The sequence below is a fragment of the Prunus dulcis genome, chromosome 4 (assembly GCF_902201215.1).
Source record: "Prunus dulcis chromosome 4, ALMONDv2, whole genome shotgun sequence".
In the NCBI taxonomy this organism is placed as follows: domain Eukaryota; kingdom Viridiplantae; phylum Streptophyta; class Magnoliopsida; order Rosales; family Rosaceae; genus Prunus; species Prunus dulcis.
In genome coordinates, this window is record NC_047653.1 from 14,873,453 (window position 1) to 14,936,895 (window position 63,443).

Below are 63,443 nucleotides of genomic sequence, written 5' to 3' on the forward strand. Positions count from 1 at the left end.
AGACATCCAGTTTACCCTCAGTTTTGTCAGTGCACTTGACATTTGCCTCACAAGTTTCGGGACGCCTGGACCGTGAGTGCCAGGATTTGCGGCTCGGATTGACTTGGTGTCACCGAGATCTGCCAGGATTGCGGCTCGGGTTTACTTTGTGTCACCGAGACTTGCCAGCGGATCAGGCTGACTGCGGTCCCCTGAATCCTGCCAGTTTGCGGTTCGGATAGACTGTGTGACGCCGAGACCTGCCAGGGGAATTGACGGAATTTCAGGAGTACACTTAGGTGGTAGTTTTAAAGTGTTTACAGTGTTTTCATGCAAGTTTTATTGACCTTTAACGTGATTGTATATATGTATATAAATCTGTGAGTGCTTGAATTCGAATACAGTCGTATATTCAGATTTCCATATCTAGTTGTTTTTTTTCAGTGGGGGTTATTATGTTCACATATTGTTTTCTGGAACTTTATTTTTTGTCCACTCACACTTTCAAATGTTTTGCGCCCCCAGGCAGTAGACGTGCACAGGATTCCACCACCGGGCCTTCTCCTAGCTCCCGCGCCACCTACGAAATGTAGGATTTTGTTGTAAAACGCTTAATTTCTTTGTATATGTTAGTAACTGCTCTGATATCTGGCCATAGTTGGAAACCATAACTGTTGGATGTTTTGTTTACTTATTCTGGCAGTTGGATGTAAATATTTGCCCGTTTGACAGGTGAAAATTTTTGGGTTTGAACAAATTACAAGGGAGACTCTGCCGAATTTTCGGTAGGAGTCCAGGGAAGTTTTAAATCGTAGTTTGTAACTGGAAGGGTAAAAAGGTCTTTTGTGCCCTACATTCGCCAGGTGTCGGACACGCACAGGGTCCGACTCGAATTCCAAAGTGGAATTAGGATCAGGTCCTGTCACAGGGTCCGGCTTTTGATTCCAAAGCAAAATTTGAGTCGGCTCTTGTCATTACATCTCTTCTATCATAGCAGTAGTCCATTTTAAATTAGATAATCCATCTTGCACCTTAGTAGGAATAACCACCATAGACATTTGATTTAAAAATACCTCACAAGCTTCAGATAATCTAGGAGTAGACATATAATTAGCAATAGGATACTTCACTTTCGTTGCAGGTTTTGGTGAATATCTATCTGGCAGTTTCCCACGATTGCTCCTTGATGGTAACTAATACACACTATTATCAACAGATTCACAATCATTGTTAGTATTAATCAAAGGTTCTATAATTGCCTCAGAATCAACAGCCTGACAAGAATTGAGACTGGGTACTAGAGAAGTAGTAGAGAGAGGGGCGACGTTGAATGGTTCAGTTGTTGAAGGGTGACATTGACTGGTTTAGCTACTAGAAGGGCGACGCCCACTGGTTTAACTGCCAAAAGGGCGATGCCGATTGGTTTAGCTACAAGAAGAGCGGTATTAATCGGTGTTGTATAGGCGGGTTCTGTGCTAGCTGCCACATCATGCATTGCTAGCCAATTAACCTCAATGTTATCCTGAAATATCTCCATCCACTTCAACTCTTCAACATTACTTTCCCCCAAAAAAGGAGAAGGGGATATTGGATGTGAAAAATACATCTCATGCTCATAAAATGTAACATCCATAGTAACATAAAAACGCCTAGTATGAGGATAAAAGCGCCGAGATTCTTATGAGGGTGATAACTAATAAAAACACACTTCACAACAAAAGGATCCAATTTCATGCATTGGTGTTTTTGCAAGTGCACAAAAGTAATGCACCCAAAAACATGAGGTAGGAGAGTGAGATGAGAGGGGATAGAAACATTAGCCTCCAATTTAACCAAGGGCATCTTAAACTGAAGGACACTAGTAGGAACACGATTAAGAAAGTATACTGGAAAGGTGATCACTTATTCCTAGAACCATGATGGCATGTGAGCACCAATAAGACTGGCACGAGTAATTTCAAGAAGTTGTCTATTCTTTCTTTCAGCCATACCATTCTATTGAGGTATGTAGGGGCAAGTAGTCTCATGAAGAATTCCATTTTCCTGAAAATAACTTTATGGGACTTTCTTTGCATATTCACCACCAATATCGTAACGAATCACCTTTAAAATAGCAAAAAACTAAGTTTTAATCATCTTGTGAAAAATCTGAAAGCACTCCTAAATATCACTCTTACTTTTCATCAAGTTCAACCACGACATGTGGGTGCAATCATCTCAAAAATAACTAACCAATGGAAGCTATAAATAGTAGTAACTAGAGCATGACCCTAAACAAACGCACGAATCTTTTATTAGATCGAACTAATAGAAAATGTAATTATTTTCAATAAATTTAATACTTAATACTTAATAAAATATATGAAAAGTAAGAAATATACCAACCAATCAAATACTTAATAAAATATATGTATAAATTGAAGTTGATTGGCTATATGATGGCCCCATTGTACTTTAGATGCTTTTGTAATATAGATCAAAATTGTAACTGCACTGCGACTAAAACTTTTACTCGCCAAAAAATGTGACTAAAGATGCAATAGTCACCAATAAAAAAGTAACAACCGTTGGTTTCTTTTTTGTAGTGTTGAAAGATAAATAAATAAAAATATAATTCACATGGCAATATTCATTAAATTTTTAAAAATAGGGTTATTAAAATTATTAGGATTTATACAACATATGGAAATTGGGGAAGAAAAAAAGTTCATATTCTTAATTTTTTAAATTAAAAAAATATATATGAGATCAATTGAAAATTACGTACAATTTCAAGGGGCATATCATCAATTTAGCCTCAAAACAAACAATTTTAAAGCATGAGTACAAACATTTAAAGCAATAAGAGTGCTTAAACTGTGTGCAGACCATCCCATTTTAACTTTTCCTTCATAAATTCTACCAATTCCTTGCACTCTTCAATAGCTCTTGCGTCCACGCCGTTCCTCACTAACGGCGGAAAGAACAGCCAAGTCGCGGTAACCATCACAAGCCCGATGGTCAACGGCGTTGACACAATCCAATGTAGCTGCCACCTTCCACCACTTAACGCTCTCTTCACACCAAATTCCACCACCAAACACATCCCATGAAGAACAAAATACCATGTCACTTCCCACGTGGGAGGCACACGTGTCATGTAAAAGAATATGAGCTCGTGCATCAAACCGGATACTAAAAAAGCAACAAAAACAGCTGGTAGTGAGGCCCATTTGGGCCCCAAGAAGGTCTCCATGGCCAACTGCACGGGCTTATATATTGTGTGGCGAAGTGTATTTGTTACCATGAGGTTCCACCTTCGGCCCCAAAAATCTTGTAGCGAAGTTGAAAGGTAAGGCTCATTGGACGGTGATTCGAGTTGCACGCCAAGAAGGGCTCGCAAGGTAGCATTGCTCAAGCCTACTATTATGTCCACAAAAAGATACAACATGCAGCAATACTGGCTTAGTAAAATGTTGGGGTGCACATATTTTGTGAAGTCAGTTAGAGCAACCAATATGCCAAAAAGCAAGACTTTGGTTGGCAAATTGAGAGGCAATTTAGGGTTTTGAGGTGTCTTCTGGTTTGGAGCAATTTGGTGGTGTTGTTGTCCACCTTGCTTTGCCTTGATTGGGAGACAAGTGCTGAAGATGAAGAGGGGGAGAGAGTTTAGTGGTGGGCCAGATGAAAGTGGGCCTAGACCAAAGGAGAACAGGAGGACCTTGAAGCTACCAACCCAGGTGATGAACAAGGCAATAACTCCAGCAGGGAGGGCAGTGGAGAGAGAGAGAGGGAGGATGGTGAAGAGGCAGAAGATGGGGAGGAGAGAGAAGAACCTGAGTTTGCCTTTGGGAATCTTAGAAGCTATGAAATAGGTGTAGCAAAGAGAGGCCAAGATGGAGAGGCATACCTTGATTAATCTCTTGATTTCATCCTCCATCCCCATGATCGTTTGATTCTCTTTAACTTGTGTCATTTGCTCTCAGCCTCAACATTCTGTGTCCCCAAATTGTTAATAAGCTCATCGTTTATCTTATTTTTCTTATTCCTGTCTTGCGCTTTTCGGCAAAGTAGGTGAAATACCAACCAAACCAAACCATCACTGAAGTGTTAAGTGCTGGTCTTAGTCAATATTTAGTTTGGACCCTACAAGGCATAAGTAGTGTTTAGATCATTTGAATAATTTATTCAAAGCCATCTTTGTTGAACCATTTGTCATTGCATAGTATAAAATTGTGAGTGGATGATTTTATAACTCTCGTTTCAAAACATTATTACTTTCATTTGTGCGAGGAATATTATTTTAAAAACTTGGGATGTGTATTTTGAATAAGAAATTTGTTGATGCACATGCGAATGTATGGTTATCATCAGTCCTCGAGGATGTAGGATTTATTTATAGTGAAATTCATATATGCATCACGTGTGCATGAGACTCCAAAATTGATGGAATTTTGTATTAGGAATTTTTAAATTTTTATATGATGTAATTTTTTATCTATATAATTATTATTTTTTTAATTGTTAACTAATTTTGTGTTAATGTAATAGTTATGTCACAAATAAAAGGAAAAAAATAAAATTGAGCAATGGATCCTTTTGGCATAAAAATGAGCACCTACACATGAAGTGTGTATCAATCAACTATCTTTTGCACCAATAATGTGCAAGGGCAGATGAGCCCTGACAAAATCTACCATAATCCCATACTCATGTATAGCCTTCAAATCCACACCATTTCTCAGCAGCTGAGGGAAGAACAGCCAATTGCCCGTCACAGCCAAAAACACTATCGTCAATGGCCCCGAAACCACCGGGTGCAACCGCCACCTATCAGCTGCGGCCTTCTTCACCTCCACCTCAACTGCCACGCAAACGCCATGTAGAACGAAGAACCACGTCACTTCCCACGTGGGAGACACACGTGTGAGATAATAGTATATCGCCTCGTGCATTAAACCTGAGACTGCAAAAGTAGACATCACAGCCAAGAACCGGGCCCACCGAGGCCCAAGTATACGCATGGATATACGGCGTACGGGGTCGTAGGCGACGGGGCGTAGGATGTTGGTGACCATGAGGTTCCACCTGCGGCCCCAAAAGTCTTGAAGGGAAGTGGAAAGGTAGGGCTCGGTGAACTGCGGCTCGAGCTCAAACCCAAGTATGGCTCGAGCTGGGACGGCGCTCAAGGCCAGCACAAGTTCTATGCCAAGGTACATGTGGCAGCAGTACAGAGCCAAGATTATGTATGGGTGTAAATGTGGTCTATATTCATATGTCCTAATGACCAAAGCCAAAAGCAAGGCTTTTATGGCCAGCAAAATTGACTTATTGGGCACATTTGTGAGGGTTTGATCAATTGGGTTCACAGATTTCTTGGGTTTTGGGGTGGATTGGTGAGATGGGTTTTTGTTATTTTGAGGGGTTAGAGGGTTTTGATCTGTGTTTTGGGGTGATTTTTGAGGTGGGTTTTGTTTGATTTTGATGGGAAGGCAAGCTATGGAGATGAATTGAACAAGTGTTGGTGGGGTTGGGGATAAAGGGCCAAGGTTAAAGGAGAAGAGGAGGAGCTTGAAGATGCCAAGCCAAACCAGAAAGAAAGTTGTGGGCCCACAGAGATGGAATGAGTGGAGATTCAAGGGGAGGATGATGAAGATGTAGAAGATGGGGAGGAGAGAGATGAGCCTGATGATGCCCTTTGGGATTTTGGCTGCTATGTAGTAACAATAACATAGAGAGGTGTTGGTTAGGATCCATACCTTGATGAAGTTGTTGATTTCACCATCCATTTCTTGATTCCTTCCTCTTTTTTGGTATTCTCTCTCCCTTGGCTTCTCTCAAAATAAACCTAACTGTGGGCAATGTTTTGCCTTCGTTTAAATGTTAAACCTTGTTTTTTTAAAAAAAAAAATCGGAAAATGTTGAACCTTGTTAGTTGGGCCTTAATTGCACTAGCATCGGCTCTTTGGGTGAAGAAGAGGATAGAACTGTATTATTTTGCTATTTTTTATCAATTACATTATGTCACGTGTAATAACTTTTTCATTAGATAAGTCATTTTTCTTTTGTTGATGGTAAGTTTAATAATTACATTTGACAATTGAAACTCAGAAAAGTAGAAAGGATTGCAAAGAATGTGTACCTCACAAGGGATTAACTTTCTAGCAAAATTTAGTGCTCATTTGACGTTGCTTATTTTGAATGATAAGTGATTTTAAAAAAAAATTTGGGAAGTCCAACCCGTTGGGTAAACTACGAGAAAATCATTTATTGTTAAAACTTGTTGTGATAGAAAGCTATAAGGAAAAGCAGCTAATGAGCCTCATTAGCTGCTTTCTTTTTCTGATTATGCATGAATCAGTTTCGAAGAGGCGTTGGGTTTAATGATTATACAACAATCATTTTCTGATTATGCTGGAATTAGTACCAACACCACTTTTAACAAAAAGTTTACCAAACACCAAACTACTTTCTCTCACAATTGATTTTTCTCACAGCAAATTTAACAGTTATTATTTTCACACCACCGCAATACCAAACACTGGTAAAATTTATCGCATAGTGAAATTGAAAGATTTGATTTAACCAAACGATGTAATCCGCTGTATACTTACTTTTTTATTTATGATCTCAATTGTTTAACTCATTATTTATTATGAACAAGTTCAACAATACCAAAGGATTTAAGAAAATCGTCTTGATTTCTAAGCAATAAGCAAAAAACCACCTTCCTCTCCCACTTCAAAATGCCTCATCCAAACACAACCTTAGGGATTGTGATCATCTAGGCATTTTCAAATAACAGTAACACGGCATGACCACAGAAGCCCAAATATAAAGATCTGAAATTAAAAAGGGATGGCAAACATGGAAGGATAAAGCAATAGAAAGTTAAAAAAAGTTTCACTTCAAGAAGCAACTAAAATAGTACGGTGAAATGAAGTAAAAGGTTACAATACATCTTCACAAGCATATGCTAATCTATGTACGGAAGCCAAAACCTACATATCACATGGAACATACTTTACTCGTTCAGCCAACCTGCTGAATTTTGGCTTGAATAGCTTTGGTGAGGACCAGGAGCAAACCCCATGGGGCCACCATGCTGACCGGGTCGGGGTGCCCTGGGATCAAAAGGGACGTTGCTACTGAACACGTGCGGGTCATATCCTAAACTAGGCTCAGGTCCTAAGGCACCCATCCTCATGTGGTTCAATTCATCCAACCGAGGCGCATACCGCTGCATGGCTGATGTATTACTTCTGTAAGATGACCCAGCTGCTGAACCAAAATGAGTATGGCCATAAGTAAAGGGATACGATCCATTCTGGCCACTAACAGGATTCTGACCCACTTGATAACTACTTCTTAAAGGATCCGAATCTGGCCGACCATAAAGGCGAACCTGCGAGCGTATGTCAGACTCCCTCCTAAATGGGTCTTCTACGTGATTCAAATATGGTCCATAACCAAGGCGATCTGACCTTTCCCTCATGTGCCCCACAAACAGTTGCTCCACGTTTGTAGCCCTATAACCAGAACCAGAATTAGCAGCAATGCTCCATCTACGAGGCAGACTGGAGTACGCCTCATCACTGCTCATGGCAAAGCTTCTGCCTGTATCATCAGCAACGTTGGCGTGGGTCCCACTATCAGTAGTTTCTATCTCCATATTAGAACCAGAATTGCTGGGCTCAGAATGCCGATTTCCTTTTTCAGCAGGCTCAGTGTGTGGCAGCATTTCCTTTCGTATCTCACTACCAGAAACTTTTACACCATCTACTTTTTTTTCTGAAGATTTCTCAAGCATACAACTTCGATGCTCTTCTCTGCCACCACACTGCAGTTTCCCTGATATCTCTTCAATGTGGTTCTTTCCAGGACGAGGACTCACATGGCCATCTCTGTCAACACTGATCTTACAAGACCCCTCTAATACCTGCGTCACAACTGACCCTCCTGCAACATCCTTGGGACTATCAGTCTTTATGGGATCATCATCCATCTGCACAAGTGTTTGACCATAATGCTCATCATTAACTACTGAATGATCAGGGATTAGGCAGTCGGATTGATCTTCTTCCATAAACCCTTGTGATGCAGAGTTGTGACCATGCGCTTCAGCTATAGCCTTGTTCTCAGCAGACCAATCAGGACGACTCCAAAGATACAGGGGTGGTGGCTTCACATTCCATTGCTCCAATTGTTTGTCATTCCCATCAACAGATCCAGGGAGATAGAATGACTGAAAGGAGGACAAGCAACCATTAAACTCACGTTCAAAAATTTTGATTCACAAAATTAAGATTCAGCCACAAGGACAAACACAACTCATTTTACCTTTCCTGACAGAAACCGCTCATCTTTCCAAATCAGGTCATAAGGTGAATTCTTTTCATTTAACCTAATAACAGACCCAATTGTAAGAGAAACTATATACAGATTTAAGTCCAACTCAAAGGCAAGCCCACGCTGATGCATTTCCGTGTGTGTGTGTGTGTGCGCGCGCGTGTTTTGTGTGTGTGTGTGTGTGTGAGAGAGAGAGAGAGAGAGAGAGAGAGAGAGAGAGTGGAAAGCAGCTACCTTTGAGTTTCTGGTGGAACAATAAGAATAAGAATCTTTGGATTGAACTCGAGAGCCTTGTCAATAAACTTGTTTGCCAAAGATGCTTTAACTCCGAAAGGAGGGTTCAACCCCATGATCTGCTCAAGAAGCAAAGTTAGGGAGAGTGAAACAATTATTCAAACATCTTGAACAAATAACAGGCCCCAATTCCTACCAAGTGTGACCCTGACGGTAACTCCTTTGGTTGAACAGTCATCCAATCTCTCTTCTCAAAATTGAAATCGTTCTGCCAAATGAAAATCCACATAAAACGATCAGTTTCCCAGTTTTTCTGTTTCATAAGCCTGTAAATTACCAAAATGCAAACGCACAACGCCTACTACCCAACATAGGTTGTGACATATGAAAACAATCATAAGAAACAAAATTAATCACAGTAACTTTTTTAAGCAAAAAATGAGGATGAAGAGAATCAAGAACTAGGAATAAACTCCAAGTGCTGATTGTACAATTTGCATTTCACTATAATTACAAACCTCATAAACCCAAAGTCTGAAATACGGTAGGCATTCACAGTGGAAGTACAAGATTTTTTGTACTTGCATATCTACCATAGGTCCCCTTACACATTATTTGAAAAGTATGACAAAAAGTTATCCCAATATCAGAGCCCAAAAACACTTATTTTGATAATAAATTTAAAATATATACCACATCCCAGTACGTGATTCTTCTGAACAATTTTGCAATCTGGGCCTATAAATGGCAAACTTTTAGAAATTATAATAACTTTAAGGAAAGAACAAACAAATTTAGGGTTTCATAATTGTAGAAAATTTGAGAACTGGAAGAATTAACAGGAGAAGAAATAGGAGAAAACATAGACAGAGATACTAAGACAGCAACCCATTTACAACTCTTCATATTTTACTCATCAAAATCTTAAGTAATGGAATTATTTATAAGCTTCAAATCGAACCCCAAAGACTCATAAAGAATTTCACATAGTAGAAGACTTAGAAACTTAACGAACATTGAGTCTCTCTAAGACAAAAATATATAAGGACCCTTAAAAACCATTGAAATTAGGGTCCCGACCATTTGCAATAAGTAAAGGCACATATTTTGTCACATATCCCTAGCCCTCAGAAGTTTTATCATTTAATGGATGAAAACAGATCTGATAAAGAACAGTATTTCCTATCATTTTTTATTGCATAATATATGAAGCATGTCCTGTCATCACACAGCGCCACTAAATGTAGGCTATCCTTCTCCCTCACTACCTCATTATTTTCTGACTCTGAAAGCCCACAACTGCAACTTCCGGGATAAACTATAAAGCTAACCAGCGTACATATTTCTAGCAAGTGGTTCGGACCCTTATAAACAGTTAGTAACTTCTGATACTGCAAACACCATTCTAGTTTCTACCATACATCATATTCCATGTTCAACTGTGTTGAACACTGGTGACCAATGCAATCATGTACACGTATATCATTGATGACATGATGTATGTTTTTTTTAAGGATAACATTGATGTATGTGAATTGACCAATATTAGGACTGATATTGATGACGATTACCTTCGGTTGAATGAAGTCATAGTTTTTGTAAAAGCACTTCTTCCCCGTCTCTTCAAGCTTTTTATTCATTATGATGCTGAAATCATTAGCACCGCAACAGAAATCTACTATCTGTTCATTGAGACCGTAAGCAATCAGGTGAGCAATAATTTGATGAGGTAATGAACACTGAAAAAGTACATAAAATACTAAAATAATCAAACCACTAGCAATCATATCTAACAACCTAAGGCTCATGATCCCATATTGATATCCCATTTATTATGGAATCACAACACCAGAATTTATCTTTTCTATTCTTTTAATGTGTACTGAAGAACAAAAAAAATGATTTTTAAAGAAACTATTAACTTATGACTTCTGTGGTGAATATATTTATAGCCCAATCAACTGTGTCATGTTAAACCAAAGTTCAATATCATCATAGGTTTTTTGTTGCAGAATAAAAGTATAGTATAATCAGATTCTTTTTTTAAGAATTTATTGATTCCAAAACCAGGTACAAAAAAAAAAAAAAAAAAAAAAAACCACAGACAAGTAATCCACTAAATAAAATACATCTAATGACAGCCTAAATAGAAACTTGACAAGCAGAAACAAAAATATATGAAAAGAAATATCTCCGAATCCAATGTTATTAAATAAAATCTGATCTTGTCCCAAAGCACAAAGGTCCTCCATACGAACCCTGGAATAGTCCTCAGAAACACACTAAATTACCCAAACCCTTCTTTCCCACGAATAGTGTTCCCTCACAAAGAAGTGCAGCACAGCTTGCAGGGAGTGTAAAATATTCATCTCCTTAAGTTTTTCCTTTTCAAGAATAAATACCGACACTTCTGCTATCACTAAGATGATAAGGTCCTAGTGGTAGATTCTAAACGAAAAACTGATATGCTTTATATTTGATAAATATAAAGCTGCAAGACTGCAACAGTTTGTATTGCAGTTTTAATCCATGCAGTCAGAAACCCAAAATGCCAAATATACTATAATGATCTATTGAGTTGGCGTATATGTGAACAGTGATTACAGCTTCAGGTGCTAAGAAGCTTCTGAAAAAGGAATACACACAGGCAAATAACCGACCATTCAAATAAAAAATCATGCATGACTATAATTTGGATAAGCATAATTCAATTCAGATCATTAAGCATCAGGAACATATACGAGAGTATTATCAACTGCATAACTCCAAGCAGCATCCAGAAGATATTTCTTGTTACAACACATAGTGCACTCACATACACCAATGTACTAAAACCACAACGAAAAACATATACAAACGTACCGTATCTCCATTCTTTACGTACCAATGGAGCCTATCAGCAATCTGCACATACCAAATTATTACTTTAGAATTCTTCAAGAATTCATGGAGCTCATAATCCACGCTCAACAGCTCAAATTTAATAAAGGGAAGGTGTGCAGACCAGATTTAAAAAATGGTAAAACTGTGTCAAAGAGAAAGGCAAAAAAAAAAAAAAAAAAAAATTTTGAGAAGAAACGAAATTTATTAAAGCAAAGGCAAAAACACAGCAGCAGATAAGACAAACATTTATGTGAAAACAGGAGTAAACAAGCATCCACACCACTGTGTGAATAGAGAGCTTTTTGGGTGATTTGGTGGGATGTCATAATAGAATTTTCGAAGATGGGATTATTGTACTTTTCATCTAAAAGTTGAACCTCTTGTCCTAGACTGGCAATTACTTTGCAACTTCTTGACTTTGTCCACTAGTAAAGTTTTCATTAAAAAACAATTAAAAAGAAATCCATCAGTCGATGCAGTGATCTCATTATCCTTGACTGGAGAAACAAAAAAACAACCATGCAATTTTTTAAATGTCAAGATTATCTTGAGCATAAGTGATTGATCAACATGACTGGGATGGACATGTCCATAACTGCAAGTTTCCTCTAAGAATATTACCTTACAAAATAAGCTGAGTAGTGCAAGCCAAAATAATAAGATAACAAAAAAGTGCTGGACAAAAAAGCGCTGTGTCACTTTGAAATAGCTAAAACATGAACACAACCAGATTACCTCTTCTAGTTTTTCCACCTTTGTGAAATGGCGACCGAAGGAAGTGTAGCGCATTCCGTGCAAAAAAGGTGCAAGATAGACTTTCAGCTTGTTCTGCATCAAAGTAAGTCAATAATACTAATGGGACAGCAAGAGAGCACGACCGTTTTCTAATGAACCATTAGTACAAATATTACATTTTTTTTTTTTTAATAGAATGGCATAACAAATATTACAAATATTACATATGAATAAAATGGCATAACAAATTCAAACAGAAAAGATAAAGAAAAAACAGGTTCAGCTTATCTCACATCCCACATTGACTGAACTTAAGTTGAACTCAAGTTCAGCATATCTCACATACAAGCCAACCTCATGCTGGAAATAACATTCAAAGCACAACTTAGAGCATAGTTAATCAAGCTTTCCTAACGCTCAACCAATTTCAATCAAGGCAAGTTTGAGCACTGTGATATTTGGTTTCACTTGGCTAGTTTACACCGCATTACCCGAGACACAAACCAAGCATAACCTGAATACGCATATAGCTGAGAAGCGCAAGTCTAGCATATAAGGAACACATACCAACAAGCCTTAATGCAGGAAACCTATAAATTAATATAAATAATCTTCGCCTAAACACCCAAGTTAAGATAAGTTGTAGGAAAGTGAGACATAAATAGGAAACCACCTTCCACTTAAAAATCTGGTTAAGAATCTCAGGCGCACAAACAGCCTCTGAATCTTCAATACTGCATCCTTCCTCTAGTTTCCGTAACGCCGTTCGAATAGCCTAAATATTCATGGGCGACATTACAAAATGCATGATAAAAGAAATCATAAAAACTCATAGCCCAGAATAACAGTTGAAATTCTCTCAGTTTAGACTACCTCAACTGAACCTTCCACCTTTCCCAGTGTAATGTTCCTTTCCACAGCATTTTTCGACGAAAATGCATGAGTAGATGGAACTTTGTGCTTTCTTATAACGTCTTCCAAAGTTATTGAAGATGCAGCATCTTTCATTAAAGCCAATAATCTGAATTGCAAGAAATAAATCAGACAACTACACAACATGAATGAAACCTCAAATCAAAATTGTCTGCAGCCATGGTAAGTCCTTGTAAAGTAACCAAACACGTGTGTGTGTGTGCTCGTGTATAGAGAGAGTGAGAGAGAGATGTTAAATTACAGGTGGGCAATATACACATACATTAGATGAAAGAGGTAATGTTAATTTTTTTTTTTTTTTTTTTTTTAAGTGTGAAAAGTAGATAAACAGATATATAGAATTGGTAACAATGAGTGAAATAGTTACCTCCTCTCTGAAGCTGCATCTAAAGATGGTTCTTCACTGCTCAACTTCTTTGAAGCAGGATTAACTGTTGCCGAATTACACTCACCATCAGGTTTACCCTGCTTCCCTGACTTCACTTGCTCAGACCCCTTCATGTAGTCAAATAGTTGATCACCCAATGAGGACTTCTTTCCCTCAGCTACGGAAGTCTTAATTTCCTTTTTCAATGAACTATTTACTTTTACCTTTCTTGATATATCTAACCGAGATGGTACTTTTTCACTAGTTTTGCTACCACCCACTTTTGCAGGAAAAGGTAACTTCAGCTTCTGTCTAGACAATGTAGGAGCCGTTTGCCCCCTACGGAATTCTTCAGAGGAAAGGTTTCTCTTCTTTGTCACAGATTTCTCTCTATCTAGAAAAGATTCTGTTGTCCATTTTCTCTTTTTCTCGTCAAAACCAGTCTTCCTTTTAACAATGGTAGTCTTCTTTTCTTTAACACCAGGAAATTTTACGTGATCCCTTATTGGAGTTCCAATTCTTTCAACTATCTCATGTTTCCTAATCCGAAGAAAAAGAAAAAGCATTCAGAAAAATTAAAGCGAAAAAAGGATTGAACAAAATTAGTTCAGAAAAATTAATACTTACATGCAATATATTAGTACACGATTAGGTAATAGATCTTCCCAAGCTCTTATTATTACATCCTCCTCTTCTACGTCTCCCGCTTTTTTCTCAAATACAATCTCCCTGGTACAAGCAATTCAATCATTGGCCATCTAGAAACAAGTAATCTCCAAACAGCATATTAAATAAATAAATAAACAATTAAGAGTACCGTGGCAGGCATTTCCTATGGTAGGATTTTGGACAACGCCTACAGACAGCAAAACGCATCTCAGGATCCTTCTTATTCTCTCCTTGTTTACAAACACAGCATTTATGTATTGGGCACGTAAAAGATTCCCCCTTAGAAATGTTTTTCTCAAGCTCTTCAGCAGTAACTCCATTGTCTTGATAAATGAGTTGTGCAATACAATGTGGATGGTAAAATTGACCACAGGTTGCAGAAACACAGGGGAACACCTGACAGCAATTAACAGAAATGCTTTAAGGTAAACCGAACATAAGAATAATAGTAATACCCTGTTGATGACAATATGAAAAGGCAGAAAAGAACATATTGAAAACTTCTCGCTGATATATATAATAAATAAAAGAAGTTCACAATAATCCAGATAACGGTACCAACAAAATCGCAAAACGTTTTACAAAAGAAAATGAATTTCTTTAGTAAAAACATATTTATTCAGTTACTTCTAAGGTGGGGACTTCATATTTGTAATTGATTCAATTTGCTTTGGTCAAAATCAAAGAACTAAAAAATATTATGGAGGTGCATTGTGATGACCATTGTTGAAGGGGTACCACTTTCTTTATTTATGGTAATTGGTCTCTACATGTTCCCAACAGGCTGGTCTTATGTTAATATCCTGTATGGCCATTCTTTCAGTTGATTTACTGATAATTAATGCTCACCTTTCCTATGGCTTCAAATCCCTTTCTTTTTCAAAAAAATAATAATAATTAACCAGAGAAATATATGTGTAGCCTAACACAGATGTACTAAAATTCATATCAGTGCCAGGGAAATTCACTAAATCAGCTATGGGATATATGGAAAATATTGGGCAAAGAAAAAGTTATTCTAGCTAGACTGAGCAAAATGAGTCAAAAAAGAATAATACATTAATATAAGAAACAGAAAAGAATGCCAACCAGAAATAATGCACAAAGGATGAATTGGGCACTACAAACACACTTAAGAAAAGATCCAGGTCCCAGAAATAGGGAAGACAACATCACGACAAGGACAACAAAGGAGAGAAAAATATAAGTATAATCAAAGAGCAATAGAGCATAGCAGAAGACAAGGAGCAAGTAGACCAAACACTAGAAAACGATCCCAAACAGCTCATTGCTGAATAACTCATCACGTTGCCACACATCCAAAGAAAACAAAATTGCAGCACACTTCATATTAGAGTGCCATTTGCTAAATAATAACGAAATTGCAGCACACTTCACATCAAAAGAACAGAAATAATAACAAAACTGTACTGAGTATTGCTTCATTAAGACACGAACAAATAGAATAACTATAACAATATTTCATATTAGAGTGCCACTTGCTAAAACTAATCAAGTGAACATGCTAACAGTTAGGTAGAAAAGAATTCATACCTCAGCAACTGAAGATCTATCAGAGGATCCTAGCTTCCCGCAAGCAAAGCACTGATGCTGCTTATATTCACAGTTCTTGCAGAAGAAATTTTGCATCGCCTACCAAGTTCAAAACATAAAATAAAAATAATCATAATAGCAATAACGAAAAGACAACCAAATAGAAAGAAACAGGATTTACAACAAAAGTGGTTAATAAGAGCATACATCTACTTCATCCTGTGTAAAGCCAAGAGATTCACACATAGATTCCTCACCACTCTCTTCAGTTGCATGAAAGGACCTTAGGCATCTCCCTTCACAGCTGTATTAGAGAAAAAATAAACACATACATTTAAACCATTAATTCTAGGAAATTAAGTTCTTTAAATAATGCCAAGATTATCACTATTATCATAGAAATTAGACAACACGAGAACATACCACAAAAGATCTCCACCATTATCACAAAAAGCACAAACAGAATCAAACAGGTTGTCATCATCATTGGACTCGTCTTCAACATCAATCACATAATCTTCCAGGTCATCAACTATAAACCCGGGCTTTTCTGTAGCTTGAATGTCCTGAAAATCCAATGAATTCACTGGCTCAAACACTGTAACATGAAACTAAAAGCCAAACTAGAGAAATAAATAAAAGAACTCAGGGATAAAAGTGTGCTAATGAAAGAGTAAACAAATAAGCAAGAGAATATGACCTCATCATATAGTTTCCTCTTCATGGGCTTCTCTTTAAGAAAGTTGACTAAAAACTGTTCAAAACACAATCTGTCATTTAATTAACTGTGCATAAACATAAAGATAGTTTATAATTCATGCAGAAGGCTCAGAACAGGAAACAGGAAATAACAATAGAGTGAAAATAACACAGAGATCAAACCAAGTTAAAGAAAAACAAGTATAGAAAGCTTGAATCCTACTAAAATCCCCATAATGGCTAATTACTCAGTACAGTTACAATGATAAGAAAAGAACTAGACAAAACCTTGGACTTTGCTAAGGCATCGTCCCATTTAATAGCTTCACTAACTAGAGGCATGTGATTCACCAGGTCATTCTGCGACGGCCTGACCTCATACGAGCTGCAAATAAAGTGAAACTGTCGGACTTTGGGCTAAGAAAACTAGCAAAGGAGATGTTTACACGTTTGAAAGATACCTGAAAACTTTAGATAGATGATCCCATAAAGATTTGCTGGATGTCTCAGGATTTCTCTTCACATAATGAAGGCACTGCACTGTTATCAAGATTGACCTTATTATGTCCTCAAAGCTCTTCCTTGGCTTCTGAAGCCTGACCCAGTGGTTTTCCTTTGAGAGCACCGAGATCACAGGATCCACATTGGAAAGGTCAAACTTCCATGCGATAACCTGCATATATATTCTCTGAAGCCCATTATCAGCAGTGCCACGCATAGATATCTGCCGAGTCTTGCCATCCTGCCTCTTACCCTCACTCCATTCAATTGGCAAAACATGAAAAGAGACGGGTACATCCTCGTCGTCTATAAAATGGTAATTCGTAACAAAATCAGGCAAATGCTCGCTCTCATCATCTGAGTCATCTGACGGTGCCATAACCTTCTTCAACTCACACCCTTAATTTACTACACCTAAAAATAAAATCGAAAAAAATAACACAAGCAGTCCATGAATATCACTAATTGAGGCAAGGGTTTCGAAAACTTAAATTTTCCTCCGTTTCCTAAGCTCCTTAAAGAGTAACCAAACAATTGCAAAGGGTTTCGAAAACTTAAATTGTTCAACAGAAAAGAAAACAGGCAGATTACTGTTTCGAAAAGAATTGCATACTCAAAAGACAAGAACATGAAGAAATTGAGAATTCAACAATGTTCACCTACCCGATCAGATTGACACAAAACCCTAACTTCGCCGCTCTGAAAAGCTTGGTCTCTTGATCGATGGGACTCACAGAAGCCAATGCAGAAAGTGGGTTTTGGGTTAGCTTGTTTCCTCTGTTTGCCACGAAATTTGAACTTCTTGTTTTAAAGTTTTTGTGTGGAGCCCACTAACTATTCATTTGGAGACTTTTGATAGAGTTTGTTGGCAACTTTTTCTTACTGCACACTCACGAGAGTTGCACCAATCTGCCTATAAATAGGCAACCTGCAAAGTGAAAGAAACAAAGATAGAAGAGAAAGGGAGAAACGGAAAGAAACAAAGAAAGAAGAGAAAGGGAGAAACGGAAAGAAACAAAGAAAGGAGGAAAAAGAAAAGAGGAAAGAGAGTCAGGCAGAGAAAAGGAAGAGAAGGAAGAAAGAGGGTGAGTGAGCAGAGAGAAAATTCAATGAGCCACATATATTGTAAACACTATTGTAGCCATATTATTTTATATAGTGAAAAGTTACTGCTGCTGCTCTCCGAGGACGTAGGCATAGCCGAACCTCGTTAAATGCTGTGTCTCATCTATTTTACGTGCAGCTCAAAATTCGCACATATCCCAGGTTATTTTATAACACGTTATCAGCACGATAGTCTCTCCTTTTATTTCTGAAATTTTTCAACTCAACACTATGTGGTTATTTCTCTATCTCCTCTCTGTCATATGTCTACTCTCACTTTACTACTACAACGACATGCAAACTTTCTTTTTTGTGTTCTCACAATTTCTATGTTGTTTAATCCATGCTTGTTTAATTTACTTCTTTGTAACGTAATTTGTAATTTCTATGTTGTTTAATCCGTCCTGTTATTTTATGGTGGTGTAATTTTTTACTCATCGCGTTGTAACACAAATTACTATAATAAAATGATGGTGTGATCTTAAAACCCATCTATTATATCTTGAATAGTGGCGCAGTTATATTGCCCACAATATATGATATATTATGCACTTCATATATATTAGGTGGAGGTTTTTATCCCCATATTTATTTTATTTATGGTATGGTGTAGGTTTATTACCCATACAACAGTATCTATTTAAAAGGGTGGTGCGGGTTTATCGTCCACGCCTTTACTTTTATTTAAATGTATGAAGCAGAATTAGTGCCCATACAAGCATATTTACTTTATCGCAAATTTAATTTATGAATTTATTTTACCGCACATTTACATTTATTTAAAGTATGGTGCGGGTTTATCGTCCATACCAGTAATTTATTTACCAGCAATTTATTTTATGGATTAATTGTGCTGTATGATGAGTTTTTACAGTATGCAGATCAGGACCAGAAGTTCCTTGATCCTCATCATACAATTACATCAGGACTTGAAGATCCTTGATGATGATATTAATATGAGAGCTGGCAGTCTCTCCGGTACTATATTTGTAAACATGTGATTGGACTTGAAGGGTCCTTGATCCCTGACATGTAAATAAGGACCTGGGGTTCCTTAATGATGTAACAGTACCGTATTGGTTCATAGTGCCGTACACATGGATAATAACTGTACTGGCAAATGTACTGTACACATGAATAGATACGTATTCATGACTTGATGAATAGTACTATTCACATGAATAGTGACGTATGCATAAATATTAACCATTTTGGGTAAACCGTCACTATATACAAAAGGGAACCTGCAGTTCCTTAAACTCATGGATGAGCAATTAAATGAGATGCCAGAAGTTCCTCAAAATATGGACAATTATGTAAGGGCTTGAAGTCCCGAAATATGTACAGAAAATTGTAAAAATGTCCATACCATGAGAATATGTGATTTTGGCCTGAAGTTCAAAATCTAACAGTGTTGAGAACCTAAAGTTCCAACAATTAAATGGACAACCCTTGAGGTATTATTGCAAATTGTGGTACACCACATATTTCTTTGGCATAAGAGAATGATGAATTTAATAAAGTTCGATTTGTTATAATCGACACCTCAAGGAAGAAATATATTTTGTGAATTCCGGTTGTTAAGAATACACCGCGAAATGGATAATATCAATATAAACCTCAAATAATGAATTGAGGCTCCCCACATATTTTGTTATATCTGGGCCGGAAGCCCATGGATCCAAATATATGAGAGATCCTGAACTTGAAGTTGTGGGTATATAGTAGTTAATGCTCTTCACTACTATATTGCGATATTATCGTGGTTTTTACTCAATTTATATTTCATGTCCATTTGAAAAGGGCAAATAAATTCTGAGTTTGTGTTTAGCTCAGGCCAAAAGTTCCGGGCTACCATGCGCTGAAATATGAAATTTGGGAGAGTCAATGTGGTTATTTGAACCTATAAGGCACAAGGTTCCAAACCGTCATTTTGAAAAGACGTAAAAACCACATGTGCAAGTTTAAGAATGTGCGCAATTATTATAACAGGAAAGGGGCATACAACAGATAGATTTTTTCCACCTGCAATGAAGGTGCAGGCCCTGTAAAATCTATAAAATTACATTATGTTCTGGAAGCCTCTGAAGGAAGAGGACGGCGCCTCTTAAGCTTAGCCATGAGCCTCTCATGGTCTCCCAAAATTCTTTCATTGGAGACCTGCAGCATGTCTAGCCTTCTCAGTGTATCAACGGAGTACGAACTCACCAGTTTCAACAAGGAATTATTCTCTCCTTTAAGTTTCTCAACCTCCTGTTGAGACTCATGAAGCATTCTTTGAAGAGACGAATTTTCAGTTGTTAGCTTCTGAACCTCGTTTGCTCTAGCACGCAAACGATCAGCCATGTTAGAAACAGAAGCAGCACTCTGAATGCTAAAAGCCATTGAGTCATCAATAGCCTCTTCCTCAGACCTCCCTGTCAACAGCATTTCATCCATTGGAATAATGAAATTCCTAGCTACTATGACAGCAGTAGCATCATTCATCATCACAGAATCATTAACTGTGAGATGACGATTTTGGGATACAAAGGATGGACGCCAAACTTTGGCGCCACTGGTTGTTGTGGGAGCATCATTTAAATTGAAATTATTTGGGCAGGAAGAAGAGAAAGCCATTTTAAGAAGGTTTCGAAGAAAGTCTTACAAAAACTAAAGTTTCAGAAAATGAAGGAAGTTGAGTTGAAACAAAGTTGAGTTGAAACGTAGTTACTCCAATCAAGTTTTGCAAAGGCAATATCTATAGACGAAAATGTGGCAATATCTTTCGGATTCCAATATCTTCTCGAATCCTCATATTATCTTTTTCTTTCCCAGAGTCCAAAACTTTACGTGGCCTCTAATAATGCCTGTCGGCACTTTCGGCGTTTTCAAGTATTATTTTCAAAGCCGATCTTGCTTTACGGATTTCACGGAGCTACTTTTTCAAAAGTATCCCGAGAATCTCGTAATTTTCCTATGGTTAATTTGAAATTCACCGGTTCTACCTATTCATTGTATTTGTGTATAAATGTGTTAATAACGAAATTTTCTTTGCAGAAGACATCCAGTTTACTCCATACCTAGTGATGCGATATCTACTTGTTTTTCTTATCAGTAAGCACTTAATATGCCCGAGAAGCAAGACTATCTCTGATCATCCATTCTGGAAGCAAGACTATCCCTGATCACGTTTCCGCTACATCAGGGAACTGTGAAGGCGGCCTTATGCTCTAATCTCCTGAGGTTCTTCTAGACTAAGGGAATTGAGAGCTTGTTTTCTGCTCCCACCAGCTTCCTTCCTTGATTGCTTACCTTACCTTGCAATCAATATCACAATTTTTGTATCTTTTCTTTCTTTTTATAACTCTCTGTTCATAAGGGATTTTATTTCTTTAGAATGAACATCTGAAGAAAGAATCCATGAAGTGATCCTAACTCTGAGGGTTATTTGTTTTGACAGAGGCAAAAGAATTGTGATTTTTGCTCTTGCAGGATATAACTAGATCATCAAGCACTACATTATATTTGCTGGGCTGATACAAGTTTGAATGATACTTGAGAAAAGTTTCTCCCACCTAAGGATGTAAGCAATACTTGTGTTATTTTATGCTTATATACTTATTTGATATTTTATCTTGAAAGGTAACCAAATGGGGAGATAAGTCCGTTCCAAAAGAATGGCTTGTATGTATCCATGACTTATTAACGCAAATTTTACAGATTGCAAGTTGGATACATTGATAATACACTACACAGATTAAAGTCCCATAAGAACATAATATGGGTATAGCAGTGATCAATATGATGCACGCCTGTTGCGTAGCAAATGATGTGGATTGAAGTCCCCAAAGGACAATCCTTTGACATGTCAATATTGATATTGTGCACGCCTAATGCGTAGCAAATTGTATGGGTTAAAGTCCCAGAAATTAATTAACATGTATGTATTAATCTGTGGCATGCCTGCAGCATGACAGATATATGGGTTCTAAATGTTCCAACTCCTCAAATGGAGATTATCCACGCCCTACTATAAAATAACGCTCCATTGGAGGTTATAATCCACATTCTCACATAATAAAAGCCCCCTGCAGTGGCTTGGGTACCCAAAAACAAAGAAATGCTTATAATTGATGCATGCGCATGCAAATGAGAATGATGGGATCATGAATTGATGAATGACAAATTTTGATTTTGGAGTAGCTACACAAATCATCAATGGGCTGTGTTGATTGGAACCACGTTCAATTATTAAATGTCGACAATATCATTGGCCAAAATGAAATGAGACAATTCCATTATAGATGAGAATGAACGTGAAAGAACAAACTCACAGTACGAACCCCAAAATTTGTTAATACTGAAAGTTATACTTGGGTGTTCAGAATAAAAGGGAATATACCTACTTTATATGACACAATGTTTCTGGCAGAAACAAGGAATGTTGGGTTTTCTCCATATTTACAAATTCAATTGTGCCCCCTTATTGCACATTTACGGAGACCAACATGTTATCTTTAAGGGTTATTAAAGGCACGGAGCATATCGCCAGAAGCGATTTCCTAAAGATGTATAAATAGCTAAGTTAAAGCTATATAATGTGTCATAAAGTTTAATCCCTTTAAACAAAATCCTTGAAAAGGATTGAAATTGCATGAAGCAAGTCCCTGAATGACATGTGCCCCTCTGTACTCAATATTAATATTGCCTCAGTGAGTACATTAATATGTTTGCAAACACATTAAAGCTTCTTAAGAGTTCCAGAAATATTTGTCTCGACTTAAAGATCGAGCATTATGCCAACGAGATTATTGCTTATACTAAGAAAGTATTGAAGCATTTTTATGAGGATTATCCGTTGGACACTTTAAGGATTTTCTGGAAGTATATTAGACCGGACATCATATTTTTCAAATAAGGCTCAACTCCATCACCATCATTTTGGGATGATGTGATGTATATTTGATGCTATCTCCGCATAACACCATGTACGGGCATATTCTTACAAATAGCCCAGGTTTTGTTGGAAACGCGGACTCTAAAAATTTCTATGATTTACATAGAGATAGCTCACTGGAAATATATTTACTATATGAGTTGTTGGTGGCTACATCATTCACTCACTCCGAAAGATTCTCACTCCAAAAGATAGTTATGAAGACATCAGGGGGAGATATTAATCAGGGGGAGCATCCAGAAGTATGCTATACAGATTGTTGTACTCTTCTTTCTTCCTTCCATCAGTTTTCTACCTCACTAGGTTTTCTCCAAGCAAAGTCTGATGAAGCAACTGACATATTATTTGTGGTCTCCAAGGGGGAGTGTTGTAAAGTTTTTGTGTGGAGCCCACTAACTATTCATTTGGAGACTTTGGGTAGAGTTTGTCGGCAACTTTTTCTTACTGCACACTCACGAGAGTTGCACCAATCTGCCTATAAATAGGCAACCTGCAAAGTGAAAGAAAAGAGAAGATAGAAGAGAAAGGGAGAAACGGAAAGAAACAAAGATAGAAGAGAAAGGGAGAAACGGAAAGAAACAAAGAAAGAAGAGAAAGGGAGAAACGGAAAGAAACAAAGAAAGGAGGAAAAAGAAAAGAGGAAAGAGAGTCAGGCAGAGAAAAGGAAGAGAAGGAAGAAAGAGGGTGAGTGAGCAGAGAGAAAATTCAATGAGCCACACATATTGTAAACACTATTGTAGCCATATTATTTTATATAGTGAAAAGTTACTGCTGCTGCTCTCCGAGGACGTAGGCATAGCCGAACCTCGTTCAATGCTGTGTCTCATCTACTTTACGTGCAGCTCAAAATTCGCACATATCCCATATTATTTTATAACACTTCTTATATATTTCGGTGAGGGAATAAGGACTGAATCGGGTTTCTATACCACCTATCCCAACGACATGTCGCATAAGTTAGGTTAAATAATGGGACCGAGACGCACTAGTTTCACACTCTCACACGTGAACTATGACACGTGGTCGATATGGAAATTTTTAATGAAACTAATAAGACACGTTTATTTACCAATAATATACTTAATGAAACTGTAAGACATGTTTATTTAGCAAAATTTTTTGATAAATCTTAGTTGCATGATAGGCTTGTGTGACTTGAATTACATATAATACGCACTGACAAACTTACTGTTGAGGTCCAAAAAATCCACGACTTGGCTCAAATGAATTCTCGATCCAGTGCAATACCTTATTGAGAAAAAACCTAACTTGGAACACACAAAAGTCTACCATGCACGAGTCACACTCCACGTGCCATGCCAAATAAATAATCCGTCATGCTAGGAATCGAGATTAAGATTATAAAATGCATTAGCTCTGCAAATCCATGCTAATTATCCTGTCAAGCATAATAATTAAAAGCATGCCAAGCGATATGCCATGCCAAGCACGAAATCGTTATTGCGCACCCAACCACGCTACAAGCCTAAGTGGGCCCAAGCCACTCGAATGTCCGGGGCTTACTTGAATGAGTTGTGGTATGGATGGTAATAAATTGACATGAGGCCCATTGATGGGCCGAGAAATGGAAGTCTCGGGTTGCTTGGGAGCCTCGAGACTCAAGCCCATTTCTTAGGCCCAAACACATAGGTAAGCACAAAAAAGGAAAAAAAATAGCCCAATCAAAGAATAGCCCAACCAAAAAGCCCAACGTTTAATAAAAATAGCCCATTTACTTAGTGAACCTTGGCCCATACAATTGTCATAAATGAACTACAAGGCTCCAAGCACCTGGCTGGAACAGAAGACACGAAAGGAAGGTTTGAAGGTTCATTGAATAAAGCTGCTGGGAGGTTTCAGCACATGGGAAGAGCAAGTTTCAAAGCAGGAAATATGTAAGGAACCAAGGGATATTAGCACGCAAGCTGTCAGGAGGAGGAGCACTCTTTAAACCAGCATGTATATCCATTTGCTTTCCTTCACCAGATTTAGCCAAAGAAGGAGAAAGAAAAGAAGAAGAAAAAGAGCCAAGGATGGAAGTCTCCCACTAAAGCAGCTGCGGGAAAGGAGCCTTGAGCTCACAACATTCCTGATTTTGTGCAAATAGGCAGAGGAAATTTCACTAAGATACGAAAAGTCAAGAGAATAGAAGAGAAAGAAAGGGAAAAGCTTGGCCAAATGGGGTGGAAACCATTAGGGTTTCTTGGGGAATGAAGCTATCCCGCAGCTATAAAAGAATGTCTCTTCCACCCAACAAAACCAACCCACAATCAGAGAGGAGCTTCCTCTTTTACATGCAAAAACCCAGCAATTTCGTGCACTATTCACCCTCCTTCTCCATTTTCTTCTTCCGGCAGACTACTTGCACATCTGACAAGCTGCCGGAAGAACATTGTTATTTCTTTCTATCTTTTTAGCCAAATCAGCTTGCAAACCTCTTCTTCCTCATTTGAAACACCCCCATTTCTCCCTAGGAAGCCATATTTTCCTCTTCGATGCTAAACTCATGCTGATTTTGCTTCCATGCCACAAGCATCTCATGCCAAACTAGAAAATTTATCTGTAAGCATCAAAAAATTATCTGTAAGTTGTTGTTGTTCTGGTTGGTAAGATAGCCAAGATGCTTCCTAAGGCTCTACTGAAGCATTTTTAGAGCTTGATTTTCGAATTCAGACAAAGGGGAGAATTTCAGTAATCTGCCCTTTACGATAGCCCAGCCCATTTACAGCTACCAGAAGAAAAAGCCCCCTACATTTACAAATTATGTTCAAGAATTGCTAAATTTTGATTGTATTCACACCAATTTCATTTATAATTAAGTTCAGGTTTTTTTTTTTTGGAGTGAAATGGAGAAATTTTGAGATTTATTTGAGAAATAAAATAAAAGACTCTTATACTTAGCATGTCTCCCTAGCCATAGTCAGATCACCATGTTGAGCTCAATGACATTCATGAATCATGTCCATGTATTGCCATAGCATGTCTAATCAACTGTTGTCATTATAGATTGACCAATTCATGCCCATGTACTGCTTTGCAAATTTTTTATATATTTTTTTTATACAAACGATATTAGGGGACGGGAAAATTAAATCTAAGACCTTGAATATAAAAATAAATACTCTAAACCACTTGAAGTACATGTCACACTCCAAAAATTGAGGTGTGATTTAAAGGGATTAAGACGAGAATAAATGACAACCAAAGGCAGAAGAATAGAAGGATTATTGATAAAATATTGAAACTGTACTGCTGGTTCGGAAACAATAAATGAAATTAAACTAGTTGGTTAGACTTTGTTTTCAGGCTTTAAAACAAGGAGGAGTACTAAAAATTTACAAGAAGTTTCAAATTAAAATATATATATATATATATTTGGTAAAGAAACAATAAATCCAAACAACTTAAAATGGATAGAAAACTTCTCATTGATTTCACTAGGCACAAAGAAAAATTTGCATCGGCGTCCTGTAGGTTAAGATGCACCTCAAAATTGAGCTTTGAACCAAATGGCACGAAAATTTCCAAAATTGAAGACGACATGTGAAACTAGATTGTATCAAAATATCAAACGATTCGGAGTCCAAAAGGTAATTCAAACACTTAATGCAAACAGCTAAACTGCAGAAATATGAAAATTATTCAGTTTAACTCAGATTTTTCTTGCAACTAGGTTTGGAACAAACCTTGTCAATTCAAATGAATCTACGAGAAAACAACTAGTCCTACAGATACAACTAAAAGTCTTTCCAAGTGCCTTTGTCAGATACTCAAACAAAACAAAAAATACAATTACGAGTGCCATGGCAGGCATTTCCTATGGTAGGATTTTGGAAAACGACTAGACGCTGCAAAACGCATCTCGGGATCTTTCTTATTCTCTCCTTGTTTACAAACGCAGCATTTATGAATTGGACATGTAAAGGGTTCCCCTTTAGAAATTTTTTTCTCAAGCTCCTCAGCAATAACTCCATTGTCTTGATCAATGAGGTGTGCAACACAACGTGGATGGTAAAATTTACCACAGGCTACAGAAATACCAGCGAAGACCTAAGAAATAAGAGTATTACCCCGTTGATGACAAAATGAAAAGGCAGAAAAGAACATGCTGAAGATTTCAGACTGATGTATACACACATAATAAATAAATAAAATTGACTATTATCACAACGAGCACAATAAAGGAAAGAAAAACGTAAGTATAATCAAAGAGCAATAGAGCATAGAGGAAGACTATGAGCACGTAGACCGAACACTAGAAAATGATACCAAACAGCTCATTTCTGAATAACTCATCATGTTTCCACGCACATTAGAGTACAACATGCTAAAACTAATCAAATGAACATGTCAACAGCTCGGTAGAAAACAATTCATACCTCAGCACCTGAAGATCTATCCGAGGATCCTAGCTTCCGGCAAGCGAAGCACTGATGCTGTCTATCTTCACAGTTCTTGCAGAAGAAAAATTGCATTGCCTACCAAGTTCGAAACATAAAATTTAAAATAAAATAAAAATTTATAATAGCAATTACAAAAAGAAAGAAACAGGATTTACAACAAAAGTGGATAAGAAAAAAATACATCTACTTCCGCCTGGGTAAAGCCAAGAGATTCACACATAGTTTCCTTACCACAAAAGCTCGCCACCTTCATCACAAAGAGCACAAACAGAATCAAACTCGTCTTCAAAATCAATCTCATCATCTGACGATGCCATAACCTTCTTCAACTCACGCCGTTAATTTACTACACTTCAACATAAAATCGAACAGTGAATTTTGATGAATATCACTAATTGATATGGCATGTATAAACTAGAGTTTCAAAAACTATTTTTTGATATGACATCACTAATTTTTCAACACAAAAGAAAACAGAGAGATTACTATTTCGAAAGGAATTGCATACTGAAGAGACAAGAACATGAAGAAATTGGGAAGTCAACAATGTTTACGTACCTGATCAGATTGACAAAAAACCCTAAAACCCTGAAAAGCTTCGTCTCTTTGATCGAAATTTGAACTTATTTATATGCTTCGGTGAGGACTTAGGAAGGAATCAATCAGTTAACTTTTATACCTCCTATCCCAACGACATGTCGCGTAGGTTAAATAACGGGAGGACCGGGCCTAGTTTGGGATTGCTGTCACTTTTAAAAGAAGTTATTTTTACTGTGTTTTGAAAATAATTAGCTGTAAAGTAAAGCAGCTCCATGTTTGGTAAACAATATTTTTAAAGTGCTGTTAGTACAAAAAGCAGTGTCAAAACTGTTTTGTAAATTTTAATATAAAATTGTTGTAACTGTGAATAATTATTAAAATAGACATGATGTTGAAAGTGTTATGTGCTAATCATGTGGTGGTAGTGGTGGCGATGGAGTGGAGGTGGTGGTGGTGATGAAGGTAGAGGTGGTGGTGGCAATGGCAGCATGGAGGTGGTGGTGGTGTTGGTTGTGGGGGTGGTGGTGGTGGTGGTGATGGTGGTTGAGGTGGAGGTGGAGGTGGTGGAGGAGGTGGTGGTTGTGGTGGTAGTGGCGAAGGATGAGGAGAAGGAGGATGTGGTGGTGGCGGTGGTTGTGGAGGTAGTGAATGTGGTGGTGCAAGTGGTGGAGTTGGATGTGAAAGTGGAGGTGAAGTCATTTTTTAAAATGAATGATGGTATTTTGGGAATTAAAAAAATTCATTAAAGATTTATCTCAGCTTCTTTTGAAAGCAGCTTTGAAAAGCAATCCAGATCCGCTTTTAAAAGGCCACTGCTTTTAAAATAATCAGGATATTTTATTTTTACCAAACACCTTAAACTGCTTAACTTTAAAGTGAAACAGGTTTTTGACGAAAAAAAGCAATCCCAAACGGGCCCTGAGACATACGTAGTTATAAAAATTGAATGAAAACTTACTTCCGTCTGAATGAGGGAAAATAGCTTAGAATTTAGCTAAAAATTGGAAATTTAAGAGAAAAAAATTGACAAATTACTTTGTTTGACAACTTAAGCGCGGAATTTATTAAATGACATGTGGAAAAAATCGTGGAAATTGGGGCATTAAATTCCCGAATTTAATTTCCACCAAAATAGGCGTCATTTCACAATTTCTATAGTGCCATTTACAAAATTTTGTCATTTACAAAATTCGATATATATAAATCCAAACACTGAAATCTTCAATTGCTAGAAATTGAAATGATGGAAATCTAAATTCTATGTTATTTTAAAATTCTATGTAATTTTCAATTCATTCATCCAAACGGAAATTAAATGGCACTATGAAAATTGTGAAATGACACCTATTTTGGTGGAAATTAAACTCGAAAATTTGATGTCAAATTTCCACGATTTTTTCTGCGCTTCATTTAATTTGAGCTTAAGTTGCCAAACATGGGATTTGTCAATTTCTCCACTTAAATTCCTGACTTTTAGCTAAATTCCGAATTATTTTCCCTCGTCCAAACAGAGGGTTACAGAATTCTGTCATTTACAATATTCGACATACATAAATTCACACTGAAATCTTCAATTGTCAGAAATTGAATGATGGAAATCTAAATTACGTCATTTTAGAATTCTATGTAATTTTCAATTCTTTCATTCAAACAAAGGGTTATAATTAAGTTTAATATTTCTTTTTTAGTGAAATGGAGAAAATTTGAGATTTAGGGGAGAAAATAATAAGAGATTAGATATCTAAAAACTAAAATAAAAAAAATACGAGACTCTCATAATTAGCATCTCTCCCCCCAGCCAGATCCATATCATTATGTCGAGCTCAATGACATTGATCAACTGTCATCATAATAGATTGACCAATTCATGTCCATGTGCTGCTTTGCAGGTTTGTTTTTAATAATTTTTTTTATTGGATAAATTACTCAAATGGTCTCAAACTTGTACTTGATTTGCATTTTGGTCCTTAAATTAAAATTAAATTATTAGTCCAAATGGTACATAAACTCTATTTTAATCGCCCATTGGATCCAACCGTTATATTTTCTGTTAAATGTAACCAAATTTTAGGGACAAATACGACTTTTCATAATTAACAAATAAAATAGGATTAAAATAAATACAAAATTAGAAAATAATTGAAGAAAAAGAGGAAAAAAAAAGTGTTTGGTCCCTTTGACGTCTCTTCCTCTTCCAATAGAACCCATTTCTCTGGAGAACTCCAACACCCCATTCTCAAATTGCCTCCCATTATTAATCCCATCTGAGTAAACCCTTCCTCCAATCCCCTCTCCCTCATCCCTACCACTAGTAAACGAAGACCCATTTCTTGAGCCTGGCAAGCTGCATCTATGAGTTTCAACCTAGTCGGTGCATTCAGAGGGCTTTCTCTGCGCTCGGGCTCAAGCTCAAGCTCATCATCGTCCTCCTTCTTCAGGGGCAATTTGGGTTCGCTGCAAGTGGGTCCCAAACTGTCATTAGTGTCAAACCCCCAGAGATTGGTCTTGAAGATTCAAAATGCGCACAAGAAAGGAGCTAGGAGTACCAAGAACGGTCGCAATTCCCTAGGCCAAAGGCTCGGCGTTAAGATTTTCAGTGACCAGGCTGCCAAGGTTGGCTCCATCATTGTACGCCAGCATGGCACCAAGGTACACACTCAATTACACCCAAACCAAACCAAAATGTTGTTAATTTTGTATAATCAATCTTATATTAGGGGTTAAAGTTGTACTGATTTTGAGCCCAAAGTTTGTGTACTATTGGCTCAACATTGAAGAATGGCATAAATAAATTGAAACCATTTTTACCATAAAATGATTTGTGTTGAACTCGAATTTTGGTACCTCCGTGCGTGAAGCTTTAGATTATAGAGATGCATGTTTGATAAATCTAGTGGTGGGTGGATGGATTGTGAAGAATGTCCCTTCTTTGAGTGTGTTGAATTATTAAGGATTCTGGAAGTTCTCAGAAATAGAGGGGCCTGGGATGGAGGTGGTTGTTGGATGGTTTGGGTGGAGAGTGGTTTTGGGATGGGTTTGGGGGTTGGAGCTTGAGGGTGGTGGCCATGGGGGAATGGGACGAGAGAGAGAGAGAGAGAGAGAGAGAGAGAGAGAGTTTTTATTTATTGTTTAGTATTTATTTATTTTTACGTAAGAAATGACCAATTTGCCCTCACATTTAACAGCAACATTGACAGAATGTAACGATTGGATCAAATGGGGGATTAAAATAGAGTTTATATACCATTTGGACTAATAATTTAATTTAGGGACCAAAATGTAAATCGAGTACAAATTTAAGGACCATTTGAGTAATTTACCTTTTTTTTATTTTTTATACAAGCGATATTGTGGGAAGAGGAAATCAAACTAAGACTTCGGGCGTAGGGATAAATGCTCTTAATCACTTGAGTTACAAGCCCTTTACAAGTATTTTACGGTATTGTAATGTTGTCACAACAAAAAAGAAACTATGCGAGTCATTGACCTTGAAGCTTTCTTCTTCATTTTTTGATTTGTTTTGTTTTTGTATTTTTTGGGAAGCAGTAGTTAAAAATTTCATTGAGGGTGGTTTACACAAATATTTATTGGATGTGTGGGAGTTTCAAATCTCTACCCACATAGGTGGAGATGGAATTTTAATTTGTTTGAAACATTGAAGGTAAATATTTTATCCTTTAATCTTGTATGACCAAGAATACACTGTCGTTGAAATAGATTTTCTTTCTAGTGTTTGGAACATAGGGTTTATAGAAGAAAAAAGAAAAGATGTTTTTTTTTCCTCATGTTGCCAACTTGCCACATTATAAATAGAAAAATAAAGGGCACAGTTATTCAAAGGCTTGTATTTGCTTCAATAATTTTGAGTGCTTTTAAAAGTAGACTAAAATTAATTAAGTACATCATATGATTGAAGTACACCATAATATTTAAATTAAAATGCAAAATTAACTAAGTACACCCTATTTAACTATCAAAAATATCTTTCATGTACCCTAATACGTTCTATCACATAACACCCTTTTTAGTGTTCGACTAGCTCATCACCCTCATCTGGTAATGGCTGGACCAAGGTTATTGTTAAGAAACCCTTTGGTCGAGATTCAAAATCCTCTGCTGCTTTGACCAAGGCCCTCAAGCAGTACCTAGAAGAGGATCAAATATTCAGGTAGATTTTTTTCGAACTAGTTGGTTTTGGTCATGCAAAGAATATGGACCATAATCTAATAATAAGGTTCTTTTTTCGGTTAATAGGACATACCACTAGCTGGGCAAGGAGTTTGTGGAAAACCGAGTTTGTGGAAAACCTATCGGTTCTCCACTTCTGCAACCTTATTTTCGAACCCTTATGGTCAATGCATTATATAAGAAATGTACAATTAATATTCTCTGAATAATTTGGCACGGGCAGGGAGGGTACTTTTCTTTCCTTAGTAGGCATAACCCTTTTATGGAATATGGTGTACTTATTAAGATTATATTTGTTTCATAATTCAATATATCTTTTTTGATAATTTTATATTAGGATAAATTAGTAATTCAATAAATAATTTAGTAATAGGATGTACTCAGTTAATTTTAGGGTTTGTTTAGCAACACTCATAATTTTTCATTGGATATGTTGCTTAGATTTAAATTTGACTATAAGGTCCTTCGAGGATCTTCTCTATAATTTTTATTTATTTTCCACACTAAAAATGCAAATTCAATTTCTTAATTTTGTAATTGGTATAAGGCTACTTGATCCTTACATGACTCAACAGTTGACCAATAAAAAAGATTTGCACAACCTTCATGAGCCATTGGTTAGGAAACAGAACCCAGCTGAAAGGTTTAGAAATTGTTTGTGAATTTGGGAATGTTGTGATGAAATCGCCTAGAGTTAGGGAAGTGGTGCAGAGATGTTGCTTTGGCAATGTTTTCATGAAACCCTGGTGGTGATGCAGAGATGTGCCCATGCTCTCGAGCTATAGCCTTGTTCTCAGCAGACCAATCAGGACGGCTCCAAAGATAGAGTGGAGGTGGCCTCACATTCCACTGCTCCATTTGTTTGTCATTCTGATCAACAGATCCAGGGAGATAGAATGACTGCAAGGAAGACAAGATACCATTAAACTCACATTCTAAAGTTTCGATTCAGACGATTAAGATTCAGCCACTAGGACAAACACATCTCACTTTACCTTTCCTGACAGAAACTGCTCATCCTCCCAAATTAGATTATAATGCGAATTCTTTTCGTTTAACCTGATGAAAGGCCCAAATGTAAGAAACTATATGCAAATTTAAGTCCAGCTCAGAGGCATGCCCATATGATGTATGTCTGAGAGAGAGATGAAACGGAAAGCAGCTACCTTTGAGTTTCTGGTGGAACAATTTGAATAAGAATCCTTGGATTGAACTCGAGAGCCTTGTCGATAAACTTGTTCGCCAAAGCTGCTTTAACTCCAAAAGGAGGGTTCAACCCCATGATCTGCTCAAGAAGCAAAGTTAGGCAGAGTGAAACAATTAACATAAGGCTTCAAGAATGCAAATATCTTGATAAATAACAACAGGCTCCAATTTCCTACCAATCGTGACCCCGTCCGTAACTCCTCTGGTTGAACAGTCATCCAATCTCTCTTCTCAAAATTGAAATCCTTCTGCCAAATGAAAATCCACATAAAAAGATCAGTTTCCCAGTTCTTCTGTTTCATAAGCCTGAAAATTACCAAAATGCACATACACAAAAGCCTACAACCCGACATAGAGTGTGACATATGAAAACAATCATAAGAGACAAAACGAATCACAATTAACTTTTTGAAGCAAAAAATGAGGATAAAGAGAATCAAGAACCAGGAGTAAACTCCAAATGCTGATTGTACAGATTGCATTACACCATAACCATGCTGATGAGGATTACCTTTGGTTGAATGAAGTCGTAGTTTTTGTAAAAGCACTTCTTCCCCGTCTCTTCAAGCTTTTTCTTCATTATGATGCTGAAATCATTAGCACCACAACAGAAGTCCGCAATCTGTTCATTGGGACCGTAAGCAATCAGGTACTCAACATTATTTTGATCAAGTAATCAACACTGAATATGTAATCTTAAAAAAGAAGAAGCAAGCCACTAGCAATCATAATTTCATAACTAACAACATAAGCTCATGATCCAATATTGATATCCCATTTAATATGGAATCACAACAACATCAGTTATCTTTTCTATTCTTTTAATATGTACTTAAGAACACATAATTTATTTTTATTTTAAACTATCTTATGACTTCTGTGGTGAATACATATATTGCACGATCAACTGTGTAAATTCAAACAAAAGTTCATATATATCATGATAGCTTTTTCCAACACCAGATGTTTCTGTTGAAGAAAAAAGAAATTAATGTAATTCTCGGATTTTTTTTTATTTATAAGAAATGAATTTTATTAATTCCAAAACCAGTAAAAAAACTGTGGTCAGAATTTCAGAAACTCAGAAGCCAAATATACTATAACAGTCTGTTGAGTTGGCCTATAGGTGAACAGTGGAATACAGCTTCAGGTACCGAAGCTTCTAAAAAAGGAATACAAACTCAGGCAAATAACCAACCATGTTTTTTATATAGTACTGAATGACTACAATTTGGAACAGCATACTCAATTCAGATCATGAAGTATCAGGAATTGCACAACTCAAAGCAACATCCAAAAGACATTTCATGTTACAAGACATATAGTGCACTCACATACATCAACCAATGCACTAAAATTATACCACAAAAATAAGAATGTACATCCGTACCACATCTCCATTCTTTACGTACCAATGGAGCCTATCAGCAATCTGCACATTCAAAATTATGCTTTTAGACTTCTTCAAGGGTTCATGGAGTTCATATTTCCACGCTCAGTGGCTCAAATTTAATAAAGGGAACATGTGCAGACGAGATAAAAAATGGTAAAACTATCTCAAAGAGGAAGGTATAATTGAATAACTGTATAGTATTTCTACCACTGAGTTTAATTAGCCAACCATTTATGCGTGAATAGAGAGTTTTTTGTGTCATTCAGGTAGGAAGTCACAATAGAACTTTCAAAGATAAGATATTTTTGTACTTTTGTCAATGGTGAGTAGTGAAAGCCAAAGTAATAAGATAAAGAAAAAGTGCTTCATAACTTTGAAATAGCTGAAACTTGAACACAATCAGATTACCTCTTCTAATTTTTCCACCTTTGTAAAATGGCGACCAAAGGAGGTGTAGCGCATTCCATGCAAAAAAGGTGCAAGATAGACTCTCAGTTTGTTCTGCATCAAAGTAAGTCAATAAAATTAATGGGAAGTAAGAGAGCACAACCGTTTCCTAATGAACCATTGGTACAAATATTACATTAGAGTAAAATGGCCTAGCAAACTCAACCAAAAGAAAGAAAAAAAGAGAGGAGATCTACAGCTAACAGTTATTCTCGCTCTGCTGTATGCATTAAGCCATTGGGAAATAGCTGTTATTATAGAGCGAGGCCACGCAGGATGCTACAAAAAGTTCATCATCGCACATTTTATATCTCAAGCAAACATGCAAGGGCACATACTTAATATTTCTCTAACTCTTAGAAATGAAACATGTCACAATCTATGTTGAATGTTTGGAAATTATTTGTGAATGAGTATCTATCAGCATGTACCAAACAACCAAATAGGCTTCCTCTTAAAATTGTGGACTGAAATTAAACCAACGTAGCCTACCCCTAGCAATGTGCATCAAGAATAACAGCATACCCTATACCTGCACCCAAGTAAGATTGTCAATCAGCTTAATACAGCTCAAGTGCTTAAATTTTTTTGGCTCGTTTGGACTTGGCTTGTAAAGGAAACAAGCCAAGCTAAAAGAAAATAACAAGCTTGCTGAAAAAATTAAAACTAGAAGCCAGGCTCGTCCTGGCTCCAATTTCATCACAAGAAAACTTTACTTTAAATTGACATTGCCTCGTTCATTTGCTCTTCAGCTGCTTCCCAATAAAAAATTTAAAACTGAACACTCAATAATTTACCAATATTCCTTCTTCTCTCTATTTAAAATTTTCTATTTGTTAGATGATTTTCTTTATTGTTCACTTATGTATCTGCATTTTCCTAGTCATTAAGTGACTCGAACCACGCGACATCCCACATTGACCGAACCTAAGACGAATTCAAGTTAAGCTTATCTCACATACAAGCGAACCTCATGCCGGAAACCAACATTCAAAGCACAACTTGGAGCATAGTTAATCAAGCTTGGCTAAAGCTCAACCAATTTCAATCAACCCAAGTTTGACCAATGTGATACTTGGTTTAACCTGGCTAGTTTACACCACATTACCCGAGCCACAAACCAAGCATAACCTGACTAGGCATATAGCTGAGATGCATAAGTCTAGTACACAGACCAACAAGCATTAATTTAGGAGACTTATAAATTAATATAAAGAATATGAAGATGTATAATCTTCGCCTAACCACCAAACTTAAGACAAGATGTAGGACAGTGAGACAGGAATAGGAAACCACCTTCCACTTAAAAATCTGGTTAATCATCGCAGGTGCACACACAGCCTCTAAATCTTCAGTACTGCATCCTTCCTCTAGTTTCTGTAACGCCGTTCGAACAGCCTAAATATACACGGACAACGTTACAAAATGCTTGATAAAATAAATCATAAAATACTCATAGTCCAGAACAGTTGAAATCCTCCCAGTTTTTTTTTTTTTTTTTATGGGTCAGAAATCCTCCCAGTTTAGACGTACCTCAATTGAGCCTTCCACCTTTCCAAGTGTAATGTTCCTCTCCACAGCATTTCTGGACGACAATGGATAAGTCGAAGGAACTTTATGCTTTCTTTTAACCTCTTCCAAAGTTATTGAAGACACGGCATCTTTCATTAGAGCCAATAATCTGAATTCCAAGAAATAAATCAGATAACTGTACACAACTTATAATAACACTGAAACCTCAAATCAAGATTGTCTGCAGCCATGGTAAGTCCTTGTAAAGTATCCAAACACATATGTGCGTGTTTGCACGCACATGTATAGAAAGAGAGAGAAAGGTGCTAAAATAAGGGTGTACTATACATATATATTGATGCCCGATGTAATGCTATCAAAAAATGGTGTATAAATATATAAACAGATATAGAATAGAATTGGTAAACAATTAGGAGTGAACAGAGTTACCTTATCTTTGTAGCTACATCTAAAGAAGGTGGTGCGCTGCTCAACTTTTTAGAGGCAAGATTAACTACTGCCGAGTTACGCTCACCATCAGGTTTACCCCGCTTCCCTGACTTCACTTGCTCAGACCCCTTCACCCCAAATAGCATATCACCGAATGAGGACTTCCTTTCCTCAGCCACGGAAGTCTTAATTTCCTTTTTCAATGAACTATTTACTTTCACCCTTCTTGATATATCCAACCCAAAAGGTACTTTTTCAGTAGTTCTGCTGGCGCCCACTTTTACAGCACAAGGTGACTTCAGCTTCTGTTTAGAAATTGTATGAGCAGTTTTACCCCTATAGAATTCTTCAGATGGAAGGTTTCTCTTCTTTGTAACAGATTTCTCTCTATCTAAAACGGACTCCGCTGCCCGCTTTTTCTTTTTCTCTTCAAGACCAGTCTTCTTTTTGTTAATATCAGGGAATTTTGAGTGGTCCCTTATTGGAGTTTTAATTCTTTTAACTATCTCATGTTTCCTAATAGGAAGGAAACGAAAAAGCATTCAAAAAACTAAAGCAGACAAAGTGATGAACAAAAGTAGTTCACAAAAATTAATACTTACAGGCAATATATTAGTACACGGTTAGGTAATAGACCATCCCAACCTCTTGTTATTACATCTTCACCCTCTATTTCTTCATCTTCTTTGTTTTCCACTTCCTCTTCTTCCTCTTCTTCCTCTTCTTCTTCTTCCTCTTCCTCTGTTTTCTCTTTTCAATTACAATCTCACTGGTACAAGCAATTCAAGCATTAACCATCTCGACACAAATAAAGGACCAATCCAGGGTCTCATAACAGCAAATTAAAAGGAAAACAGAAAAAGAAATATTACAAATAAGAGTACCTTCGTAAGCATTTCCTGTGGTAGGATTTTGGGCAACGCCTACACACAGCAAACCGCAACTCGGGATCTTTCTTATTCTCTCCTTGTTTACAAACGCAGCATTTATGAATTGGACACGTAAAAGATTCCCCCATAGAAATTTTTTTCTCAAGCTCTTCAGCAGTGACTCTGTTGTCTTGATAAATGAGTTGTGCAATACAGTGTGGATGGTAAAATTGACCACAAGTTGGAGAAACACAGCGGAAGACCTAACAGAAATTAATAAAAATCCTAAGGTAACCCAAACTTAAGAATATGAGTACTACTCTGTTTGATGACAATATACGAAAAGGCAGAAAAGAACATGCTGAAGATTTCGGACTGATGTATACACATAAAATAAATAAAAAAAGCTGACTATCATCCAGATAAAAAAGACAACAGAAACACAAAACCCTTTACCAAAAAATAAAATAAAAATCTTTAGTAAAACCAAATTTGATCAGTGGCTTCTAGGAAGGGGAGCGGCTATTTGCAGGTTTGAACTCCCAATTTCCTTGACTCAACAGGCTTTGGTCGAATACAAGAACTCAAAAATATTATGGAGGTGCATTGTCATGATCATTCTCTGGGAATCATAGAGAAATGCCAACATTTTGCAAGAAACTGAATTTGATTTGGGATAGCTTCTATTTCGGTTTCCAGTTCCAAAGAGTTTAAAGGGGTACCCCACTTTCTTTATTTATGGTAATTGGTCTCTATATGATCCCAAAAGGTTGGCTGTTAATATCATGTACGGCCATTCTTCCAGTTGATTTTAAGGACAATTCATGCTTCTATATGCTAGACCTTTCCTATTACTCAAAATCTGTTTTTTATTCAAAGAAAAAGTAATTAATTAACCAGAGAAATACATGTGTGTGTAGACTAAAGTTATTCTAGCTAGACTGAGGAAAACGAAAGTAAAAAAAGAATAAAATACATAATATAAGAAATGGAAAAGAATGCTAACCAGAAATAATGCTCAAAGGATGAATTGGGCACTACAAGCATACTTAAGAAAAGATGTAGACCGAACACTAGAAAATGATCCCAAGCAGCTCATTTCTGAATAACCCATCATGTTACCACACATACAAGGAAAACAAAATTGCAGCATACTTCCCCAAAATAAAAAGAACAAACAAAAGAACAAAAGTGTACTGCAGTGTTGCTTCATTAAGATCGGAACAAAATAGAATAACTATACAATTCTAGTTTTAAAATTATAACAATCCTTCATATTAGAGTACAACTTGCAAAACCTAATCAAGTGAACAAGTCAACAGCTAGGTATAAAACACTTCATACCTCAGCAACTGAAGATTTATCAGAGGATCCTAGCTTCCCGCAAGCAAAGCACTGATGCTGTTTATATTCACAGTTCTTGCAGAAGAAAATTGGCATCGCCTACGAAGTTCAAAACATAAAATAAAAACTATCATAACACCAACAACAAAGACAACCAAAAAGAAAGAAACAGGATTTACAACAAAAGTGGATAAGAAGAGCATACATCTACTTCATCCTGGGTAAAGCCAAGAGATTCACACCTAGTATCCTTACCATGCCTTTTAGTTGCATGAAAGGACCTTAGGCATCTCCCTTCGCAGCTGTATTAGAGAAAAAAAAAATACATACATTTAAGCCATAAATTCTATGAAATGAAGTTCTTCAAAGAATGCCGAGACAACACAAAAGCATACCACAAAAGCTCGCCACCATTATCACAAAAAGAACAAACAGAATCAAACAGGTCATCATCATCATTGGACTCGTCTTCAACTTCAATCCCATAATCGTCAATGTGATCAACTATAAATCCGGGCTTTTCGATGGCTTGAATGTCCTGAAAATCCAATGAGTTCACTGGCTCAAACACTATAACAACCCCATATTTAAATAATACCAACCATATTTCAATTACAGAATAAGCAGCTTGCACATAGAGCTCAATGTGCTCACATAAAGGTTCACAAATCTATAATATCTATGCCCAATGCCAACAAAGTTTAGGAAAAAATCAAAAAATTGCAGTGGACTATGCAGTGAGCAATCACATGAATGCATAGGAGCATTTGAAAATCAAAAATCAGGTACAGAAGCCAACAAAGTTGAAAACAAAAACAAAAACAAAAAAGAAAAAAAATTCTCTGAATTCTCTGGAAAGTAGGTAGTGATGATAAGAAGTACAAAAAATGGCTAATCATGTCAACGGGGTCTAGCCCAATGAAAAATGCCTTGACTTGCAGACTAGAAGCATCTTGATGTTTTTGCGTGTGAGAAAGCTCCAACTTTGTAATTTAGACTATTCATTGTAGTCCAAAATAATAGTAAGAGGTTAATTACATGTTAAAGAAAGTCGCAATGACAAGAAAAGAAGCTAGACAAAACCTTGGACTTTGCTTCGTCTCTTGATGGATGAAACTCAAGCAAACTATTCATTCCTAATTCGCCTCGTCGCTTCGTCTTCTTCTCCATTATTTTCTTTTTCAATTTGCTGCGAAATTTGAACTTCTTTATATGTTCCCACAGTGAGGAATTAGGAATGAAATCCTCCTAGCCCAACGCCATTTCGTTTACGTTTAATAATGGGACCGACGCACGTAATTTGCATGCTTGAACTATATGACACATGGTTCAATTATAAGTATTTTCATTGAGAGCGCTTGATCCGGCACAATCAAGCCGCCCTATGTGGGCAGGCTTGAGCCGAGACATGAAAAACCGAGCTAGTTCGACTTGGCAAATATATCCATGCCCGAAATTTCGTACCGAATTAAACCGAAACGAAAATTTAATATACCGACTCAAACCAATATTGTGCAAAACATCGTTTAAGATAGATTTTAGTCTACTGAAAGTGTAGTTTTAGTTTAGTTAGCGGGTTAGTCTATCTCGTGACCAAACGGATCCATGCCCATGCCTACAACAAGAGAAAGACTTCCATGTCATGGGCATATCACTATTTTACCATTCCCAATCAATAAAATTATGACACAAATAATAATACTTTCACGCGAAATAACATTATTGGTCGGGAATAGCAAAACAAACTATCCCCGTTACAACTAAGTTTTTTCCCAACAACTACAACTGATTATGGATTTTAATAAGGGTACTGATTTTCTCACTCCCATTTTATCCACTCACACTTCATTTTTTTAAAATTGTATGTTCTCACTCCTCTTTTGTTCACTTACACTCCATTTTATCTTATAGTAAAAAGTATTAAAAAAACAAAAAGTAGTGTATGTGGATAAAAAGAAAGTGGGAAAATTACCACCCTCTTTGATAATTGGTATAAGGCTGCTTGGATCCTTACATGAATCAACAGTTGACCGAGATGAGGGAAATTTCTAAATATACGTATATAGTGAGAGATGTTCAAACGGCAATGGATGAGACAAAGGCTTTGTACAGCCTTCATGAGATTCTTGACCCGGCCGTTGGCTTGTTTTGTCATTTTCATCATCAGTCCATTAAGAAAGACCATGTACTCATTTCTCTTTACACCAACGGGTCCCTCAAAATCATTAACATCTTCCAAGCTTACAAAAAAGGGATGGCGCCTCCCTAACGTGATCCTTGTAATTACTCATCCAGCCAACCTGCTGAATTATGGACTGAGTAGTTCTGGTGAGGGCCAGGGGCAAAACCCAAAGGATTGCCAAGGTAGCCAGGTTTACGCTCTCCGGGACCATAACTGTTAACTAAAGCAGTTGGCATTGAGCAGTTAATATTACATTGAGGTGCATACGGCACCATAGATAATGGCTTCATTCCAGAAAATGACTCAGCTGCCAGACCTTGATGGCCACAAGTAGAAGACCGCAAACCAATCCGGTCATAAACAGAATCCTGACCCACTAAATTACATCGTGCAAGATCAGGAACTTGTTGCCTACACGTGCAAACCTGTGAGCAAGATCCTGTGTCAACAGGAATGTTGAGCTTGGTTCCACCACTAGACATTCCAAACTGCATATTACCAGTCTCACTCAACTCAGAATGCTGATTAGCAATGCCACGACGCTTGTTCACTGATGAAATCTCAACAATTCCTCTTCTGTGCCTTTCTTTGCCACCATGCTGCAGCTTTCCTAATGTCGCATTGCCTCGCTTATTCCCATGGCCGAGACTCTTCTGACATTCTCCTTCACCATTGCTCTTAGAGGAGCTCCATTTATGTTCGCCCACTGGAGTCTTCTTTTCCTCAGAGGTGAAAGTCTTCAGTTCTTTTTTAGATGCAGTATTTATTGTCACCTTTCTCAAACTGTCAAACCCAGAAAATACTTTATCCCCATTTCTACCACCCACTTCCTCAGCAGATGGCTTCTGCTTCTGCTCAGATCTTTCAGTAGGAATTGTTACCCTATATAATTCATCCAAGGAAACCATTTTCTTAGACACAACTTTCTCTCTCCCTACGAGGGACTCTGATGTCAAAATTTTCTTATTTTCTTCTGTAACATTCTTCTTCACTTCAACATCAGGGAATTTTAAGTGGTCCCTTATAATAGTTCTGCCCTCTTCATTCATTTCATGTTTTCTGGTCAGAAGAAAAGGCAAAAACTATTAAGAAAAACTGCAGCCAACAAGTAAAAGCTGCTCATCAAAGAAAATAATACTTACGTGCAATATATAAGAATGCGTTTAGGTAATAGACCTTCCCATGCTCTTGGTATTAATAGCCGTTCTCCATCACTTCCTCCTCCCTTTGCAAAAGCAATCTTTCTGATACAAGCAATACAAGCATCAGCCATCTAGACACTACAGATAAAGGACCATGGAACCATGAGCCATAACCGCATATCAAAAACCAAAAAACAAAAGAACAAACCATTAAGAGTACCTTGGCAAGCATTTCCTGTGGTACGATTTAGGACAACGCATGCACACAGCAAACTGCAAATCCCTCTCCTTCTTATTCTCTCCTTGTTTACAAACGCAGCACTTGTGAATCGGACATGTAAAAGAGATCCCCATAGCGATCTTTTTCTCAAGTTCTTCGGCAGAAACTCCATTATCTCGATGAAGCAATTTTGCAACACATCGTGGATGGTAAAATCGACCACAGATCGCAGAAAAACATGGAACAACCTAAAAGAAATTGAGTAGAATGCTTTAATGCAAACTAACCATAAAATAGTGCCACCGATGATACTGATTGCAATGATATGGAAATTCAGAAAAGAGTACACCTAAACCCTAGAGGAAAGTTGACTACTTTTGCCAAATAAAAGTTAAAACAAAATTCAATCAGAGACATTCAAGTTTACTGAAACTCAGTTCTACTGATTCATCTATTGAAATCAGAATGAGTTACATCATAACTACATGCATTGGAAATGGAAAGGTCTTCATTTCTTCTAAAAATTTCTGTCATATTTTATGACTTTTCTTAACTTTTTGAGTCATCCTTCACAGCAAGAATTAGAAGATGCGCAGAGGAAATATTCTTTTGTTTTAGTTTAAAACCGGGTCCCAAAATCTGTTGCTGAGGGGTTTGCACCAAAAAGGAAGACCTAATACTTTAAAGAGCAAACCCCCACATCACACCTAAGTCTATTTGTCAATGCCTCCAGTTTACTCCTGAGAATTGATCCCTGCAAACATAACTTGTTTATTATCCTGAGATTGATCCTTGAAACTTAACTTTTGGCTGTGTGAACTTTCAGTTCTGACAGTGATAAACTATCTGCGGCTAACATTAAACAAAAGAACTTCTCATCCCATCCTAAAAAATAGTATCATCCACAGACATTGAGTGCATCACCTTCATTCCTTCACAGCTCACCACCACACCATTTACCCTTTAGGCCTCTCCACCAACCTAACTAATGCGTCAACCACCAGAGTAAGCAGGAAGGCTGATAATGGGTCTCCTTGCCCCAGAGCCCTAGGCCTTAGATGACCCAAATTTTACCCAGGGCCTCCCATTAAATATCACTGAGAAATCAACAGATCTTAAACAACCTCATATACACTTCCTCCACCTCACACCAAAACCTTTCGCCTCTAGCACAAAATCTATAAAAAAATAATAAATCAATTACCCTTTTATTGAAAGAAAAAGACATGATAAAACAAACTTAAACCAATTTCAACTGGGAATAATTCCCAGACGATGACATGGGAACAGAACCACAATCCCAACTGGAAACAATTCCCAGAAGATTAAATGGTGACACAAGGACAACGAAGTAAGGATGTAGGTAATATCAAAGCCAACACGAGAAGTATATTCAAAGAGAGTATAAGGGAAGTGTAATCGAAAAGGGAACAGCATGAGGAGAAGACTATGAGGTACTAGACCTAACAAAACACAATGATTCCTATTAACAAAATCTCCAGTTATCTACTTGGCACTTGCTCATTTCTTAATAACTCATCATACTAAATAATCAATTTTGCCCCCTCAAATAAAAAACCAAACAAGAAAAAACAAATTGCACTTCAACATACTACTTTCAAACGGAGAAAGAGAAGATTAACTAGTTCCGATTTACAAAAATCTTTCACTAGTGTACTACTTGCTAAAACTAATCAAGTGGCAGTTCATACAGCTATATATAAAAATAAACCCAGAATCAACATACCATGATTCCAACATTTAACAATTGTTCAGTTTCTTAGAGCAAAGTCATACCTCTGCACCTGAAGATTTATCAGAGGGACCTAGCTTCCCACAAGCAAAGCACTGGTGCTGTTTATATTTACAGTTCTTGCAAAAGTAATTTTGCGTCGCCTACCAAGTTCAAAACAATATATACTATTCATGATCACGATATCAACGAAAAGAAATATATAGAATTTACAAAGTAAATATTTGACAGGAGCATACATCTACTTCATCCTTGGTAAAGCCAAGAGATTTGCAATCAGAACCCACAGCAGACTCTACAGTTGGGTGAAAAGACCTTAGGCACCTCCCTTCACAACTGCATTAGAGCAAAATTGTTATTCACACCATAAATTATACAAAATTAATTTCTTTAGAGAATATATCCATCATAATCATAAGAATCAGTTAACACCATAGCATACCACAAGAGATCACCACCATCATCGCAGAAAGCACAGACAGAGCTAAACAGGCTATCAATGTCACTGGACTCATTTTCTGCACCATCATTCATATCATGTTCTATATGATTATCCACAAATCTGAGATCATTTGTACCTTGAATGTCCTGAAAATCAAAAGAATAAACTTGTTCAAAACATTATAATTTGAACACAAAAGAAAAAAAAAACAGAAATAATAAAACTCGGAGACAAAAGTCTACCGAAGGAAGGGAAAGAGATAAGCTGGAGAATATGACCTCATCAGATAGTTGCCTCTTTGCGGGCTTCTCTCCAAGAAAATTCACCAAAAACTGTTAAATCACAATTTGTCATTGCGGTTAACTGTGCACGCAGAGAAATATAGCATATATATTTCATGCACAAGGCATAAGTTATGAAATTGGCTTTAAAAGATCATGTACAATTTGATATAATAGCCAATGGATCAGAGACAGGAAATAATAACCGACTGAAAATAAAACAAAGATAAGAACCAAGTGAAAGAAAAAACAGAGTAAAGAAAAGTTTTTAAGTTTCAACAAAGTTCACATAATGGAAAACTCAATTCATATGCTGGTAAGGTTCAGATGTTCAATCAAAGAATAAGCAGGCACTGAGCTACTTAGAGCTCGATATGTTAACATAAAGGGTTGGAAATGAATGTTTTTCAAATAAAAAGTAAAACTTAAACATGTGGGAATAGAATGAAATAGTTATTTGCCTAATCCTCCAATTATAAATATTTAACTAGAAGCCTTAATCTGGTAAGTACCAACCATGAGGACGTCAAGAACACACAACCTTCTCAACAGAAAAAACAATGATAGCTACCAATCACTGGGATATAACTGTTCTGCTCGAACAATTTGATATGATTGAGCCTTAATGAGAAGTTTCCGGCAGCGTATCTCAGGCCACAATCCCTGTGCACTCAAGAGGAATGGGAAAACTTGCAGCGGAACTATGAACTTGAATATCAAAATGAATGCATAAGATCATTTTAAGAAACAAAAAACAGGCACAGCCTCATTTTGGTGGTCCACTCTGTTTCCATCTAAATGGAAGGTGGTGTCTAAATAAACTAGGAATTTATTATTTCATTCCAGACATGCTGTTTTAGGAGTAGAGAATTATGACCAAATTCATTTTCAATCAATAGATGTAAATTAGATACTCTGGATAATAAAGTTAATGATGTATCCTGAATTATATGGAAAATAAATAATGATATGAAAAGCTTAAACATGACTGAAATACATGTTACAATTCCAATGACAATGGAAGAAGCTACACAAACCTTGGACCTTGCTAAGGCATCATCCCGTTCAACAGAATCACGTATCAACAGAATGTGATCCAGCAGATCATTATGAGAATGCCTGACGTCATACAAGCTGAACATTGAGTGAAAATTGTCAAACTCTGTTCTAAGAAAACTAGCAAAATAGAAGTATCTGATGTTTAAAGTTTTGCAAGTTACCTGAAAACTTTAGACAAGTGAGTACACAACGATTTGTAGGATGTTTCAGGATTTCTCTTCACATAATGAAGGAACTGAACCATTATCAAGATTGACCGGACCGTGTCCTCAAAGCTCTTCCTCGGCTTCAGAAGCCTAAGCCAATTATTTTCCTTGGAGAGTACAAAAATCTCGGGCTTTCCCTTGGAAAGGTCAAACTTCCAAGCTATAACATGCTTATATATCTTCTGAATCCCATCATCAACAGTTCCATGCAGAAAAATCTTAACTTTCTTGCCACCCTGCCTCTCACCTTCACTCCATTGAATGGGCAGAACATGAAATGATATGGGTTCGTCTCTGTCATCCATAAAATGGTAATTTGACACAGTAGATGGCAGAGCTTCGGCTTCGCCATCTGAGGATGCCATGCCCTTCTTCAACTCACACTGCTAATACACCCAATCATAAAGTTCAAGGAAACATTTGGGTAAAATTAGTATGAGCAGTCCATGAAAAATCACTAACAAAAATTTGAAAACAAAACAGAAAAAGCTGGTTTATAAAATATTTTCCCAAAAAGAAAATTACTAATGAGAGCACAATGACAACATGACAATGTGTAATCCCTCGTTTGGCTTTCGAGAAAAGAAAAAAAAAGAAGAAGAAGAAAAGGGAACTAGCAGATTTGTACCTTCCACTCTCAATCGTGCCTCAATGGTGAAAAAAGCTGTATTCCTTCGTTTTCTCAGAACCCAACAACAACAAAACACATGTTTTTGCAAACTCGAGACTAAAATGGGAAGGATTTCCGAAGAAAAATAAATCAAAATGTAAAAGACGAGAGAAAAGGCAAATAAAGGTATGAAGCAATGTTTTGTGAGATGACGAATCGTTTTGCGAGCGAGGAAAATGAAATAGGCAAGGGAACGGAAGAGACGCAGTCCCAGTCAGACTCTGGGTCTCCAGTTTCGGGTTATGTCCTTTTTGCTTCCTTTGCACTTGCTCTGAAATTCCTGTTCATAAGTTGCGGGCGCGTTCAGGACGCATTTATTCTCCATTGCGCATTTTGTGACGTGCTCTGTGGGTACAGAATGCTTTCTAGAAGAGTGAATAGTGGGGACCACGCAATATTGTCCACTACCTCTTAAATTCGGCGTTCGGGCTACATACAAGCTATTTGATGAGAATATACGGGGATTTTTAGGTCTAATACTACTTGAATTTTTGCCCAATTCGCATTTGGTTTTTTAATTTTCAAAATCATTAGGTGGTTCTTAAACTTCACTTTTGTTAGCAAGGATCGTCCTACTCTCTCTTCTGTCAATTTTTTTGTTAAATTTAAGAATAAATATGTCTTTTTATGTTGGTTTATTTCCCCCCTTCTGAAACCAGCCCTAAATTGCAAATCATTTCTTCTTCATAAGGTATTTTTCTCATTTGGAATGAGTAAATAAATCCCTATTTTTAGTATCAATTAATTTGCCAAATAAATGAGCTCAATTAATTGACCTATGAGATATTCTTCTTGTCCACGTGGCGCATTGTGATTGGAAGCTGGATTATTTGCTCCCACATCTATAATATCGCGGAAATTTTGAGGTCATGTGAGGCGCCATTTACACCAGATTCGATAAATTCAAAGTTTAAAAATGGTGATTAATGATCATTTGGTCTAGTGGCACATAGTCTCTATTTTGTTGGAGGAAGTTTTGAGACCATACAACAATTGCTACATCAAAAAAATGAAGGGGGAAAACCAAAAACAAACAAAAAACCTCAAAAGTGGTGCTTGTAAAATTAACCCTTAAATTTTGTACCTACTCGTTTAGGTAATTTAAAAGGTTAAAATGGTAATTATATAACTTTAAATAATGGAAATAAAGTTACTCATTTGATTAGCACAATGTTCTATTTCGTACTTTGGAGTGTTCGATTGAAAATACAAGTCGAGTATTCAATCAGTTAGTAGCCTGACCATAATTTATCCCTCGGCATAAGCTCTTAAGACTGGACATAATTTATCCTTCAATATAAGCTTTTTATTGATACGTAAGAGCTGAACCCCAAAACCAAGTTCGCCATCATCCCTCCAAATTAGGACAAGAAAAGGGCCCTTTTGGTGTAAAGTTACTTCCTTTGGTTCCCTTTCTTAATTAATACAATTTCCTTTTCTTTTCAGCTCTTGGAAAAAAGAGAGAGTTCTTTTCTTTTCTTTCGCACCACTACTACCACACCCATTACCAAACATTTGTCAATTATTTCATCTTTGACTGATATAATTACTGTCAAAAAGGAACGTCTCTCAATATCTACAAAGTCGAAATACTTACAAAGTTGTCTCTTTTCTTCTCAACCTGTGATTCTAAATCTGTTTACGACCAACCATATTTTTATGGAGCTTCGAGTATATATACGCTTTTGCTTGAACCTACTGAACAGCTATGCACCCTTTCTCTTCCGCCCTGATCCCGTCTCCCAAAGGAGTGCTGGCAGTGCTGACAGTGCTGCCCTCATTCTCAAACTGGGAAGTGACTGTAGTGTCAGAGGCAGTGTCATCAATACTTAAGTTTGATATTTCACCACCAAGGGAAGAGGAGCATTCATCCTCTCCATTGATAGATGTTGCCGGTGACGCATCAACAGGGGACAGTGATATTTCTGTGTCATCAACTGCTTGTTGCAAGCTCCAAAACATAATGCTGGCTGTTAGGGTCAGAAGCATCTTCTGGTTCACCTGCCATAACATAACAAATCGACTTATTGAAATTGTTTCAACAAAAATAAAAAGACTTATTGAAATTGTGAAGGTCATGAAGTTATATGAACCCCATACTGCTTACTGCTCCTTTGGCAACAAAAAAAAAAAAAAAAAAAAAAAATTACTGCTTACTGCTCCAAAATTGTGCACAATTTTCAGTGTGTTTGTAAATTTCAAGTGTGGACGTGTGTTTCTGTATTTTAGTAAATAAATAAATTCGAATGTAGGCAATCCCCGGATAAAAAGATGATCACAATCTTCAAGAAAGCCAAAATGCAAGTAATTTCATTATATATTTCCCGCCCAACAGTGTGACAATATCATTCTCATAAATCATGTAGGCCACCAAAGTCATGATATCAAAATGTCACTACTTAAGTCTCTAAGCATTAAATGAGATGAATGAACATGAATTTAAAATGTCACTAGTTAGTCTCTATGCATGAAATGAGATCGATGACCTTAAACCAAAAATAAATAAATAAATTGCAGTTGGAATTACTCTTTACCTCCATGATGTCCTCAGGCAACAAGAAAATGGAGCAACCAAGCTTTCGTGCAACACTGACTATGTACGTAGCATTCAACTTCTTTTCTTCAGCTATCATTGCAACAAGAAAAGAAACCCACTTCTCTCATCAGTACTCTACTCAAAATTAATTCGGTCAAAGTCCTTTTCCTGCTCAATTGTAAATGAAAACATTGCAAAAAGAATCTTACCACTTTCACCCTTAGTAACAAGGTTCCAGTTGACAACCCTAGGCTCTACAGCACTGAGAAGCTCAAGGAAGAAAATCCCATTTGATAGGCTCTTATCCTGGAGAGAAATCCCAGGTTTCAGAATACCACATATAATCATGTTTAGGATTATGATTGCATCTATAATGTGAGATGAAAACAGGTTTAGTCTGTTTGAACCTTAAAACTCTCCATTCGAGAAGTCCTGCCAGTGCTTTTGACTTTGTTGTTAGCCCAATTTAAAATATCAGCATCTGTCATCTCCTTTCCTTGAGAGCGAGATCTTAGATTCCTCAAAAGTTGAAGAATATTAAACCTCATCAACTGCCATAGGAAAGCTGAAAAAAAAAATCAAACAAACTTTAGCATTTAACAACAAATTCTCAGGAATCACAGATGAAAAGTAATCCATCTTAGGAACAGAGAGAAAAACATTTTTAATTTAACTGGGAGTAGCAAAAAACTAGACAGCATCTTATTCTTGAGAAGAGAGAAAAGAAGTTTAAGGTTACGTCAGACTAAAAAATAAGTTACCCTCTGAAAGCAAATTTATGTACTCAATCAATAACTACATCATGCATATACCTTTCAGAACTCAAAATTAAACTGATTTAGTCAGTCAAATCAATAGAAGATAATTAAAGCCAGTAATGAAAAAAAGAGTGAACATGCAAACAATTAGATTTAGTACATAATAAGTTGCTGCAGTAGATCAATTAAGCTCAAAACCTAAGGGACTAGGAAGGTGTGCACGCAAATATTCATAAACACTGTGAAAATTAATTACCAAGTATGAGCTTCTTATTTCCCTGCACAATATCATTTCCAGCTACATTCACCAGCGAAAATTTCAATTGCTTCCCAATCTTTACAACTTGATTGCAATTCTCTACTTTTCTAAACGGCATCTTAATTGGAGGTTTTGATGCTTGCTTCCAGTTAACTGATCCTGGAGAAACCTTATCAAGCACTTCTAAGAGTATCCATCTGCATACGAGAATTATGAAAATCAAGAAAATCAAACCCATAAATAAGAAGCTTGTGAATGCCAAAATCATAGAATTAAAAGTACTACGTATGTTAGGAAAAAGTGATAAATTTATTTCTGTCAAATAAACTTGATGCAATTTGGCAAATGACTTGTTACACGGGGTTTGACTTATAAGTTCATAAACGACAACTTTTTAAAATATGGATGATTTTTTGGTACATTAAAAACTCTTGCTTAAATTAGGAACACTCACCCATTTCTCACATCCTCAAATACATTATTAACATAAGTAGCAATGCCTAGACTGTTGATCCACAGACGGAAGCATCTCTCTTCTCTTGATGTTTGCACATCATCTGTCATCATCTCGGCAAAAGAAATCTTCTTGCTATCTGTAGTGAGGCCATTCCTGTACATGGTATACTCTTAATTACCAAATAGTTAAACAAACTTATATAATTTGGTTACAAATCAAGACATCAACCACATCCACACATAGAGACAGAGAGAGACAGAGAATCATGCTCGCTTGTGAGAGAGTTTGGCCTGACCAACCGTATTTACTGACAAATGACAATCTAACTGCGTAATAGACTGTCTAGCATGTAGTATATATAATACTTTTCTAAAGAAAATAAAGACAAAAAACATTAGGCTACTATAAGGAAATGATTTCATCACATTCTTTTGACAACATATCATCTGCAGGATCAGATGGTAAGCTCATTCTCGAATTTTTTGTCAAACAAAAAACAAATAAAACACAAAGTTATCTTCTTACTAAAAAAAAAGTAGTCATAGTTCACGTCCCACCTTTCATGGAATATTTGTGCCACAAATGCCAGATTTAAGTTTGAAGAACCCTCAAGAATGTCTTTTGGGGATAAGTATCTTTTGCAGTTCATTCTCTCAGCATGGTCAAGAACCAATTTTGCCCTTTCATTGGGTTTGGCATCCAAAGTGGCAGGATTGCAGTGTTCCGGAGCAAGAACATTAAGTAAGTAAGCATAAGCTTCTCCATCCTGTGCGTCCATTACAAATTATGACATAAATAATCAGTGGGTTATAGGTCAATTTAATTCATGAGAAACCAATAATAATCCAGTGGCTTAAGAGAACTGCAACTTCTGATTAAATGAAGAAGATAAGCGAGGAAAGTATAATATTTAAGGATATCGCTTGCGAATATTTAAACCCGAAACAGTCTCGTTAAACCAACTATAGTCTTTTACACTATAAAACCTAATTACTATTCATTTATAGATATCTCAGTATGATTCATTTATAGATACCGCTACTCCCTGGCAAGTCATAATGACACTGCTATTGTGCTACATGCTCCTAGATATACAATACTATAGGAATGGCAAAATACCTTCACATCAGAGGAAAAGTTTGAAACAGGTTTCTTATAGCCTGCTTTTTGGAGATGGAAATTCATCCATTTCAATAAGACCTTCTCGGGGGGTAAACTCAAAAGCTCTTCAACATCCTGTGAGAAAAGAAGTCTTTAACAAGCAATTTTTTACTAAAAGTTTTTGGAATATGAGAACACAGAAAAAATTTCTAAATTACAATACATTGCTATCCTCCACCAATTCCACAAGTTGAGGCGTCTTCTTAAGGTTGAGATCTGCCAACAGTTGGATCTGAACTTGGCACATTAATTTCATGCAAGGAAAAAGGGGAAAGAGAGAAATACATCATATGCTATTGCAAGTAAACTTTATCTGAGGTTATGATAGAGTGAATAATTAAACTTTAGCTGCCTACCTTTATAATTTGGGAAATCAACCCCAATACCAGATGAGGCTGCAAATAAATAACCAAAACATGAATTTCCCAGTACCAAAATGTATACTAAACTGACTTATTTCTCAATTGAAAAAACGTACTCTTCCTTCAATAAGGTCCTGTGTGCCTATGTTAACCACTGTGCAGCCAATGGCCTTGGCAGAGTTAAGGCAAAGAGTATGGTTTTCATTCCTCTCCCATGGGTTGAGGACCCGTTTGGTGTTAATTGCTCGTTCATCTATTGTCCCAGGCACAGCAACATTTATAAGCTTACTGCATTTGATCCATTAGATGAATCAACAAAACAATAAAATAACAGCTTTAACTGACAAAACTGGATAGAAAATAATCAACCAAACCCTGCTTAAATACCATAGGAGAACTCCATCTTTTGCAAGGTTGAATAGATCATTTGTAGCTGGGTCTAATGGGAGATACTGCTTTAGGAACGGATCATCCCCAAGATAACTGTTTATGTGAGCCACATAAGATGCTCTCTCTGATTCACTGATTGTGTGAAGGAGGGTGGTTGTGGTGGCCTTCAGGAACGATGAAGAGTTTTTCGAACCACCCAATTTAGCTGTAGTTTGACCTTGCAAATTCAAGTATGCCTGTGCATTTTATTCATCAAACTAAAATGTTACCTCCTATAAATGCCCACTTAAATGCAACATCCCATACTCCTAACTCCAGAACAATGAAAATAAAATTCTTAAAAATAGTGCTTCTGATGTGAGACTTCTTTCAATTAAGAAGGGTGGGCTGGGACACCCTTTGTAGCAATTAAATTGTCTCTTTATAAATAAAAAATAAATAAAAAGAAGACCCCTTTAGGCAGCCCTTCCCCTGCACCCAGAAAGGCTGTTTCTGCAATTTGGACCCACAATGACCAGCTTGCTTGGGGTAAGCCATTCCATTATGCCAGTGCCCTTCGTCGTGGTACTTTGTAAGACACTATGATTAATTCATCAATTAACTTGAGAGTGAGAGTGAGAGTGTGCGTGTGCCACAGAGAGAGAGAGAGAGAGAGAGAGAGAGAGAGAGAGAGAGAGAGGGAGAAAGAGAAGAAGAAGAAGAAGAAAACTAACACACAATATGGCTTACCTTAAGGAAGGATTCAAAATCAATCTCATCACTGAAATTAGAACCCAGCCCACTTAAGGTACCCCTAATGTCCTCCTCGGAATACATATCTCTAAAAGCCTTTAATTTCACCATTAAAGGTGGTAGATCTCCAGCCATAACTTTACCATTGTGATTCTTCACTGAATTAAACTGAAAACCACAAGAGTTAACAATTAACTCAAAACCACAGATTAGAGCAAACCTATCACATAACATTGTTAAATATTATATGATAAAAAGTTAAGATAAACCTTCCAAACTTCAAAGAAAAACTGGCTAAGGAACACATATACATACTTTGGAGATCAGACTGCGTAGCTCAACCTGCGTGAACTGGCTTTGGAGCCATTGATCGGAAATGATAACACCCCCGTAACTTGACATCTCCACCAATTGCCGAGTGGAGATGAAAAGGAATTACCCAATTGTTCAAGTCCCCTTAGATTCCACAGCTGGACAAAAACCCACCATGAATTTATTAAGCAACCATTCAGGAGTCAACAACCAATTCCAAAATCAGAAACACATCAAAACATATACATAGACATAGAGCAACAAACATAAACCAACCAAGCAGCCTAGTGGTTGTTAGTGCTCCTATAATTCACCAACCCCTCCTACTCTGTCCCCTATATATCATGAAGGAAGAAGATGCTAAATTAAAGCATAAATTTATTTGAAAATCAAGGGGAATAACAAGATCATCACTGATATCTTAACAACAATATGGGATATAATTGGACCAAATTATAGCAAAAGAAACTTCAATGGTTCCTGGATATGCAAACTTATGGAAATTCACAAAAAAGAGCGAAAGAAAGCAAGATTCAAGTTGTAATGGATGAGTTTCATCCTTCAAAGATTGGCACTTTGAGATATAATTCAATAGAAAACTGGAAACAAATCAGAGATAGATGATATGCATATGAAGCACCAAATATAAATGCAACAGTATAAAACACAACATGTGAAATATCAAGGAGTATGTTGTGTGTGTTTATACTCAGTTATGGTAATCGTGAAGAAGAAGAAAATACAGACAAGTAAGGATTTATGAATCAAACCCAACTAAGAAAACGCAGAAGTGAACAAAACCCAGAAGTTTACAGCAGTAAATATCAAAGAACAATACATCTTGCGTGTGCTTTCATACTTCAAACAACTTTATCATGAATAAAGTTCACAAATGAATCAAAACCCAATAAAGAAAGCGTGAAATCTAAGGCAACCAAGAAGTGCATACCTCTAGAAAATCAAGAACATGCACTGAAATTAATGCCAAAATGAATCAGTTCCCTCTTCAAAGTTCCAGTGTCCAAGGACCATAACACATAATGCAGAAAGAAAGAGAGAGAGAGAGAGAGAGAGAGAGAGAGAGAGAGAGAGAGAGATGGGTTTTAGAGAGAGAAACGGGATCGATTTTTCTTCGTGGGAGAGCAAAGTGAGAAAGAAACGGTGTCTGGTAGAGTACCCGCTAAGACCACACGAAGACAGCCGTGAGCTTACTGTCTCTGAAAGACCCAAATCACAGCGGTTTGTGTACGCGCGCATATATGTTGTGGTTTGGTGGACTCGCTCTTTCTGTTGTACAACGCATTGTCTACGTGTGCACCGGTTTGGTCTCTTCTAAAACCAATTTTGTTTCGTCTTGGACAATTGGGCTCTCTCTCTCTCTCTCTCTCTCTCTCTCTGTTTTCTATGTTTATCTTTTGATTTTTTTTTCCTTTTTTGTGGTTTCAATATTTTGATGTTTTGTTTCCTCTTAATAATTTTTGATGACATAGTTGATACATGTGTCCTTGTGATACAAAAACATGTCATTTTTGAAGATCAAGTTGTGTTGTTAGAAGACAAATTTTACAATCACTTTAGGAACGAGATCCTAGGCATGTTCTTGGGTTGATAAGGATTCTTAAAAATATTATTTTGGTATTGATATTTTGTTGTATTCAACATGATATCTCATGTGTTGTTGAGAATTAAGTCTTTTAAATAATTGAAGGCTAAATTATATAGTTTGAGACATAAGTGCAATACACTAACCAGCCTTTCATATATTATCTCCACTTAGTAAGAGTAATGAGTTCGATACTTATTTCTATGTGTTGTTTGAGATGATGGAAATGAAAGATTTAATTTGTATGTTTGATAATGCTAAGAAAGTAATTAAAAAGTATTATTTTATTTTATTTTTTATACTTAATTTGTGAATGAATTGAAAATAAAATATGCAAACAAACAAAGTAAAATGAGTTTGAAAAAGGTAATTAATGTTCGGATATAAATAAAAAAAAAATTTAGGATGATAAAATGGGGCAGCAGGAAGAGTTAATTAAGAAGGTAGAAAAGGCAGCTGGCTTTGGTTACTATTACTTAACCTGTCATGATCTTTGCTTAATTTTTATCCTTGACTCGGCATTTCTTGAGGTTGGGGACAAAGAATAAATCGGTATCGGTAGAGGGTGGTCCAAAGTTACATCAAAAGTAGGTCTACATGGTATTTTAGTATAATCGAATATATTATTTGATTAATTAAATGAGGGCCCACCATTTTTGCATGTCAACTTTCTACCAAAGATTTGGTCTGGCCCTCCTTGAGTAAGTTGTAATCCAATGAGAAAAAAAAAAATTATATATATATATATATATATATATTAATATATAAAATTTGGACCAGAAAAAAAGTGATCCAAAGTTTTCTTTCTTGCTATAGGAACTCCATTGTAGACTGTTCGATTTGGAAAACCCTCCAATCAATTCAATGAGGCTGAGTTGGGTAATTTTGTAATATCTTTTGTGAGATGGTGTTTTGATTTGGTTAGAGGAGAGAGTTCATATTGGCCGGTCAATCTCTTGATTTCAAAGAAAAGAAAATCAATGAGTCTAGTTTTTTTTTTAAGGAAAAATTATTGAACAGAAGATCCGTCATACATCATTTTGCTCATCACTTTAACCTAAAATGTACTATTATTATCCTTTTCAACACTTAACACGCGTCAATGGGCATAATCATTGTTATACGTATCAAGTGTTGAAAAGAATAATGAATGTATATATTGAATTAAAGTGATGAGCAAAATATTACCCGAATCAAAATTAACTCTGAAATTAATATCAATTGGAAGATTATAAAATATCAGCCAGGTCAGTAATCAAATAATGATTTATTTTTATTTTTCTTACCAGATTTGAAAGTAAAATTGCTATGAGTGTGGCTTAAATTTAGAACCTTCTAAAAAGAATATTATAAATTATTCGTTTTGTTTTTATTTTGTCTGAATACTACATTAAATATCTTCACCAAAAACAAAACTACATTAAATATTGGAGAAAAACAAAACAAAACAAAACAACTTTGGAATTGGAGCAAGATTGATTACACGTTCATCCCCTCAATTAAGTAATCAGCTACCACCCAACCGACCACTGCATCATTCCCATATTCTACCATGTGCAGCCACGACATCCCACTACGTTGTGCATTTATTTTCCTAATTGAAATGACAATAACATGAATGTATACTAGTTTCTTCACACGCGTTTTCGCGATTATGAGAGACTTTTTAAAAAAAAATTAAATTTGTTCTAGAATTAAAAAGATAATGGGTAGTTGTGCTCCATAAAAATAGAATTCTGAATTTTCTTTTAATTTTAATTTCTTTAAATATATTTAAAAAATGTTAATTTACCATATTATCCTCATTTAATTAATAATTTCAATTCTTAATGTTTGTATTAACCAAGGGTATTTTCTGATATTCTGAATGTTTTACCATTCTCTGCCTTTTGCTTTATATATATATATATATATATTAGCCTCTCCGCAAGCGCTTTCACGCTTGCAAGAGGTTTTTTTTAAAAAAATTTAAATTTATTTTAGAATTTAAAAAAAATGGGTAGTTGTGTTCTATAAAAATAGGATCAATTATCTAATTTTAATTTTAATTTTAATTTTTGTAATATGAAAAGTGTGGATTTACTATATTATCATTATTTAATTAATAATTTCAATTATTAATGTTTGCATTAACTAAGAGTATTTTCTGATATTTTGAATGTTTCACCATTCTCTACCTTTTACTTTATATCTAAGAAGATATATAAGAAGAATATATATTTTTGCATTGATTGTATTCTAACTCCAAGTTCGTCAAATTTGGCAATTTAATATCTCAACTTTATAATGTTGCAATGCCAAACTTGATATTGTGAAATTGGTACAATGTTGAACTTCTACTTCACAATCCGCCAATTTGGCTATTAAATGATGATGCGGCAAATGGTATGAATGTCAAATATATGCCATGTGGATAAAAAGAAATAAAAAATAAGTTTTAATTTATGTAGTGCCTCTTGAGACTAGGGTCATATCCTTCATGTCAATTCGATAATAGACATCAAAATTTTAGTGGTCAATAATTTCAAAGTTTGACCATTTAACTAATCAATGATGACTCATGACTCCCCAAAACAAAACGAGCCATTGAAGATGACACATGTTAGCCTATGAGGAAATTATACGTGATTGGCTAAATCCTATGAATTAAGGGTTAAATCCCTAGATCAAGAAGTTTGATTTATTTTAAGAGCTAAATTAAATCAAATCAAACTAATATGTCCTAATTTAAATAAAATTAGAGCTCAACCCCACAAATTTAGGAATTTAAATTGGGAATTCCAAACAAATACCTAATTCTTTGCTTAAAAATATTAGGCTCTCATTATAAACAAATGGGCTTAAGAAAAATAGAAAAATTCAAACATTTTGCAAACCAGAAAAACTTTCAAACCAAAGCAAACACCAAACATTAAAATACTATCATGTTTTTCATTAATCTCATGAAGAATCACCAAACACAAATATGTGTCAATTCCTCCAATTCAAAAAGCCGAATATTACTCACCATATTGTCCCAATTTTTACTAAATTAAGCATGGATGACCCTTGACCAAAAAAGCCCAAAAAGCTACTTGTTGATGCGAAAAAGTGGTTTGACACGTGGTTCGCCCAACTTAGTGATATTGTGTCTTCGGAAGGGAGTTAGTCTTCAGAAGATCAAGTTCCTGCAAAAAGGGAACGTTCGGTAAGACCTTGGGGTACCGGTGCAGTACCGGCCGAAGGCTCTCCAATGCTTAAATAAGTACTAATTTAGTAAAGATTAGACTACAGATCAAGCGGTAGCGTACCGTTGGTTTTCTCTGTCCCCCTTCTTTGGGAATAGGGGTCTCCTTATATAGGCCTTGGGAGGTGTGCTTATTTTGGAATTTCCGATGTGGGACTGTAGGAGCGGATGACACGTGTCCAAGGGCAAAAGCATCAAGATGTATATCCTTCGGTAGGGTTCCTGCCGAAGGGCCTGTGATGCCAAGTTGTCGTTTTTCTCCACGTGTCAGGTGGTCATTGGTCGTTAATATACGGTATAAACAGTAGTCCCCCAAGTTCTCTTCCGAAGGTTCTTCGGAAGGGAATTTGGTTTCATCATGAGGGTTCATAGATGCCCTGCCGTTCGGCAAGTTTGTTTGTGGAAGGTTCCCCTGAGATCTGAAGGGTCGCCGATGCTGAGAGAGGTGAAGGCAGGGACGCTTCGTTTCCCGCGCCTGGCGCGTGGAGACGCTTCGCCTTCTGCACCCGGCGTGAAAAGACGCTTCGTCTTCTGTACCAGGCGTGCAGCTGACATCACCATCCACCGGGCGACACATGGCCAGCGAAGCGACGTCTGACGGCTGTAATTATGAGCCGTTTGGTTTCCCGAGGCGTACCGTTGCAGCCATCTCCCTATAAATAGAGGTTGCTCCAGGCGCAAAACTCACTTTGCATTTGAGAACTGAAGCGATAGCTCTGCGTAGGCGATTTTCGAAGAGTGTTAACGGCAAACAAGGCGATTTTCGCGCGAGTTTCCGGCAATCAAGGCGACTTTCACGCGAATTATCAGTAATCAGGGCGATTTCCGAAGCGTTTGAACGGCAACCAAGGCTACCATACTACACGAGGTAAAATACCGTTCGGTACCCTCAATTTTCTTTTAATTCTCGTATTTCGTGCATGCCTTCGTAGTATAGGCCCGGCCGATCGTCTTAGGAGCTTTCGTCCGGTAGTCTAGCGGACTATAGGTAGCGGCTTAGACATCGGTAGGGAAGTTCATTACAGAACCTTAGCCACCCTTTTTCCTTTTTCTTGTAGATGTCTTCTAGCGAGTCCTCCTTCGGCAGTGAGCCCAACGCATTTGATGAAGAGTTATCATCGGGCTGGGACACATCTAGTTTGGCCGTGAGCTTTGATGCCGAGGGGCAAGAGGACACCGATGTTCGAAATATCGGTGAGGAGGTGAACTCCGTTCCTGCTCATGGCGTCGGCAAGGGGCTGATGACGGGGCAGCCGCTTCCGCTAGCCGCAGTCTTCAAAGATGGTACCCGATTTGGTACCCCCGATCCCCTGCCGGAGGCTTCTACCTCTGGTCGTGATGAGATCATTGCTGGTCCCTCTCGGCCGAGGATAACAATCGTCCACCGGGAGCGGTCTAGGATACCGGTAGGCGTGTCGAAGAGAGCTCTATTCGGGGTCGACTATTTAGAGCCGAATAAGATTACCGAACGGGAGCTCCAAAAGATTAGGGCCGAATACCTCATTCCAGATTTGGTGAAGATGAGGATTCCGAGCCCTACAGAATGCCTTAGCGAACCCGGGGACGGTGAAGTCGCCTTCTTCACCGATATGCTGGATATCTTCACCGATATCCTAGCCCAGATCGGGTACGCCCCGGGCCAATACAACCCCAACTTCTGGGTGGCCCTGATGGGGGTGATAACGGCATTTGGGATTGCCGGGGAGGGGGAGCCCTCCTACGAGCAGTTCTCCCATCTCTACAGCATCACCAAATCAAAGAGTGCCGTCCATGGTGGCTGGGTTCAGGCGAACTGCCTGAAGGCTTCCGAGCGGGGGCACTTCATCAGCTCGGTGCCGACTTCCCAGAAGTCGTTGAGGAATCGGCGGGTTCTACTCTCCGGGGATTGGGAATCGCCGTCGGGAGTACGCCCGCAGTTCCCTGTGCCCACGACTTTCCAAACCGCCGGTAGGGTTCCTAGTTGCCGATCGGTAGGCTGTCTTACTTTTTATTCCTTTTTATATCTGCTACTGATTCATTCTTCGGACAGGCAAACTCAAGCAGCCGACTCCTACACAAGGTCAGATTCGGCAGATCGACAGGGTGAGGCTGAAGGTACCTGCTGCCGAGCGAGTGTATCCGCGTTTCCTCTTTATCGACAATCTCATCAGAGCCAGACTTGTCAACCCTGCCGAGAGTAAGTATACTAGTTGGGTTTTCCATCTCTCCTTTTTTTTTTTGTATGCACGCTGATTGATTGGTTGCATTTAACCAGTGACGGACTCGAGGAAGGCTGCCGAGGCCAAGAAGATGAACGAATCTTCGAGGCGGCGCCTTATGATGGGCCTCGAGAAGAAGAAGAAAAAACAACTCGAGCCCCCTGCCGTTCGGCAAGAGACGGATCCCGAGGACGTGGTCCTCTCGGAGCGTCTGCGGCAGTTGAGCTCCGAAACCGCTGCCCTGCCTACTGCCGAGGGTCAAGTCCCAAGGCAGCCGGATGCAGAAGCTACCGCTTCAAAGGCCGCCGGCAAACGGCCGGTGATGGTGGACTTGGAGGCCTCGCCAGCTTCCAAACGGAGCCGCCCTTCGGAGGCTTCAAGGGCCGTCTTCGCGGCCGAGGATGAGGACGGGCCTACCGAGGCCGTCACGATCGCCTGTCCGTCGAAGACGGTACAATTCGTCAACCATATGATCCTCGGATCTCAAATGGAGCTGCCCGAGGTTGACGAGTTGCCGAAGAAGCTTCTGCGGGAGCAGGCTGGACGCGCCTTCCGACTGCAAGCGGCGGTAAGGATCTCACCCTTGGTTGTCATTTCTTAATTCTTTTACTTGAGTGGGGTTTCTAACTATCTGCTGTGTGCAGGCGTCCATGGAGATGTGGCTCTGCGTCAAGCGGGCCATCTCCGCTGCCGAAAAGGCGAAGAGGGCCTATGATGACGGCAGGGCAAAGGTGGCCGAAGCTGGCAAGGCTATCCAGGCCCACGCCCAGCTACTAAAGGAGAAAGAGGCTGCCGAAAGGCGTGCCCTTGCTTCGGAAGCGATGGCGGCGAGGCGCGGGCTGAGCTGGAGGCAGTGCGGGCGGCTCTGGAGGCTGCGCGGGCAGCAGCGCGTGATGCCGAGGCCGTTTCTGAGGCGATACAGGACGCCATGCAAGAGTCCGAGCGGACCAAAGCCGCGGAGGTTGAGGCTGCCGTTAAAACGGCAATCCAGGGATACCGTTCGTCGGAGGAGTTCGCTGCCCTGCTGGACGGGGAAGTTGGCTCTGAGATGGCGGATATGTTGTACCGATTCAAGCGGTACAACCCTGGCCAGAAGCTGAACCTCAATTTTGCTGCCGATCCCCCTCCCCTTCCCGAAGGACTAACAGAGGAAATGATCGAGAACTACGATGGGGAGGAGGCTGCTGAGGGGCCCGGGTCTGCCGAGGCTGCTGCCGGAGACGAAGCTGCCGCTTGAGGGCGTTCTTTTTTGCATCTTTGTAATAGCTTAGCTTTCATTTTCTGTTTGTCCCGAACACATTGATGCCGAGGGCATCTTCTAATTCAAATTTATGCTTTTTTTTTTTTTTAATTCAACCATCAATTGTCCAAATCTTATAATTGCTAATTGCCGTGGGCTAATTGCCGGTAGATCATTTAGAATCAATTTTCGAAAATTATAACTGCTAGTTGTCGTAGGCTAACTGCTGGTCTAAAGTTACTTATTGCCGTAGGCTAATAAGGACGTTATTGAATTTTGACAAGTCCCGAAGGGATCTGTAGGGTAAGATTTGAACAGTCATTCGTTGCCGTAGGCTAGTATAGAAGCCGTGGGATGTCAACATTTAGTTGCCGTGGGCAAAAATGATAATCAAAGGAAGGCTTAAGTAATAGTGCCGAGGGCTTTCTATTAATTCCAATAAAATAAATACATCGAGTCATTACAGTTCCAACCTGCCGTAGGCTAGGTCACTTGTAGTAGTACTTGAGATGTTCTACGTTCCAAGGATGGCCGAGGGCCTTGCCGTTGGAGCCTCTCAATCGGTAGGTTCCCGAGCGAAGGATACCGATGACTTCATATGGTCCTTCCCAGGAAGGTCCGAGGGTTCCTTCCGTGGTATCCTTCGTCGCAAGCGATACATTGCGCATGACCCAGTCCCCGATTCGGAAAGAGCGGGGTCTGACCCTAGAGTCGTAATACCGAGACACACGCTGTTTGTAGGCTTCATTCCGAAGGTTGGCCTGTGCTCGGTGCTCCTCGAGTAGATCAAGGCTTAGAGACATGGCCTCCTCGTTCTCCTTCGGTGCGAAGGATTCCGTTCGTTAGGAAGGTTCGCCGATTTCCACGGGTACCACTGCTTCCGATCCAAAGGTCATAGAAAAAGGGGTTTCTCCAGTGGACGTTCGGTAAGACGTTCGAATGGCCCACAGTGCTTCGGGAAGCTTTTCCGGCCAGGC

The 63,443-nt window shown here is 37.6% G+C and overlaps 5 protein-coding genes across 8 annotated transcripts; all 5 read right to left on the bottom strand.

Annotated features, from left to right (window-relative positions):
- Positions 1–2,731: 2,731 nt before the first annotated feature.
- LOC117626623 (probable long-chain-alcohol O-fatty-acyltransferase 5) lies at positions 2,732–3,970 on the bottom strand. Its single transcript, XM_034358397.1, has one exon. It carries the CDS (start codon positions 3,932–3,934, stop codon positions 2,831–2,833), a length of 1,104 nt encoding a protein of 367 aa, XP_034214288.1. The 5' UTR covers positions 3,935–3,970; the 3' UTR covers positions 2,732–2,830.
- A 570-nt stretch (positions 3,971–4,540) lies between these two features.
- On the bottom strand, positions 4,541–5,824 carry LOC117626622 (long-chain-alcohol O-fatty-acyltransferase-like). Its single transcript, XM_034358396.1, has one exon. The coding sequence runs from the start codon at positions 5,745–5,747 to the stop codon at positions 4,599–4,601; it is 1,149 nt and encodes a 382-aa protein (XP_034214287.1). The 5' UTR covers positions 5,748–5,824; the 3' UTR covers positions 4,541–4,598.
- A 959-nt stretch (positions 5,825–6,783) lies between these two features.
- LOC117623833 (protein ENHANCED DOWNY MILDEW 2-like) lies at positions 6,784–17,793 on the bottom strand. Of its 3 annotated transcripts, XM_034354832.1 has the most exons (20): positions 17,546–17,793; positions 16,843–17,296; positions 16,670–16,766; positions 16,383–16,436; positions 16,106–16,248; positions 15,890–15,986; positions 15,683–15,781; positions 14,277–14,524; positions 14,087–14,188; positions 13,684–13,999; positions 13,460–13,587; positions 13,033–13,180; positions 12,833–12,934; positions 12,160–12,252; positions 11,404–11,445; positions 10,113–10,223; positions 8,738–8,809; positions 8,542–8,660; positions 8,299–8,362; positions 6,784–8,203 (listed from the first exon to the last, which is right to left on the bottom strand). In XM_034354832.1, the coding sequence occupies exons 2-20, from the start codon at positions 17,259–17,261 to the stop codon at positions 6,983–6,985; spliced, it is 3,675 nt and encodes a 1,224-aa protein (XP_034210723.1). In that variant the 5' UTR covers positions 17,262–17,296; positions 17,546–17,793; the 3' UTR covers positions 6,784–6,982. The 3 variants fall into 3 exon arrangements, with proteins under 3 accessions (XP_034210723.1, XP_034210721.1, XP_034210722.1); XM_034354830.1 differs by having other exon boundaries at positions 13,460–13,999; XM_034354831.1 differs by lacking the exon at positions 16,383–16,436 and having other exon boundaries at positions 13,460–13,999.
- Positions 17,794–32,566: 14,773 nt separating this feature from the next.
- Positions 32,567–47,496, bottom strand: LOC117623834 (protein ENHANCED DOWNY MILDEW 2-like). The gene is made up of 19 exons (XM_034354834.1): positions 47,191–47,496; positions 46,518–46,945; positions 46,335–46,431; positions 45,295–45,348; positions 39,673–39,815; positions 39,483–39,579; positions 39,278–39,376; positions 37,953–38,196; positions 37,667–37,808; positions 37,065–37,580; positions 36,636–36,783; positions 36,399–36,500; positions 35,064–35,156; positions 34,653–34,694; positions 33,774–33,884; positions 33,439–33,510; positions 33,223–33,341; positions 33,052–33,115; positions 32,567–32,956 (listed from the first exon to the last, which is right to left on the bottom strand). The coding sequence occupies exons 2-19, from the start codon at positions 46,925–46,927 to the stop codon at positions 32,702–32,704; spliced, it is 2,808 nt and encodes a 935-aa protein (XP_034210725.1). The 5' UTR covers positions 46,928–46,945; positions 47,191–47,496; the 3' UTR covers positions 32,567–32,701.
- Positions 47,497–48,736: 1,240 nt separating this feature from the next.
- Positions 48,737–55,431, bottom strand: LOC117624835 (fimbrin-1-like). 2 transcript variants are annotated; one of them, XM_034356308.1, is made up of 15 exons: positions 55,149–55,431; positions 54,203–54,357; positions 53,885–54,055; positions 53,153–53,391; positions 52,882–53,053; positions 52,760–52,798; positions 52,567–52,635; positions 52,362–52,478; positions 51,800–52,008; positions 51,240–51,395; positions 50,783–50,982; positions 50,176–50,333; positions 49,978–50,074; positions 49,767–49,858; positions 48,737–49,233 (listed from the first exon to the last, which is right to left on the bottom strand). In XM_034356308.1, the coding sequence occupies exons 2-15, from the start codon at positions 54,287–54,289 to the stop codon at positions 48,928–48,930; spliced, it is 2,112 nt and encodes a 703-aa protein (XP_034212199.1). In that variant the 5' UTR covers positions 54,290–54,357; positions 55,149–55,431; the 3' UTR covers positions 48,737–48,927. The 2 variants fall into 2 exon arrangements, with proteins under 2 accessions (XP_034212199.1, XP_034212200.1); XM_034356309.1 differs by lacking the exon at positions 55,149–55,431 and adding an exon at positions 54,476–54,902.
- Positions 55,432–63,443: the final 8,012 nt, after the last annotated feature.

What these genes read in the sequence shown, in the direction of transcription:
- LOC117626623 (XM_034358397.1), bottom strand. Translation starts at nt 3,934, where the DNA reads ATGACACAAGTTAAAGAGAATCAAACGATCATGGGGATGGAGGATGAA.
- LOC117626622 (XM_034358396.1), bottom strand. Translation starts at nt 5,747, where the DNA reads ATGGATGGTGAAATCAACAACTTCATCAAGGTATGGATCCTAACCAAC.
- LOC117623833 (XM_034354830.1), bottom strand. Translation starts at nt 17,261, where the DNA reads ATGGCACCGTCAGATGACTCAGATGATGAGAGCGAGCATTTGCCTGAT. An exon ending in ACGTAAAGAATGGAGATACG is followed by an intron (nt 10,224 to 11,403) that starts GTACGTTTGTAT and finishes CTCAATGAACAG; the next exon opens with ATAGTAGATTTCTGTTGCGG. An exon ending in ATGACTTCATTCAACCGAAG is followed by an intron (nt 8,810 to 10,112) that starts GTAATCGTCATC and finishes TTCATTTGGCAG; the next exon opens with AACGATTTCAATTTTGAGAA.
- LOC117623834 (XM_034354834.1), bottom strand. Translation starts at nt 46,927, where the DNA reads ATGGCATCCTCAGATGGCGAAGCCGAAGCTCTGCCATCTACTGTGTCA. An exon ending in CGTGTACTAATATATTGCCT is followed by an intron (nt 37,581 to 37,666) that starts GTAAGTATTAAT and finishes CCTTCCTATTAG; the next exon opens with GAAACATGAGATAGTTAAAA. An exon ending in GTTCCACCAGAAACTCAAAG is followed by an intron (nt 33,116 to 33,222) that starts GTAGCTGCTTTC and finishes GCCTTTCATCAG; the next exon opens with GTTAAACGAAAAGAATTCGC.
- LOC117624835 (XM_034356308.1), bottom strand. Translation starts at nt 54,289, where the DNA reads ATGTCAAGTTACGGGGGTGTTATCATTTCCGATCAATGGCTCCAAAGC. An exon ending in GCACAAATATTCCATGAAAG is followed by an intron (nt 51,396 to 51,799) that starts GTGGGACGTGAA and finishes TACCATGTACAG; the next exon opens with GAATGGCCTCACTACAGATA. An exon ending in AAATAAGAAGCTCATACTTG is followed by an intron (nt 50,334 to 50,782) that starts GTAATTAATTTT and finishes TTTTTTTTTCAG; the next exon opens with CTTTCCTATGGCAGTTGATG.